Below are 71,695 nucleotides of genomic sequence, written 5' to 3'. Positions count from 1 at the left end.
GCGCTGGTGTGTGTGTGGGGGGTCTCTGTGTGTGCTTGTAGGTGCGCTAGTTAGTGTGTAGGTGCGGCGGCGACGGGGGGGTGTGTGTGTGTGTGCCTGTGTATGCGTGTGGCTGTGTATGCGTGTGGCTGTGATGTGGGCATGCGTGAGTGTGGGTGCGCGTGCACGCAGTGAAATCCAGGACAAGAGAAGCGCGTGGCACCCTCTTGTCCTTCCTTCCCCCGAGACAGGCAACATTAGGTCTCCAGCTGGACGCATCCTTTGGATGCTAACTCCAGCTCGACCTAAAAAGCGTGCTATAACTGTAGAGCCAATGGGAGAGAGGCGAGGACATGGGTGTTAAAGTGCGCGTGAGGGAGAGTGAAAGCCGTGGGCAGTGAATACATTAGGGGAGGAGAAATGCCTGAGGAGCTGCGCACGCTAGGGATAGACGTGGGAGGGAGGCTTGTCGCTTTGATGTGCACGCGCTTTTTATGTCAATGCGCTTGCGCATTGAGCTTGCTTTTCACGGGCACTGCATGGAATCGCCATGGAATCGCCGGATGGTTAAACTCTGTTTAAGACGCTATAGTCTCGCTTCGCTCAATGCGCATGCGCATTGACAGGCGAGACCTAAAAAGGGCTTTGTGGAGATTCGTCAAACGGCACTAAAGTTATTAGCAGCACAAAAAATGCTTTTGCTATGGAAACATGATCTTCACTATAACTACCCTGTGGCAATCGCCACTCGCTATATATATATATGTGTATCTTAGGTGATAAAGGCTGCTGCACAGCCGAAACACGCCCTGTTTGTCCGGAGAGACCAATAAACAGATTTGATTTACTTCTGCCCCGGAGTGCTGCCTCTTTCACTGAAGTGGGAAGATTGTTTTTTGTTATATCTATCTATCTATCTATCTCTCTATCTCTCTCTCTCTCTCTATCTATCTATCTCTCTATCTGTATATATATATATATATATATATATATATATATATATATATATATATATATATACCGGATTCCAACTACGACTCCTGCTGACTTTCGCCGCTTGCCGCAACATGGACTCGGACCCAAGGTATGTGCACCAGAGTTTTTTTATTCCTTTATGCCAGGCGGTTGATCATAGTAAATCTATATTTACCTATATATACACGCCTTCACAATATTGTGGTAGTCAATATTCTGGATACAATATTTTGGGATGATATTTAAATCTCGATATTCTGGTCGTAAACCACATCTTGTTGCTTACAGTGTGATACAAAAGTTACCAGACATTGCTAGCTCAGGTCTGTCATTTCCCACCACCACTGAATGGCACAAAGCTATTATTTATTTAGATTTATGAAGGGCTAACATATTCAGGCCCAGAATGCCACAAAAAGTCACCCTTCACATAGCACTGGATGAAAATCCTACAAATACAACCACGCTTAGTGACATTTTTACATTATATTAGACTTCCGCTCCCACCAGTCCCCGCCGCCTGAAATCTAGGAGCTTTGCTTGGTGAGTGCCTTTCTTTCAAGATTCATATAAAACAGCTGGTACCCCTCCTTCTGCCAAGGGGCCATACCCAGTTCCAGCTATCCCATCTCAAATCCTCTTTGGTTAGTGCAGTTATCCTTTCCCTGCTCAAAGATGCTCATTCCATCTGCATTGATGTGCCTAGATCTGGCACCAGTAAGCTCCAATTCATTCACACCAAAGCAGCAAGGCTCATTTTCAACCAATAGCCATATGATTCCACTAGCTCATCTCTGGGAGGCCTACGAGGGCTCAATGTGGAGAACCCTATAACAGTCAGATGATTTTGCCTTGAGTCACAGAAGACTTCATGACAAAGGCCCATCAGACCTTAGATCCAGGATCACTAAACAGACCCCATCCAGGCAACTCAGATCAACTAAGTATGCCCTCCTGGAGCTCCCATGATTCTACCAAAAGAGAAAGGCGGACAAGGTAAGCCATTGTCGGTTCCGGTGCTATAAGACTTCCTACCCACATACCTCCCAGATGAACTCCCATTTGTTCAATTAACTATATTCCTCTCTACCTGCACCACGCTCACTTGTTTCCCTCCCTACAGCCATTACTCATTTGTGTATTTGCTTCCTGACCTTTCTTTCTCCCTGTTCTCACCACACACTTTGAAGCTGCAGTTTCTTATTGCACATGGTTGTGAGAAATGACCAAACAATAAATTAAACAGACAACAGATAGTACAATCACAGGAAAAAACAAACATGTCTCATGCAGACAAATCTAAGGAGCAGAATAATACATGGTTAAAGGGAGGCACAATGATGCTTGCTGAGCTCATAATGGTGATGAAAATTAACTGAGCTTCACTCAAGAGCTTGGCTCAACAGAAAGGTCCAGAAACATCTCCTGGCCAGCTGCAACAACAGCGCCCTCCTTCTTACCAGGATGGACCGAAAACGTCACAAGCTTAGGAAAAAGAATGCCCGCTCGGCAACGGAGGGAAAACAAGATCTTGTTGCCGACAGCTCACCACCTTGGGATCACAACAACCTTAGCAGGAAATAGGATAGCCATAGAAGTTTAAGGTAAGTGAGATCCACCGAGGTTGGGTCTTCCAGAAAATGGGTGTCAAAACTTAACAGCTGAGCCAACAAAAGGCATTATGATTTTTCCAGACCTCAAGATGTCATCCCTACTTGCAGTTCCCCAACGAAGCCTTAAAACGCTTATGCTCAACAGCAGTGTGGTAACAGAGCTAGTAATGATGAAAGTATGACTAACAAACATCATAACAGGGTCAAACTACAGACAAAAATATCTTTTGAGTGGTAAAGGTTTGCAGCACAACCACTAACTCAAGGGAAGCCAATTGTTATTTTTTGTCTAGTTGCCCTTAATTAATGTTCATTTCATAAATACTGAAACAAATTAATCAAATGGGCATGGGAATACATTATTGACCATCACCAGCCACAATCTACGATCAACTGGCGTCTGTCTTCAAAATCTTAATCTCTATTGAGTTTGATTCATTTCATTTCATTAATCATGGACTTGAGGAACAATGTTGTGATACCGATTGTTGGGTAAAAGAAAGGCAGACCTAGTTGAGAAGGTTATAAGGAAATTGACAATATGCCCTTTAAGTTGTATCCTAGTACCCTTCCTACAAGTCAACCAGTGATGTGACCCATCACACAAGGCTAGGGAAGAGAGACAATGCCTAGAACAGCCTCACGCCTGGCTCCCCATGTCTGGGGAAGTAAAGACCGTTGGTGCAGGTGACCCCCACTGTCTCTCAACACAGCGCCCCCGCCACAACAGCACATAATGACCAGATATGTTGCGCTGCTGGTCTTTAGTCATCCGAAGAGAGATTACCATGATAAGCAGATGCATGTTTCCTACAGGCAGGCAGCAAAGGCTCCATGTTCAAGCACACTGACATAAGAATGTTATTCCCTGTGATTGTGACAACTTCGGAACTGTGGAAGCATTGCTCTAGAACTGGAATTTTTTTAAGGACACTTGAGAGAGAACACGAGCGATTTAGAAAGACAGGAAAAAAGAACAAAAGGGAAGGAGTACAAAAACAAAGAACTAGGAAGGAGAAAATGATGGGTAAGGGAATGGAAAGGCAAGAGAAAGCTGGGAAGGAAACTAATGGGAACAAGAAGGTCTGAGAAGAAAACATCAGGCCTTGGCTACATTTCCGTGACTGGAGATCCTAAGTGACATATTGCGCTAGAGGAATGTAGTGTTGAAGTATTAGGAGAGGCGGCAGGATTAGTGTTATGAGATGTTTTAACACGTGAAAGGAGATGGCTCTTCAGTAAAAAGTCTGACAGTCAATGAATTCATTCCATGCTTGCTTCATTTGGGAGACAATCTGTCTATGTCGACTGATTGCGCATCAGCCTGGTGTGCTAAAGGTGTATGCTGGTACATGTTCCCGCCAATGTGAAAGGGATTCAGATCACTAATTCCCAATTAACAAAAAAAACTTAAGAAAGTGGGAATTTTACTCACATAGTTCACACTTACCTTTTGAGTAAATTTCCAACTTCCAAGAATTCTCAGTGAGATCCAGGAGTTCTTCTGGGAAAGTATGATTGTCGCATTATCGCAGGAGTACCTGCATGTTTATCCATTTACGCACTTGGAAATGCATAAGTGTACATTTCGCCATGCTGAACTGTGATACTACAGTGACTATTGTTTTGCTTCTCTACCCATTCCCACCATTAAAATAGGTTACTCCTGCCCTTGACATTTGTAAATATGCGGAGGCTTTCAGAGAAGAAAACTACTTGCAAGACAGTTTGTGAATACCCCAAAATGTGCAGGTTTGTGAGTGTTCAACAAAATTGTGCGCAATTAAATCCTTTTTATGAGTAGAAACCCACCATTTCTGATTTACTTTTATTAGCCAATATCTGTGTGAAGCGTACCATAAAATCCTTGCAGACGACTCTAATAGCTTGCAAGGCAAACTCTAAAGTGGGCAAAGCATCACTGAACACAGCAACGCACAAAGTGATCATCTCTTGAAGCCACTGATCAACAGTGTCCACTTGAAGATACTCGTATAGGTTCCTGATGCAAATATTAGGCAATGTTTATCGCTGGAGAAGAAAAAAGCCCAGCAAATTCGTGACATGCTTTCTTAATTGCAAACAGACTTCAAAGTCAGGACATCTGAGATACATTCTAGAACTTCAGTATTTGAAGTGACTGCCAATCAGAAGTTTCAGTAACTTGTGAACTTTTAATAGGTTGGAGATTCCATAAAGAGAGCCCCTCTATTTCTGAGCCTAATGGAGCACGGTTCTCAAGTGGCCTTGTTTTAGTCAAAGAATGACCATGTGATTGCTGCTACCATTGAAACTACTTCTTCAGTCGAGGCATATATTCACTGGAATCTTCAATCAGAAGCAGCATTCTAATGCCAATAATACTCATTCAAACTTCTGCCTTAATCTAACAACAAGTAACATTGACCGGCCACCGGGCCTGGCACAATTCAAACTTGGAAGAAAACAACGTTGGATACATTTGCTTTTTTTTCTAATGCGTCTCTGAGATACTTCGTTCTGTACACTGTGAACATAAAAAGCAGCAAAGCAACTCACCTTCTCCTCTCCATACAACCAGGGAGATATGTATAAAGAGACCTGAGATTTAGGGAGGGGCAAGAATAGGAAAAATGCTTGCTAGAGAGGAAATGGTGGTGCGCCATTATCGGGACTGCGGGCACAACAGCTATGTATGGTATGGAGGGATAAGTACATGGCTTGACATTATCCAGTTAGGGAGAATACTAATTACTCAACCAATATAAGAACCATAAGGTCGGTAATTTATATATAAACATCAGGTAAAGATTAGACTAATTGGGTAAACGTTGAAGGGATGTGTGATGTAAAATGCTTTGGGTTTTTTTCCTGTCCACTGACTTTGACAAAACAACAGCTAAGATTACAATAACAGTTGTCATCCTTCTGATATATAAGATTACATGCTGATTGTAGGTAATAAATGACCTTTTATAATAAAACACCAACAGCTTTGTGGCTCCGCTGTTTCCAGGAGCTGCGATGAGAGTTCACAAACATATACAGATAAGTTCCTCTTGCAGGGTTGTCTGACTCACAACACTCTGAATCAGCATAGGTATAACTTGTCATAGAAAAGAGTGAGAGACACCCGTTTGTTTTCCTTTTTATGGAGGGGGGAATATATGCACTCTTGGGGCTAATGGAAGCTATCTGGGTGTGCTTCAAATTTGAAGGTTTACAAAAATGTGCTTGGGGTGGTTTCCTTTTTTAACTTTCTCTTTTCTACAGCGTATTTTAGAAAGTTCCCTTTGTGGCAGCAGTACTTTCGTTTCTGTGGTATGTGTTTCAGGAATTTTCCTTTTTGCCCTTTTTGGCCTTTACCATTCCTTAATATGTCCCGAGATGGTTTCCTTTTTGGTCTAGTTCTTTCTAAAATATGTGTCAGATATTTTCCTTTCCACCTTTCCCTTTATATGATATGTAATGGATGTGCTTTGATTCTTGCCATTTTTTCATGTTTGAGGCATTTTCCTTTTAGACTTTGTTTCTTTCTATCTTTTAGAAGGTCTCACTTATCTGCTTCTTCCTTGAATTGTTTTCATTTTCTGTTCTATAACATGTATTTTAGGATGTGTTTTCCCTCTTACTTTTTGATAATGTGTGTATTATGGGTCTTAACGTTTCTGTCTTTTTTCCAAATTATATTTGATTGTTTTATTTGTCTGCCTCTTCCTTTAATATGTATTTCAGGTGTTTTCCTTATTTGACCTTTTTCTTTGAACAAAGTGTTTTAGCATTGGTGTGTATGAGCTTCCTAACTCTCTCTAATGGGTATTGCGGTACAAGACAGCCATAGTCTACAACTCTGGCCATTGTGCAGCTTCGGACTGGGAAAGGTACTGCTGGGATAGCAGAACAATAGGAATTACATTTTCACAGATAATTTGGGCTTAGCTTATTTAATTTACCATTGTTTGTATCATATACCACATTAATATTAATTGGCTGAGTGTGTATATTCTATTTGGTCCATGGTCTGCCAAGGCAAGCGGAAGAGAGGAGCGTGATTACTATCTGGTAGTAGTTGCTAAAGGGAAATTTAAATAAGTTCTTGAGTTGCAATGTTAACAAGCATTTGCAATGCAATAGGTCTTGCATTTACGCGAGTTTGAGCTATTGGTATTGTAAATGACAAGACCTTTTATTTACTTTTTAAAACAAAAACATAAATAAAAGTAATTGTCTTTTACCTTGCCTATAGCTCAAACTCGCGTTAATGCGAGACCTATTGCATTGCAAATGCTTGTTTAATCCTGCAGCAGTGCCACCCTTCACTGCTTTTGATGTAACTTCAAAGAGACTTGTTATAGTTCTTTCACCGTCTCATCATTTCAGAACTTTGTTTGTTTTGGTTGTTTTTGCAGTTTTATATAGTGTGAACTTGACCCTGATGGTTTAGGAGCACTTTACCTGAACTCCAGTTACATTATACAAGGACATATTCCTTTTTTGAATCACAGGATGTTAAGCCGACGCTGAGGACCGAGCTCTAAAGATGAAGTACTAGCCCTCGTGACACAATCTCTGCCACAAGAAAGGAGCCATTTTCAATATTATATACAACAAAGCCATAGTTGTCGCCTATTTATCTTATGCAACTAAAAACCATTACCATGGCTTGTTGTAGTTGTAATGTTTCATGTTGTATCATATATCTGGATGCACCGACAGAAGCAGCAAAATACCAGTCGGGCGGCCCACCGTGTTAAGCACAGATTTTTAGCTTGGGTGTTTTAAGCCACACCCTTCTTACATCGGCCACGCCCCTTTGAGAGACCCTCTAGTTTTTTCATCCCACTTAAAGCCCTGATAGCATGCACTGCAGACCTATTGAACTCCAGATGGAATAAACTAGCTCAGAGGGTCATTGTACCTACTTTATCTATCTGTCTGGTGTCAGCGGACCCAGGCCTTGCATCCTTCCAGGGTAAAAAAAAAAGAACACATTTGAGTTGGAAAATGACAACACTTACTATAATGGTTAGAAACACCATTTTGTTTTTGTTTAAATCTTTTTATTGAAACATAACAGCTCCTTCAAATACACATCAGATAGCAGTGGAAGTGCATTGGTAGTTTCACAATACATGAGTATAACCCCCCCCCCCTTTCGGTGTATGTACTATTGGTCTACCCCCAAATCATGCCCCGACGAAATCCAATACTCTACACTAAAACATCCTTGCCACCCTTTCTAGGCCCCCTCCCTAATCTAAGTCCTCCCCCCGCCCTACCTCCCTCCCTCCATATCCCCCCTGCTTCATGCTCAGTACCTTTTGCAATCATAGGCTAGTGGCCTCTCAATAAATGGAGTTATACACAATGCGCGGTACTCATGGGAGAGTTCCTACAGGGGGTACCCTCAACCCATTGGTGAAGTATCTGGTGTATCCAGCCATTCCCCTCTGTACCTTCTCCATGCTAGCCATATCTTTTCCCATTTCTTGGGGCAGCCCCGACTATTATAAATGACTTTCTCTGCCCTCTGGCACCAGTCCATATCTCGCTCCCATTCCTCTATCGTTGGTGACAGGTCACTCCCCCAGAGTCGAGCTATGTTCCTTTTGGCCTCCATACTTGCGAAAGCTAACCATGTCTTGTCCCATTTAGGCCAGGCAACGTCACCCGTCACCCCCAGAACGTGCCATCGAGCCTCCAGCGGCACCTCTGCCTCAACCACCTCCTCCATGATGTCTTTCAGTCTGACCCAGTATGCACAGATTTTGGGGCAGTCCCATAGAATGTGAAAGAAGGTGCCCTCCTCCCCACAGCCCCTCAAGCAGAATTGTGTTGCCGCAAACCCCGTCTTATATTGCACCATTCGAGGGGTGTAAAACCTATGGAGGATGCGCAGCTGAACCAGTCTGAATCTAGCTGGAATCCCCACCTCTCTAGGACACTGCAAGGCCTCATTCCAGTCATCGTCCTCCAACAAGCCAAGGTCTGATTCCCACTTTTCCCTCAATGGCCCCAGTGTGTCCGGAATGTTATTAATGAGCTTTTTGTAGGTAAGTGAGATAGCTTTATCAATCATAGGGTCTAACAGTAGCCTGTCCTCAAGTGGGGCGTATTCAGGCAGTTGGTCCCCCTGTTTCATATGTGCGTGCAAGGCGTGTTTAAATTGTTGGTAGTGTAGAAATTCGCCATCCCCCATTAGGAATTCCATCTGTAGGGTCACAAAATCAACCAATTGCCCCCTCTTCCATACGTCCCCCAGCAACTCCACTGGCGCAGGTTGCGGAGTTTCACAACCTCCCTAAGGAAGTCGCCTTTCCATAAAGTCGTTTGGACCGTAAGCTTCGCCTCCCACCCAAGCAACTTCGTTGCCTGTTTCCACACCCCTACCACCACCGCAGTCTGGGGAGGCAAGGACTGGCTGCGCCTGGTTTTAGAGTATAGAGCCGCCAAGTACGAATCCACTCCCAGGGCCATACGGTCCACCCGATAAGCGGGTTCCTCCTGTGGGGCAAACACCCAACCATTTATATTGACCAACTGTGTCGCCCAATAGTATAGCCGGATGTCGGGCACTGCCAGCCCCCCCTCATAGGGACCCCGCTGCAGTTTCCGAAGAGCAATTCTCGGACACCCTCCACTCCACAATAAGGAGCGTTGCTCAGACTCCACCATTTTAAAGACATGCTCCGGGATCGGGAAGGACGAGCTCTGCAGTACATAAAGCAGACGAGGCAGGGCCATCATTTTGAATAACACGGCCCTGCCCATTAGGGAGACCGGGAGGGTCCTCCAGTGCAGCACGCCACTGTGAAGGCGGTCCAGTTGTGTCTGTACATTTAACTGGAGGAATTCAGTGTCAGATGGTGTGACCCATATTCCCAGATACCGGAACGTTGTGCGCCAGACTAGGCCCTCGCAGTCGTCCACGGTGTGAGGCTGGGGTCCCGCTAGAACATAGCCCAAGGATTTGCTCCAGTTGATGCGATACCCAGAGTATTCCCCGAATGAGCGCAACATGACCATCAGCCTTTGTATGGATTCGGACGGTTGCTCGGTATACAGCAAAATGTCATCGGCATATAACGATATCCGTTCCTCCCATCCTCCCCTAACTCTATGCCCAACACCCCAGGGTCCGTCCTAACCCAATGCGTTAGTGGCTCCAGTGCTAGGGCAAAGAGAGTTGTGGAGAGGGGGCAGCCTTGTCTCGTGCCGCACCCAATCGGAATTCCCGCGACATAGCCCCATTGACCCGAACTCTCGCCAGTGGCTCCATGTACAGTAGTTTCACCCAGGCGCAGAAGTTGTATCCAAAGCCCAACTTCTCCAAAACTGCGTATATGTAGCGCCATTCAATGCTATCAAAGGCCATATGGGCGTCAAGAGATAGCAGTTTCGCTGGCACTTCCCGGCGTGTGGCTACCGTCTGCAGGACCCCGAATAGACGACGCAAATTGAGTCGCGTGCTCCTGTGGGGCATAAAGCCCGACTGGTCCGAGTGGACCAGTGATTGTATCACCGCACCCAGGCGCGTGGCCAGGATCTTCCCCGGGACCTTTGTCTCATAGTTAAGGAGGGAGATAGGTCTGTATGAGCTGCATTCCTCCTGCGGCTTTCCTGTCTTATGGATCACAACGATCGTTGCCAACCGTAAATCCCTCGGGAGCCACCCAGTCTCCCGCGCCTCGAGGAACATACTGCACATGTGGGGCGCTGTGCGGCTAGCCACACAGCCAAATGCCTCCGCTGGGAACCCATTGGGACCCGAGGCCTTTCCTGTCTGCAGGTCCCCCATGGCCTCCTCCACTTCCTTGACCGTGATATCCGCTTCCAGCACGTCCCTGTCCGCGGACTCTAGTATGGGCAGCCGCAAGGGAGCCAGCAAATCGCGACACTCCTGTTCGTCTCTAGTCATGTGAGATCAGTAGACCTCCTCATAATATCGCGCGAAATTCTCCGCTAGTGCCACGCTCGTGGTGCTCACTGACCCATCCGGACGCTCTATCCTCGGTACCCAGCTGCGGTCCCAGTCTCTCTTCTCCAGCCAGGCGAGCATTTTATTCGCCTTGTCCCCCAAATCGTACACCCTCCGTTGAGTGGCAAGTGCATGTGATCGCTCCTGTTCCGTCAGAACATCCCGTAGCTCTTTACTTAGGAGGCGTGCCTTATGCTGCCTGTCCCGCTCCTGAGCCTGAGTAAGCCCTGTCCTACCTTCCAGAGCAAGAAGCTCCGATTCCAGTTTCTCCACCTGCACATGTTTGTCTTTGCGCCGTCTCCCAACCTCGGCCTGTACAAAATCCTTGGCCACTGTCTTGTACGCCTCCCACACTATCCCGAGGGAGCTCACGGAGCCTACATTGTCATCAAAGTAATGATCTACCCTCTCCCGGAACCTCTCCTGGAACTCCCTGTCCTTAAATAAAAAGGAATCAAGCCGAGGGGGGACACTCCAATCTCGCCTGAGACCCATCATCTGGACCCCCACTTGTGCATGGTCAGAGATCCCTCTAGCTTTATGATGTCCGTCTCTAAAGAGGTTGATGCAGTCTGCTAGTGTAAATATGTAATCGATCCTAGAGGCCGACCCATGGGCTGCAGAGATGTGAGTGTATTGTCTGACTTGTGAGTTATGCGTCCTCCATAGATCGACCAAGCCCAGTGCCTGTGCAAAGTCCCTGAGGTGGCCTGTCCCTCCCCTACCCAGTGTAGTCGGTGATCTGTCTAGTTCTCCAGCCATCACATTATTCATGTCCCCACCCAGGACCAATGTTCCCGTAGGCATGTCCAACAGCAACTTTCCAATATCAGGGAGGGTAGTCGCGTGTAGTTCGGAGGAATGTATAGCGAGCAGAAGTTCAGAGTGTGGCCCTCCCATTGTGCAGATAATGCCGTAAAGCGACCCAGGGGATCAGACCAGCATCGCCCCAAGACCATTGGCAAAGAGTTTTTAATTAGGATACCTACTCCCCTAGAGCCCGTTGTAAAGCCAGAGTGGGCACGAAGGGTGTAACCAAACCTGTCTAGGGCCTTGCAGTGATTCCCCAGCAGATGCGTCTCCTGTAGGAGTACAACATCAGGGGCGTGCCTGCGTAGGTATTGAAGCACAACAGTGCGCTTGATCTTGTTCTGCAGGCCGTTCACATTCCAGGATATTATGTCAAGGTGTTGCATTCTAGGCTTGTGTGACCCAGCCATTGTCCCCGCAAAATCTAAGGGGTAGTGACCAAATCTCCCTACCACCCCCCTCCCACCCGCCAATTGAGTGTGTCGATGGAGTCAAAACAAACATACAATGCAAAAACAAATCATGAGAACTAGAACAAAGCCCCCATTTCCCCCCAGCAACAATCCCCCACCCTGCTGCCCTGCTACGTCGGCCAACCGCGCCAGACATCCCCAACAAGCAGAGCGCCTGTAGCCCTTAAAACGATAAACTCAGGGGTGAGAGGTGCAACCAAGTCCAGCATCCGGGGCTCCCATCCGACCCCCCCTTACAGTTCATTAGGTAGTCCAGCGATCGCCCTGATCTAGAGCAGCGTCCCATAACGGAGGAGAACCCTCCCAAGACTCAACCAGGGTCACCCGGTCCAAATGGTAAATTAGCAACAATAAACATAGATCAAGGCCTGCAATCGAGCGCCCCAGGACCCCCCATACGTTTTGAGGCCCCCAACTCTCAGTGACCCTGCAGGATTGGTATCAACAGTCCCATATGCGTTACATGTCCACGATATCCTGCCAGTCCGAACACACGTAGTCCATCTCGTCACCCCAGGTCCGGAGACGCCGAAAGGCTGCGGGTCCTCCTCCTAGTCTGTTGGAGTTGGCTACCCTGTCGCTGTAGTGCTCCCCCGCCGATCCCACAGATGAAGCCGGAGACTGGGGCGCCGTGCTCCTCCAACTTCCCTCGCGGGCCAGGCCCCTCCGCTGCTGGCCGCGCTCTTCAAGCCAGGTATGGGCCTCCTCTGGGGTGGTGAAGAAAAAGGACTTTCCCTCCGCCAAGACCTTGAGCCGCGCCGGGAAGAACATCATGTACTTGAGACCGCGTTCTCGAAGTTTCCTCTTGATGGCGTCAAACGATCGGCGCTCCAGCTGGACCTTAAGTGTAAAGTCAGGGAAGAAGCGTATCGTGGCGTCGTCCACACGTAAATCACCATGCTGCCGTGCCGCCTGTAGGATGGCATCTCTGTCCCTATAATTAAAAATCCGCGCGATGATGGTGCGCAGCGGGACCCCGGTGCGTGGCGGCGGGACTGGTGCCCTGTGCGCTCGCTCTATGACGAAGAATTTAGAAAGTCTCTTGGTTTTCAGGCGGTTCAAGATGAGATCTTCCAAAAACAGTTCCACACTAGCCCCTTCCATTTCCTCCGGCACACCTACTACCCTGAGGTTGTTTCTTCGGGCCCTCCCTTCCTGGTCCTCCAGCCGTGCTGCCAGCTGCCTCTGGTGGTGTGTGAGCTGTTGGACTTGCTGTTGTAACGACTTGGTAGTCCCCTGGAGGTCCGTAATGGCGGCGGCATTTTGGGTGGCTTTCTCAGACGTTTTATTCAGATCCGCCCGCTGAAGCGTCAATTCGATAGACATTTTGATTATTTTTGATTCCAGAGTAGTGCCCAAAGATTGTATGGCCTGCCTTATGGAGGATAGAGATGGCTCACGGGGCTCCTCTGAAGACCCGGGGTGGGGCAAAGTTCCTCCTCCCTGGTCCTCCATATAGTTATCCATGGTATTCGATTGGATCGCCGTGGACTTCTTGTTCCTCATGGCCGTGGGGGATATAGGGCGACCTGGGCCCTCCGTCTTCCGCCCGCACCCAGCCTCAGTAGAGAGGAGCAGGGGTGGCCATCCGTAGTTCAGCACGTGCCCACTGATGCGTGGGGGCCGCCTGCCAATCTGGTCCACTGCCCGCCTGGGACCTCACACCTCACTTAGCAGTGCGCAATCCGTTTTTACCCCTAGTCCCGGCACCGTTGTCGCCGAGGGCCTCCGCCGCCACCAATGGGCGATGTGCCCCTGCTGCCCCGATACCTAGGGGCCTCCTGGCATACACGTTAGGTCTCTCCGCCTTCCAGCTCCTCACCGCGGTAGGGGCGGCCTGCTCCCCTTGCCGCCACTCCCCCGCCAAGGGTGGGGGGCAAAGTACGCACCGCCGTAGACCGGGGGAGGGAGCGAGGGTCCACACCTCGTCTTGACCTGGGGCTCACCGGCGCCGCGCGCCGCACTTGGCTGCCCTCCTGCGCTCCCGCATCGGCCCTCTGAGCACTTGAGACCGGTGCTGCACTGGTGGGCCTTCACCGTGTAGGCCGCACCCGGCCCACACTTGCCGATCCCCGGTTCTCGGCTTCTCTGGGTCGGATCTGGACAGGAAACACACCGTCGGGCGCCGGAGTATGGGAACTCTCCGACTCCGATGTGCAGCGTCGTGGATCCACAGGATTGATGGCGGATTTTAGGGGTCGTAAGGATCGCCACCGGAGCGCCGCGGGATTATGCGGCCATCTTGGTCGCTGCCAAGCCACGCCCCCCAGAAACCCCATTTAATAATCTGCAGCTAAGCATAAAAATATATGACGGACAGAAAAGTATTTTAGACCCATACGACACACTTCAAGTACGCCAAAGACAAACCCTACAATTTACAGCCCCTTCCTGCCTGGAATAAAGTTAAACCTGTGAAATAATTACATGGAGAGTTGCTCCCTGACGGACATGATTTTCTCTTTGAACGCAGCCTGGCGTTTGCGCCATAGCCCTGCCTGCATATGTGGGGGCTCCCCCCAAATCTACTGGCACACTGAGCTCCACCCCGGTCAGAACAGATACAAAGAGACCGCAAAGAAAACAGAAAGGAAGAAAGGGCAGCCAACCTGGGCTGGAGGGCTGGCGTCATTCGCCACACTATAAACTCAAGGAAGGTTCCACATGGCATAGCCTAGAAGGTCTCACTCCTGCCAGGTGCTAAACGGGAAGGCTACGTTTTGCCGATATGGGAAGGAAATTATAACCGTACTGGGGAGCACAGGGGTTCAGAAAGTCACACTGTTCAGAAAAAATGTGACCCCCCGAATACTTTTCCACGATGAGCGCGTTGACACCAATGATTTAAACTAAAATGTCAAAGTCAGCCTGCATTGACTATATCGTACACCCCTATTTTTGGAAGGAACTGTCCACTCGGCCGCAACACGTTCTCAGTGACCCCAAAGCGCTCTGAAGTCGAGTAAATCGGTGCCTTGGCACCAGAAGAAACAAATGCTAGCCACCTCTGTGCGCACGCGCCCACGGTCGCCCCCTCCATGTTCAAACGTGGCATTTACATGGAGGAATATTCATTGCCGCCGGGGGCGGGGCCGAGAGGGGCCCGCGCTGAATCTGGGCTGAGACTTCAGTCGGTTTGGGAGGCCGCGAGCAGAACAACTGCAGAGAAGCCTCAACCCACAGAAAAGCAGGATCTTCTTCCAAGTGAAACATATTTCAAGGAAGTTCACGGCTATCGACAGCAGCTGTCGTCTGAATTCTGTTAGGACACGTTGCTTATTGCAGCCTTCTGGCGGGAACAGCCCTTGCTTTACCATGGATGGGCTGGTGGGAGCAGAGACAAGTGTGTGCGGGGTGGAATGAAACAGAAAGGTAGAGTGGGTGGTGAAAGGAGAAAGAAAGGGAAACAAGCCCGGTAGTTGTGTGCGTGCGTGCAAAAAGGAAATGTTAAAAAAGCAAGGCAAAAGTGAAAGCAGCTGCAGCGTCCCACGAGTGTAAGGGTGGAAAGCCAGATGGCACCTGTGCGCGCAACCGTGCGCGTAACTGCACGCTTTAGACCACACAAAAAGCGTGTGGTCGGATTTTTAAAGGCCATTTACTGAGGGCCATATGTATCATCAAACTATTTTGCATTTCCTAAATAGTGAATTTTAAGGAATCGCTATTTAGGAATTGCACAATGGTATGTATGAAAAAAATTGCTTTTTATTTGCGATTCCTTAAGCTTCCTTATTTGCGAAATCGCATTTTGCGAATTCGCAATTAAGGAATAATTTCCAATGCAATCCTATGGGCCAGGAGGACCATAGGAATGAATGCAAAATAATTCTCAAATTGCGAATTCGCAATTTGCTAATCGCAATTTGAGAATTATTGCAAGGGTGCAGGGGTGTCTCAAAGACACCCTACTGCACCCCTGAAAAGAACATGTGTGTGCATATGGCGCACATACATGCCCTATGGGCATGTGTGTGCATCACATGCCACCTTTAAAAATGCCAATTGTGCATTTCTGGAAGAATTCGCCAGTTACCATCAACTAAAAGTTGGTGGTAATTTGCGAATTCTTAAACAAAATTCGCAAGCCAAAATTGCTACATACATAGCATTTAAGGAATCGCAAATTTGCGATTCCCTAAATGCTATGGAAAAATAAGGAATCGCACAAGTTTGCAATTCCTTATTTTGGGAATGTTTCATACATTCCAAAACATGCAAAACGGCCATTTGCGAGTCGCAAAGGCCGAATTTCGGCCTTTGCGATTCAAAAACGACTTGATACATATGGCCCTAAAAGTCTTGCCAGAGAGGCGCATGCGCTGGCTCAGGCGAGACCTAAAAAGAGCTAAGATGTCACTCAAGTTACACAAGAAAAGGCTGCTATGTAGACTATAGGATCCTATGCTCAAAGAAGAATTGGGTTTTAGGATTTTCATGTATTAGATGATTAATGGGTGGCATGCAATCTAAGAGGACAGTTTTTTTTCCTAGGAGAGGAAGTATGTACAATGATGGTCTCCTTTGTCTGTATATTTTAACGAAGCAGCGGAAAAGGTCAATGTCTAGGTGGATAACCCTGGGTTGGAGTCACAAACCCTCTGTGCGCCTACATTCCGCTTGAATAAGTAAAATGTCAACTGCAAGCACTGCTATGACTTGCTACTGTGAAATTGTTATGAGTTCTGCATTGGGGTCACTTGAAGGAACAAGTGTGTTCACAGTGGAGTGACAAGTAGGTATGAGCACATTTGTTGTTACCCAAGCAAAATCTTGCCTAAATCCCAATTATTACCCTACCCATCCCTTGCATAGATTTCTGCTTTTTCTACGTTTATGCGTTGGTGTCGTTTTTCCCTGCATACAGGTTATATTTGCTTATTGTTAGCACTGAAAAGAAATGTACCACTTTCCTTTAATTATTTTTCAACAAAAAAAAATTACAAAAGGTGTGGAACTTCACATATGTCAAAACCCGCATGCAGAAATCTTTGCCAAACAGAAGTAATTGTAGTATTCGCCAAAACTATGAATATTTTCTGAGAGATAAACTATGCAACTTTTGACTGTAAGGGTGGCCAGTGACAATGTGATAAACAGTCTCCTCTTTAACATTTGCAATGATTTTTCACTCTTCATTTGAACACTTAGGGGTCGATTACAATGGCGGGCGGACTCGCATTGGCAAAAGGGACCACCCGCCATAGGTGCGGCGGTCCCGCTATACAAATTAGGATGCGCCCTCCACACTGGTGGGCGCATCCCGTATTTTTACATTGCGGCGGGCGGTGCTGCAAGCAGCACCCGCCGCAATGTAAAAATACATGTTGTGCATTTGAATGTACAACGTGACAGGCACCGTGCGGTGCCTGCCATCTTGTACATGCAAATGCAGGGAGATACCATAGGTACCCCCCATGTGCACCCACCTCCCCCCCCCAACACCCTGGGGGGGGGGCGCAACGGCCCCCAACAGCAGGAACCGTCTGCCTTTTCATGGCGGCAACTCCGCCATGAAAAGACTGCTTACCGGCAGCATTGTAATATGGATTAGGTCTCTTCCAGACACCGCCACCATATGGCAGGGGGTCTTTGCTGTCACAATGGCGGGCGGAGCGCCCCCACCAGGCTGGCGGTGACCACCGCCGCCCCGGCGGGGGCGATCCGCCCACCATCGTAATTGGCCCCTAAATGTTAATGCCAACAGGGGCAGGGATAAGTGTGCACACTGGGTGTAAACAAACCTCACCATTCCTTTATTTTCTGGGGTGCAGGGAAAGTCGTTTCTCCACATTTTATATGGAAACAGAAATTAAAAGTTAAATTAGAAAATCCATATTTCTGCAATTCTTACACCTGCAAATTATATGAACTCCGGGCAATATGCAGGAATAAATACTGGGGAGTAGTCGTACCCCTGGAACCTATGACTCTAGATGCAAAGATTTTACCATTTGTGCTCAGGCTTTGATATTAGTCAACCACTGGCTCCAGTTGGGAGAGGGGTATGAAATATGCATTAGTATGCAGTGTTTTTTTTTATTTGCTCTTACAACTTTCTGTGTTACCCTATAGCAATAATCTCTGTGAAACTGGTGTCATAATTGTTCCATTGTTTCCAAGCTACAAATGCCCTCTCTGCCCTCGAAACACCTATTTTGCTTTCAAATCTTTGCTAGCTTATTTTGTTCTAAGCCTTGCATGTGTTCCCAAATGGGAAACATTTTTATAAACAGCATGTTTCCTTTTAATTGTCATATGCTTCTTTCAAAAAATCTTGTTTGAGAATGCAGGAGTGGAGGTCTGGGGTCGCTTGCAGGCCTTGGTCCCAGTTGCATTCACAGCCAATTACACGGGTCATAAACTACGACCTGCCTAATTAATACTCATTATGTTGCCCATTTTGCAAAGCCTTGCAAATGGACAATTTTAGTACACAGGTTGCATCGCAAATTGCATCCCCCTTTTCAAACCGGTCGGTGTCCAAAGTGCATATCTCTGGTTGCAAACGAGAATATTACATATGGGCTCAGTCGCCTGATGGTATAGTAGAGCAAACGTGCATGCACTAATCACAGGCATGAGGTGCGTGGGAAAATAGAGCATGTCCCATGCTCTAGCCACACTGAGATATTCATTCCATATCTACTTTATGCTGCATGTCTGTCACCGCAAGCACTGATGTGAGCTGTGTTGTAGGAGATTCGAAAGAAGAAAACAAGAATTGGGGAAGAACATTGTTGGAAAGGACAAAATGAAAATGGTGCAGGGAGGTGAATTATGGGACAAATAAGAGGGGACGTGCCGGAGAGGAACGGCCAGATTATGCAGGACAGCAGTGAAGGGGCTGTAGTCATGTGGGGAGGAACATGGAGAATAAAGGAGCTGAGGGTCAAAGACGAGAGAGCTTAAGAGACAGTGAAATACAGAAAATTAAGCTTAACCCCTTCGACGCTCATGACGAGCTGAGCTCGTCATGAACCGCGGGTTTTAGAAAAACGTAGCGCACAGCGGGAAAATTAGAGCGATGGGGATCGAGAGAAATAGTGACTCGCTCACCTAGCAGAATGAAACTAACTTTAAAGAAACCGAGAGCTACATCATCATCAGCACACAAGCCAAGAGATAGGGCGGCATATAAAAGAAGGAAGAGAAACGTGGCAAATGGCCTCTGAAAACCCCCAAATAAACTTCCACTTTCTTTCTAAATTGCTGGCAAAGAAATAAGATTTGTACTTTCTGCCTCTTAGATCACTTCCTGAGCAATATTATCAAGAAAACTAGTACTACTTTCAGACCGCAGCATAGAGGAAAGTCATCAATAACACTGCATTATCAAATGCAGGTGGTGCTTTTGTATTTTATTTAAGAATTTTCAAAGTACACTGTTTAATTGTGACTCTATAGAAAACACGCAACCGCCATTTGAAATTAGTAGACTTTAGAGCCATTGTTCTATCTCATGAGCTCTGCTGCACGTCCAGGCCATTTATCAACACACATTTCTTACATTCAATTTTACCAATTCCTTTTAAATTTGGCTATCCATTCTGGAGTGTAATATGGTGACCTAAACCCGCTTCCCAATCTTATTTGACTTTTAAGGGGTGCTGCAATCCTCCTGTCATAGAATCTGGGTACAATGCTTTTTTAAGGTTTATATATATATATATATATGTATATATATATATATATTAACAAACAACCATTCCCGGCTGTTCCTCGTCTCTCGCCACGGCGAGCCTGTGTGGGTGCCGGACACCCTCGATATGCACAAACCGTTTTCTCCCGTTTCGAAGAAAATCACAGGCTACTTTTGATGCTTAAAGTGATTTTATTAGAGGCACGAAATAAGCAGCTCCCTACCGACGCGTTTCGCCACTAAGGCTTGGTCACGGTAAATGTGATCATTACACTGTGCTATTTACATATCCAACTAGTAAACAAGGAAAGAGGACTTACATCAGTCATTCCCGACCAGTTTATGGTCGTCATCTTGGAATGGTAGTAAATCATAAACACAAGTAACACCACGATATGCCTTTTCAAATGAAATTCGAACAAATACATTCTAGCGCTCAATGGGCTGATATTTAGTGAAAGTTCATGAATAAAATTAAGTCTCGCCCAAGTGGGCTGTCTTGTAAAAATAATGCATGATGTGTAACAAAATTAATAACATAATGTATATGATAAACATTTTCAACATAAATCTTGCCCCTATGGGCTCACATAATGCAAATCTTGATAATCAAATGTATCCATGAAATTCATGAGTCTCGCCCAAGTGGGCAATTCAGTCGTGGCTGTCCTTAATCAAAAGAATTATTAAGTCCTCCGGATATTGGTCGTCCCATGTTCCTATGTAAGAAAGAAATGTGTGTTTTAAAATCCGATATATCTAACTTATATACATATTAAAAAACTGAAATGAGATATCAAACACCGATTACAATTTACAATTCATCATAGGTGGACTGCCAGTTCTTCACTACAATTCATCCCAACTGGATGGAGAGTCTCAAAGTTAATAATAAATTTCGATTCCAGGATTATCAACTGGCGCAGTCTGTCACCCCCTCTTACATTCTCTTTGACTGCATCAAGTACCACAAATTTCAATAAGTTGTCATTTTGGTTGTGGTATGTCTTAAAGTGACGAGCAACAGGGTACTGTTCGTTGTTATTCCTGATAACTCGTTTGTGCTCCAATATCCTGATCTTAGCCCTGTGCTTGGTACTCCCAATATAGAATTTCCCACAGGGACAGATCAGACAATACACACAATATTCAGTGTTACAGTCAAAGCGCCCCATGATGGAAAATTGTCTGGAACTATTCGGTACTTGCACTTTTTTGCAATTGGAGCTACCTTTACAGGCCTTACATTTCATACAGCACTCGAAACCAGCCATACTCTTATTCTGTGTTCCTTTTTTAGATGAAATCATATTTTTGCTAAGGTCATCTTTTAAGGGACTAACAGGTCTGTTCTTACTACCTTATCTACTCTATCAACAGCTTGTTTGATAGTTTTTGCAGAGTATCCTCTTTCTTTAAAATAACAAACTATTCACTAGCCTCCACAGAAAAGAAACTGCGGGAAATAGTTTACTATTTGCTACCAGTGCTCACCCTTACAGCCTTATCCAGAGTATCCCTTACGGGGAACTGCTAAGAGCTAAAAGAAATAACAGCAGCAGCACCAATTTTGAAACTGAAAAACACCTGATGATAGACAGGTTTAAAGAAAGAGGATACTCTGCAAAAACTATCAAACAAGCTGTTGATAGAGTAGATAAGGTAGTAAGAACAGACCTGTTAGTCCCTAAACAAAAAGTTGTGAATGAAGAAGAAGAGACAGTGAGATTTATCACCACATATTCAGGGCAAGCACATTTGGTGAGAAAAATATTGACGAAAAACTGGCCAATCTTAACCACAGATAATTTTCTGAGCAAGCATGTAATGGAACATCCACAGATCACTTTCCGCAAAGGGAAATCCTTAAAAGATGACCTTAGCAAAAATATGATTTCATCTAAAAAAGGAACACAGAATAAGAGTATGGCTGGTTTCGAGTGCTGTATGAAATGTAAGGCCTGTAAAGGTAGCTCCAATTGCAAAAAAGTGCAAGTACCGAATAGTTCCAGACAATTTTCCATCATGGGGCGCTTTGACTGTAACACTGAATATTGTGTGTATTGTCTGATCTGTCCCTGTGGGAAATTCTATATTGGGAGTACCAAGCACAGGGCTAAGATCAGGATATTGGAGCACAAACGAGCTATCAGGAATAACAACGAACAGTACCCTGTTGCTCGTCACTTTAAGACATACCACAACCAAAATGACAACTTATTGAAATTTGTGGTACTTGATGCAGTCAAAGAGAATGTAAGAGGGGGTGACAGACTGCGCCAGTTGAGAATCCTGGAATCGAAATTTATTATTAACTTTGAGACTCTCCATCCAGTTGGGATGAATTGTAGTGAAGAACTGGCAGTCCACCTATGATGAATTGTAAATTGTAATCGGTGTTTGATATCTCATTTCAGTTTTTTAATATGTATATAAGTTAGATATATCGGATTTTAAAACACACATTTCTTTCTTACATAGGAACATGGGACGACCAATATCCGGAGGACTTAATAATTCTTTTGATTAAGGACAGCCACGACTGAATTGCCCACTTGGGCGAGACTCATGAATTTCATGGATAAATTTGATTATCAAGATTTGCATTATGTGAGCCCATAGGGGCAAGATTTATGTTGAAAATGTTTATCATATACATTATGTTATTCATTTTGTTACACATCATGCATTATTTTTACAAGACAGCCCACTTGGGCGAGACTTAATTTTATTCATGAACTTTCACTAAATATCAGCCCATTGAGCGCTAGAATGTATTTGTTCGAATTTCATTTGAAAAGGCATATCGTGGTGTTACTTGTGTTTATGATTTACTACCATTCCAAGATGACGACCATAAACTGGTCGGGAATGACTGATGTAAGTCCTCTTTCCTTGTTTACTAGTTGGATATGTAAATAGCACAGTGTAATGATCACATTTACCGTGACCAAGCCTTAGTGGCGAAACGCGTCGGTAGGGAGCTGCTGATTTCGTGCCTCTAATAAAATCACTTTAAGCATCAAAAGTAGCCTGTGATTTTCTTCGAAACGGGAGAAAACGGTTTGTGCATATATATATATATATATGAAAACCAAGTCCTCAGCACTGCAAACATTCAGCAACAGAAGACACGGACCCCAGGCTGCAGTCAGGTAGATTTTATTTTCCTCTCAGGCGACGCGTTTCGAGCAACTCGTGCTCTTGATCTTGATATATATATATAAAGTAATGTTTGGGTAGTTTGTAAAAACACACTCACAGATTACAATAGCACTGTTGTAGAGAAATGCAAACAGTTTTACAAGAGAGCTGAGGACCTGGCTTAGTGAAAGTTGGTTAGTCATTGAGCCAGTCAAGAAACTTTTTTGCATCAATTAAAATGCATAAAAGTGCAATAAATACATAAAACATTTCTAAAAGTAAACAGAACGTATTTCATAAAAAATCTGGTAAGTAAAATTTAGTGGGCTCCCGAGAATGTGCAATGAATAAACAATGCCCTAAACAAGTAGCCTATTACAGTCAAAAATATAATTCATCTATATGCTGTCTCATACAGATTCCGATCTTATAAAATAGGATAAACGTCTAAGCCCTGCATTTACTCTAGTCCATTAACATTGTATGCCATCCCATTATAGTTGGCTGTTTGTAAGACTGACAGGGCTAAAAAATTCTTATCCTAGTGAGAATCATCATGACTAAAGAAAGTCAGCAATGGTGTAACAGACATAAACATTTTCTAGTTGCTGTATAAAAGACAGAGCTTGCAGACGCTGTCTAAAATCATATTTCCGCAGAAAGGGAAAAATATATATTTTTCTCTCTAAGGTATATGAAGAGCAAAAGAATATAAAATGCATAATAGTTTGTGTAGCTTTTCCATCACAGTGACAGGGAGACAGGTGAGTAAAAGAATAAGTATTTTCAGGGAAAACCAATCATAAGTGGAATAAGGTTTAAACAGAATTGTATCAAAATAAATCAATGCAGTAAGATTTGAACAAAGGCCAAATATGAAAGTGCGCCGGGCGTTACAGGCGGCAGCATCTAATGTAAAATGATTGTGCTTTTATATTTGTTCTTGACTGCTATGCCATTTGCTGCCTTAGCCAAGAACAGTTCTTTTAGGTTACGCTTCGGGAAGGTGACACACAATGATGGGTTATCATACAGTTCACGGAGGCCTAACAATGTCAAAGTGGTCTTTATATAACTTACCCATGGAATTGAAAGCACATGGTCCATTTTTAAAATATCTGTTACAACTGATTGGTTCAATTTGACACTTTCCCTTTTCCATATTGCCTACCACAATAATATAGTGGCCAGTTTAATCACATCACTGATGAAAGGTGAACTTACTTCAGTGTGGCAGATGAAATTCGAACAAGCGTGGGGCAGATAATAGTCTTTCACAAAAAAAGTCCTCCTCGCACTGCAGCTCTCCAACTTCTGCCACACCCCAAATTGCAGCCCCATATGTGGCAAGAGCCTTTGCTTTAGCTTAGTAAATCTTAAGCATCTCCTGGATAGGTTTTGAGCCTAATTGTTTTGAGTCTAAAAATTGCTGAAATTCTTTTTATAATAAAGCTGGCTCTGTTTGTCACTATGTCCTTCCAATGTAGTTTGCAATCAAAAAGAACTCTCAGATAAGAGAATGTATCCACCACTTTTAATCTTCTGTTACCTATGAAGAATCTCAGGGATTTTTAAGGCCTGCCCCTGCAATTAAGATAAATGCTTTAGTCTTTTTAAGATGTATGTCCAAGCTTGCCATAAAGCGTATATACTCCTCTATGAGTCTCTGCGGTGCCCTTGGAGTTCTAGACAAGAGCACTGCGTTGTCTGCATAGAGGAGTATTGGAAGGGGGACAGACTCTACGTATGGGATATCCTTCTCACTCCCAGCCAATACCGATTCGAATTTATTAGTATAAAGGGGAAATAAAAAAGGGGCAAGGACGCAGCCTTGTCTCACACCCTTTTCTATATTAAAGGTTTTTGTACATTGCCCTTGTTTCCCATACCGTACACTTGCCGTGGCTCCCCCGTACAGCTGCCTTATGAAAGTGATTATCGGTTCCTCTACTCCCATGCTCTTCATGATGGTCCATAGCTTGCTTTGGGCCATGCAGTTGAACGGGGCGGAGAGGTCCATAAAGGCTATACAGCGCATGTCCATGTTTTTCCATAGTATATTTAGTGGTCATCATCATTAAATTCAAACATCGCTCAATTGTACCTTTACCCTTCCTGAAAGTTAGTTAAATTTGAGTGGTTGTGCTATTAACCCTTCTAGTGCTCAACGAACTGTAAACGTGAAGCATTTTGTGCTTTGCGTCTGCATAAAGAACACCAGCAGGACAGAACCATACATTAACAAGTTTAATGTTTAAAATAATACACCCAGTATATGTTATGTAAGAATGATCAGCATGCACAATATTACATCCTTAGACGTGATATATACATCTTATTAAGACATGGGGTGCACAAACTTCATCCACAAATTCTTCATATTAAAAAGAAATCCTTTATTCTAATCTTCATAAAAGTCTTAGTTTCAAGTAGCCAACACGTTTTGTCTCTATCACAAGAGGCTTCTTCAGGGCTTGATTGGTTATTCAGCAAATGAAAAATGCAAAAAACCCATTCCCTCATCTAAAGCTGTTCATATCCAAGTCAAAACACTCTATTGTCTCCCAAAAGATATAGGAATCTGTTATAATACAATTCTCTTATCTCTGTGGCGGAATCTTTCTTACTTTGTTAAAAATCAGTCTCTCAAGGCACCTCTTCGAAGCCTATGTTGACATCTAAATCTTGTTGGTACCGAGTAGCAGCTTGTACGTTTGGCAGATTCAAAAGGAGATGCTGATTTTGTGAGGCACCTTGAGGCCCTCACCAGTGAGTGGGGCGCTCTACCAAACTATGGTTGATTTATTGATAAAGGCATGAAATTGCTTCTTGTGGTGTTCCTTCTTGTGATATCATTCTGAATTGATAATAAATTCCCCACTATTTTCCTTAGAACGCGTGCCAAGAGAGTTAGTTTATTAGTCAATTAAAACCATAAACAAAATCACTCAGTTTAAAGATACATATAAAATGGATAAAAAGGAGTCATCAGTCATCGCTCTACAAGCCCATTGCATTCTTCAACTTTCCTTCTAGGTATTTTAGTCAGGATACCAAACACTAAGCTACGTTGGATAAGTGACTAAACTGGGGCTGATCTTTGCCCTAATGTCTAAAATGGCAAGCTTTCCATGCAGATAGCTAAAAAGTCCCTTAAGTAAATTAATATAAGGGGACTCCGTAGGTAACTAAGGACCTTGGGTAGCAGTTTCAGAAACAACAGCGGTCCTTAGAAGAAGGGGTAGGAATATATGGATAAAATATAGTCTTCAATGAGTCCTATATTCATTGGTGTCCAGCCGGACACAGTTTTAATTAGTTAGATAAACGTAATATATGATCAAAGGAACAAACAAACAATAGAGTGGGACACAATCCTGCATCCGATTTCCAAGAAAAACATACAGACCACTTAACTAGTTGCACACAGTCAAATCATTGTATTCTATCAGTGTGTTAACCATCATGGATAGCTTGTTTGTGTATTATCATTGACCTAAGCTCCCGCCCACTTGATGCCTGAACAATTTTATGTTTGCCCTTAAACAAACCTTTTTTCTGTATGTTTTTCTTGGAAATCAGATGCAGGATTGTGTCCCACTGTATTGTTTGTTTGTTTCTTTGATCATTTATTACGTTTATCTAACTAATTAAAACTGTGTCCGGCTGGACACCAATGAATATAGGACTAATTGAAGACTATATTTTATCCATATATTCCTATACCTTCTTCTAAGGACCGCTGTTGTTACTGAAAATATAAGCAGGGCCGAGGCAGATATGAATACAGTGCAAGATGGGCAATGAGTCCCGCTGTTAAAGTGCAACTGTGCAAGACTTCACATCATTAAAAATACAAAAATAGACAAAGTAGTTGTCTGAGCCTAACGGGATAGGGAGCTGCTGTTTATTGCAATCCCTAGCAGCCCGTCCTTAACAATTATCTGTGCATGATACGATTACAGTCTTAGGGGAGTGGTTGTGACCTTCCAGCCAGACCTGCCGACTTTGGAGCTGGGGATCCAAGTTTGAGTTTTAGCGTCAGCTCAGCTTCCTGTGATTCTGGGCAAATCACTTAATCTCCCCGTGCCTAGCAAAAAAAATATGAATGTGCCTTTGTGTAACGTAACAGGTGCTCATGTAAAGCGCTCCAATACCTTCGGGTCGAATTTGCGCTATATAAAATCTGCAAAATAAATAACTAAAACAATACTTACACTAAACCTATTAGATTTCAGAAACATCAACAACTTGGTTAAAATTTTAAATTAGTGCTAGAATGCACATAAGCAAAAATTAGTAATTAGTCACAGCACACACACCAATTAGTAATTAGTCAGGGATATCATATATGGTGCCCTGCTGCTATGAAATTGATAGGGGAATGATACGAGAGAATGTCTGGCAACCTGCCACGTCTTTCCAGAAGTCTCTGGTAAAACATGTGCAGCTGTATCATAACCAGGCATTTTCTAGCCATCTTCGCAAACAACAAAACAATTGTTGGTAATAAAAAACAAAAATACAGCTCTCCTGGCGGTGTAGAGATAAATAAAAGAGCCTTGCCTCCCTGCGCACCTGTAAGAAGAATCTGCGCCAGTGGAAAATACCAGAGAAGAGATGAGCGTGGCCAGACAGGAGAAGGACCGGGCACTAAAGTGACACTAAGGAGGCCATCTTGGAGCTGTAACATTTGTATTTCAGAATCCGAAATTAGCATCAATATTAGATAAAGAAGTCGAGCAGTTAATCTTAGATTTTAGTGGAAGATACATCATTGTGACTACTGTATAATTATTATAAACGCAATTCTAAAACATTACAAATGGTTATTATCTAAATGTGAACTTATTTACATTTTCGTTGCTTAAAAAGCATGAGTGGAAACAAAAATAGTTTTTTTTCCACTATTTGCTATTCAGTGATCATTTTGCAGGATGACCTCTAGAATGTTACCTTGTTAGGATGACTAGCTCTCGTCTAAGCCCCTACCGTTAACACGTCGCACGATAGTCCTTCTTTGATACCTACCCTCGGCTCATTTACAGTTGACAGGTCCCTTCCTAACCCCAGCCCCTCCTCCACGCTTGTTTAGCTGCCCCGCTCCACCCTAGTAACAACGCCATCGCGAAGCCCGCCCCTTGACCAATCAGAAAGCGCCCCGGCAGGCGCCTCCAATCAGATCGCGGCGCTCCATGGAGTGGGCAGACAGCTGCGAGCAGCGACGCCATTTTGTTTCCTTCAACAGACAAAAGAGAAGGATCGACGCAGCGACCGGACGCACTGCTCTGAGGTAAAGGTTTATTAGGGGGTTACGATGAAGGCTGGTCCCCTGTCACCCCTCTCGGAGGACAGATATGTAGCCTAGGTAGTACTTAATAGCTACGAGCAGAACTGCAGTGTTTAAATTTGCATTTTCTTTCGTTTTAGTCCGGTTTGTGGTGTCTCCGAGTGCGCTTCATCCTTCCTCACATACCATTATTTTGCCATATTTAGGGCTACGCTTGTATTTCAGGCATTGGCTTATAACGGTTGCCTTCCGCCAGGCCTCTGGTCACCGAGGGGCGTCTTGGCCTGCTGCAGTTACGCCCGAAGCTTCCGGATTACGCGAGCCTTGGGGTTGCTCGAAGGAACGCATTTGTATGCTGGGATTAAGGACAGGCCTCCACCGACTCGGGCGGTCGTGTGGTGTGGTGACCCCATGGAAGGCGCTTATGTTTTTGTTTCTCTTTTTTGGAAGTTTGGGGGATGGGGAGGAGGTTATGATCCTATGGATGTCAATGGGAGGTCTTTATTTACAGGCTGAAGATGAGGCCTAGGAGGATGACCGGTGAGGGATGACGACGGGTAAGGTGGAGAAGACTTGTAAGATATTATTGGTAGGGTATTCCAATTGAAGTCCCTTCAGACCAGTCTGTGCCTCTTCACGACACATTTTGAACGCGTCAAGCACGGACCAGTGAAGGAATGGAGACCACTGCTGAGGCCGGGTGACCATCGGGCTATGGGGCAGGGTAGGGGCTGTGGGGGTCAGAGTAGGGGCTGTGGGGGTCAGAGTAGGGGCTGTGGGGGTCGGAGTAGGGGCTGTGGGGGTCGGAGTAGGGGCTGTGGGGGTCGGAGTAGGGGCTGTGGGGGTCGGAGTAGGGGCTGTGGGGGTCAGAGTAGGGGCTGTGGGGGTCAGAGTGGGGCTCTTGCCAGGCAGGGGCATGGATCCCCGTTCGTAAGTATTGGGCCTCGCACTTTTTGCTCGTCACCCATAGGCCCCATACCCTAGTTGTTCAGTACCACAGTGGGGCTGTTTATGCACCGGGTTTGGGGGGGGGGGGCTGGGTCTCGGGGTTCAACGAGTCCAGTGCACCCAGGCCTCCGGGGGCGGGTAGGGGACTGACTGCCCTCTGGGCCCCTGGCAGCAATCGTCCTTATTTGGGGGGGGGGGGGTCTTCCTCCTACACCCTGACAGTTTGGGGAGCGCTACTTATGTTGGTTTTGGAGGGCTGAGACCCCTCTGTACCGTGGTCGCCGAGGCACAGACCGAGTGGCCTTACGTTGCCACGAAAAGGCTTTAGAACAGATGCTTTAGACTATAAGATGGCAATTGTGTCGGGTTCGAGCTCCATGGAGGCAGCTGTCAAAAGAGCAGGTCCTTGCTGCCATCCTTTGAGGCCGGATCCAAGAGCTCTCCGAGCAGATGCACCCGGCTCTTTTCCGCCGGCGTAGTTCTGTTTTACGCTTTTGTGCGCGAAAGATTCCGTTTCGCGTTGAAGAGGTAAAGGGGATTCAGCAGGTTGAGGCGAATTGACATTTGGACGGTCTTTGTTGGTTAATGGTGTGTCGCGGAGACCACACCCATGCTGGGCTCGGAGCGATCGATGCATTGACATATTTGCAAAGTGACATCGGGGTGGCGGCTTTACAAAGGGGGTCGTGGGGAAGACGTGAACGCAGCGTGCGATGATTAAATCTGAGTATGTGCGAATCCACACACGCTTCAACGAGGCGCTACCTCTGAGACTGGGAAGCACGGCCCCTTTCTTGATCAGTATCCGCTTATGTAAACACGGGGCAGCACCCATCGCTCCAGTACTGATTACTAATGTGCTGTAAAGAAGCACTAGAGGTTAGTGCATCCGCCGTTTAATGGCTCTTTGAAGTGTGGAGTTACCATGAAGGGCTCGCAGCCCGACCCTCGTTGTCGAGAACCTACCATTTTAGAGCAGCGTCCTCTCATTGGAGTAGGAACACTCCAGGTTAAAGCAGCGAGTAGTTTGACTCCTTGAATGTTCTTGGCAAGACTAACAGCAGCGGGTACCCCCGTGCAGGTGTCCCGAGAGAACGGGTGTAGCGGGTCATCTGTTGACATGATTTGGCCTCTAGCCCACAGTAGCTGTCACTGCCCGAGGGCAGGACACCTTATCGTGTTATTGTCCGCCGAAATCCCTCCTAATCGCGTTTACCTTTCTTATCGTGGACTTTATTGCTCCGATGTTTGCTCACATCGCCTGCCGTTTTACTTTTCAGTCATCCATTGGGCTTCAGTTTCCCTTTCCTCGTTCGTTGTCATTTCCCCGCCTCCACGTCACTGATGAACTTCAGCCAACAAGGATGCATTGTGCGCGTTGGGCGATCAGCCCCGCGATTCTCTGGATAGTCCGGAATATCGACGTTTTAGCTTTACCTCGATGTCTCAAGGATGCCGTGGTGAGTGCAGATACCTGACCAGTTTTTTTGCCAGAGAATCTGCAGCTTTCCGCAGAATGGTACAATGAGCGCACAATGCTCGCTTCTCTCCTCTAGTGGAGTTATGCACCGCTCGTGTTACATGATCTACCGCCCACCTGAACTGCAGCTAAGGTCGCCTTTTCTTTGTAATTTCTACAAATGGTAATTGTCGAGGTAAAACTTTCACCTAGTTACTACCAATGTAAACCCTGCGTATAGCAAAAAGCAACTGAAGGTGACCCCTGGCAATCATTGCTTTTATTTAGCAAGTAGGATTTACTGACACCTGGTGCATGTTGCATTCAAGTGTGTGTAGAAAGGTTGTACGGTGAGGACATGAGTGGTACCCCTAATGAAAACCCAGATTTCCAAACAAGCCTGTCCTGCAATATAGGGAGTTTAACCATTTATTGAAGTAAAAGGCAAACTTACCTTTCCTCTGTTAGAACACTATTCTCTGCTTACACAGCACCAAAAACGCAGACCGCCCCCAGATCTTGTAGGCTGATCAGTTCATGGATGAAACCCAGGACACTTACTAATAGGAAGCTTGCCTGACAATTTGGTTGTCAGGACTTTATACGCTGGTTCCCCTATACCAAGAGTTTTTAACTGGTTTTGTGGTGCAACATTTTTGTTTTCTTGACCACGTTTAAGCCAAAACAACCAAGAATCCCCAAAGTTTTCGCAGTGAATATTAGGCGTCATGCTGCTGGTCAGAATATGGAGCAGTGCAGATTAAACACTGTCATCAAAATGGTTAGCCTGAGGGCTAGTTTATGGATGCACAAACCATAGCGCAATGCTCTTATAGTGTGCAAAAATTCATTGGCTGAAATGCAGCTTTGTCTTCCTATGTGACAGATTTTGAGCTTGAGTACCAGGCTACCAACGGGTTTCTTGGCGCCAGAAGACGTCACTGAAGAAGGTGTATCCTGACAGATCGCACTCTTTTGTATCTGGAATCAGAACTCCATATAGCCTGCAATATCTGATGCACTTGTGATATTGTGACCTATAACTTGAGAGCACGTGTGTTTTCTCAACTCCCCCATCTTTCACTGATGCATTTTCCTGCATGGTGGGTCCATCTCGTGGGTGGAGGTTGTCACCTTGGTACTGCCAGGGCTTAGTTGAGACTTGAATGAGGCCTATAGAAGGGATTCCCCCCGACCAGATACAATGCTGCAATCATCCACCCTCCAATAAGTACTCAAAAGCCCCTGCATAAGCCACTATTTGGTTCGCTCGATGTGCCATGTCCATATTAGAGGATTTCCCCCGGGAGTCAACAATTGTGTGGCTCAACAACCTGTGAAGAGCAAGCAGTTACACGAGAAAGGGTAGTGGAACTCGCAACTGGTATCCCCCATTCGGCTACCTTTTTGACATTTCTGTATCTAGGAGCAGTCAAATCCATAATTCAAGCAGCCCCTCTCAGCACTAAGGGGCAATTGTATGCCTTGTGTTGAGGGGTCCGGATTTAAAATCCTGTCCTCCATGCAAGGAGCCTTGAACGCTTCACTTTTAACCGGCGAAGCACAGAACAATCTGTAGTAAATGCCATTTAAACTCTGGGTGGGTTCTGGATTTATTTTGTGATTGGGTTTTTTTTCTTTTTCCTGCTGCAGAGGTTTTTAAAGGTCTTGATAGATGCCATTGCTGTGGTGAGGCCTGAAGATCAGCACATCCATTGTCCCTTCTCCTGAAGGTCATGATGTTGGCCTTGTCGCAGTTCATACCTGTACAGAGATACACGGGTCAACAAATCGAATGGTCCTACATGAAGAAACTAGGGATGAGTCAACCGGAACGAGTAGTTTAAGGGTGCTTTCTTTCGATTTCATACAGTGTTGCACTGTTCACCTGTCAAATGCCGTTTTAAAGTTAACATTATCCATTTTGTCGAATTATTGAACATCGTGGTCTGTGTGAGGAACACGGAGAATGGCGCACACGTTGTTTTTGTGCCATAAGAATGTGTGGTCTCAAATAAGTATGAAGATTGTGCTATTGAGCTGCGAGCTCCTGCGACCTTTGAATTAAATCCCGTGAAAACATCTTTCTTAGGTGTATGATCTGTATTTTCCCTTATTTTAGCTTAATCATAGGCATTGCCTCCATGAAATTAGTCAAACACGGAGTATCTAGAAAACAAAAACAAAAATGTGCATTCTAATGGAAGCCATGGGGAAGAGTTGTGAGGCTCATTGTGCGATCCCAAGTCACTTTGCCCTCTTTATCCGGCTGGTTGATGCATGTACTCTGTAAGATACTTGGAGGAAAAAAAGTATGTCATGAATGTAGAAGAGACTAGGGGGCATATGTACAAGCCCCTACCGCCACAGAAACGTCACTTTTTGTGATTGTGGCAAATAGGGACTTTGCCTTATGTATAAGGCAGCGTTAAACCACTTAACATGGCTTATTACTGCCTTGTACATAAGGCACCCTTTCACGCTATGCTTAGCTTGAAAGGGGTGGGCAGTGGATGTTCCACCGCAACACCCATTGATTTTTGACCCTGCCCCTATTTACAAGGGCAGTTTAAATAAGAGGCAGCTCCAAAATTAAGACTGGGGAAAACCTGGTCTTAAGTTGGCGAAATGTGAAGAAATGCTTTTTTTCTCTACGTTTTTGCTTTTTTCATGCGTGCTTGTGCAGCACACACGGAAAAAGCTAAATGCCTAGTATTGTTTATGTGCGGGGGGGGTCCTTCTTCCTGCACATAAATAAATCATTTTTTAAAATGTCGTTTTGCAACTTCTATGTGGGCTGCATTAAACAGCACACATAGATGTGACAAAATGACATTTCAGAATTGTTTATGTGCAGTAAGGGACACCTTCCTACACCTAAACAATACACCCCTGAATGCAGACACCCTTGCGCTATGGTGAAAGGGTGCCTGTGGTGGTGCTACACTGATAACTGTAGCGCCAATGCAGGGGGTAACGCAAGGCTGCACCATATCCTTGTAAATATGGTACAGCCTTGCATTTCTGAAGTGGTGGAGTGAGGCATTAAGCCATGATGGCTAACTCCTCACTCCCACGTACATATACCCCTAGGTATTTTTCCAACATGCTGCATTATGTACTGACAGGCAGTTCAAAATATCATGTACCCAGAAAGCCTAGCAACTACGTGGGATATACAGGGACTGATGGTTAGCATTGGGTTTGCAGGGATCAGCTACAGATGACTTAGTTGGATGTGCAAGACTGCTGTACAGGAAATACTAGTTGTTGACTACCATGTGAGACCGATTCAAACATTCATGGCTATCTACGCTCCCTGGGGGGGTCTGCTTGTAACATTGAAAATAGATATCTGCCTGGATTTGCTGGATTTATCAGCTTCCTTCATCAAAGTTGATCACTCAACCATCATCCACACTCGAGTTCGAATGGGATCCACTGGCAAGAAAACATTGCCAGAAAACGAAAATACAGCTCCCTGTTCCCCAGAAGGTGGAACCTGTTTCTTCCAGAAAGTGACTTCAGAACTGTTGATCAAGTCACACTCTCCCATGTGGATATGACCCTGGTGTCCTCGAAGACTCAACACTGGCATCCCTAATGGGCCTGATGAAATATGATCAAACTACTCTCATCCTGATAGCACTCATTGGCTCCCCTTTCTGACCTGTTCAAAACCAGCTACATCATTTACAAAGTCCTTAGCGGCACCTCAGCCTTTCTGGTGGCTTTCATCACACCTGCAGCCAGCCCACTACTGGATTGGGGACTTATTGTGTTAAAAAAAGGGGGGGGTGGGGGGGGGGGGCGGTGTCAGCAAGCCTTTTCCATCGATGCACTTATGACCTAGAACAACATTCCTGTATCGAAAAGGAACGTCTCAACACTACTTCTGTTTAGGAAAGTACATCTCCTTCAAGAACAACTCCTCATGATGCAGCAGTGGTCCATTAACCAGGCACAGCTTTTTGCACGTTTGCTTTTGACCCCACACAGGACACACCTGCTTTTTTACATAAAATGGTGTATTTAGTTTTTCCACAGAACAGTTTGAGTGAGGTGAATAAGAGCAAATCATGCAATTGGAGGAGGCAGTAAAACTCATTTCATAATCAATACTTAATTTGCAGATTGTGAGTCTGTGATGGAGTTGTGCAGTGATAATTAATATCGCCCCAAATATTGGCTTTAGAATACGTAATTGATTTTTGCTCATATGTTCTTCAGTTTACATTCTCTTGTGTAAGAAATTACTGGAGGTGTGGCTATGCTATGGAAGAAAAGAGCAGAAAGTAGTCCTCGTTTGTTCTCATGTGGTCTTCAGTTATGTGGAAGGTGTTCATACGTTCGATTAAGTAGTTTATATCCAGAATTATGCTACCAGTTTACTGCCTCCTGCGAAGTGTGAGCGACAATCTGGGATAAGATACAGAGAAGAGTGATACCCGCATAAAGATTGAGTGGGTATGGGTGTGTGAGGGTTCCTAACCCCTCCCATGCTCGTGACGGAACCACTCCGTCACGAGCCTCGGGTGGGCTGTGCTGGTGATGGAGCGGTTCCGTCGCGGCGTGTTCTATTGAGCGGGCGGGGACGTGACGGAACCGCTCCGTCACACGCATAGCCCACCGGAGGCTCGTGACGGAGCGGTTCCGTCACGAGCATGTGAGTGCCGCGTGGCCCTCCTCCCCTTAGCGCTGCGGCGGAATTGCCGCCGCAGCGAAGGGGCTAAAATGAGAAAATATTATTTTGGGGTTCACATGAAAATGTTGTGGTAGATCACGCCAAGGAGAGGGTGTGACCTGTCGATCCATCCAATAAAGCTGCAGTTGTGTTGTGATTTGTAGGTCAAATGTACATTTCTTCATCTGAGGTTACTTCGGCTTGTGCTCCTCCTCGTCACTGATGTCACTTGATCATCTGCATATAAAAATCACTTTTCGTCGGGGGAAATATAAATGGAGCTTCCATATGAAATGTAAGAGGATGTAGTAATAAAATCTGTGAATCGTATTACACTATTCAATGGCAATCATATGTGCCCTTGAACTTCGAAAATCCTTTGGTTTGAAAACTAAAGAGACTATCATGGCACTAATAGTGGTAATGGCCGTCTTCTGTTTTGAATTTGACTTTAAAGACTAACAGTCTATTAGGTGACAAACTATCCTGGCATCTTACTTGGGAGAAACGTTCCCCATTGTAGATTTTTTTTTTACCTTAATTTCTACCTAGAGTAAATGAATAGCATGGATTGAGTCCTAACTGGCTTTATGAATTCTGAGTGAATACCCATGGCGCGGTCATGGAATATTTTGCCTGTTAGAATATGCCAGTGTACATAAATACAGAAGCTGGGGTTTAGTCACATGTGCAAATGATAATACTCAGTGTTTTGCATAGTGATGTCTGATTGCTCCGTGAAAGGGGCGATTCTTGGAAAGGGAGCTTGTTGCCTGTCATTTGCTCATAGGCTGTTTACTTGATTCCAAGATTCATATACATAAAGTTTTCTAGTTTTGGATTGATCCACTTGTGTAAATTTAAATATCCCTTGGTCTCTCTTTAAGAACACACTAGGCAATTTGGGATTACTCTTCACAGCAGTTTGATTAGCTCGGTTAAAGTTCGACAGATAAAAATATATTTTAAGATGCAGAGTGTCGAGGCTGAACTGTTCACCTCTTATTTTCTTCCACAGCACCTCATCCTGTGCTGAACTGATCCTTCTTCACAGAACCGAAAACAGATATTTGTGTAATAGATCCTTAACTAGGAAGAGGAAATTCCTGGTTTGCAGCTCCTAATTTCTCCTTCTTTGTGATTCTTAAACTTGGGTCTTTCAAGGGAATCTTTTCTGATCCAGATCTTCGAAGCAAAAATTGATGGCCGTTTTTACTTGTTTTTTTTATTCAAATCATATAGTTGTGAGCCCAGAAGCAGTAAACTAAAGCTGAAGACTCTAGACGGTTTTCCTGTGCTCATCCATAGATGAGCAGAGCAGCATTCACCTCCAAACCTAATCCATTGAATGTCCCATCTGAACGCAGGTAACAGCCCCTACAGAACTTAGAATGTGTCCGAATATCAGGTGACCTATGAGTCTTGGTGATGAAGCCCTAAAAGCCCAATGGAGAGTTCATGGCTACAAGGGAGCGTTTAAGAACTGATCCACTCTTTCACCCGCGGAGCTCCTCAAAGTCCCTAAACCCCCTCAGAACTGACAAATCTGGTGCATACTGCTGTAGGTTTTGATTCACTGCTCTTGTAGGATTAGTTCACCCGTCAGTTGCCTGGCACAGGGCAGTACTTTTCCTTGATAGTTAAGTTCTCGTAGGGGTGCCTTTTTGCTCAGACTAGAAAGACCTAGATGGGGACATAGAGCAGGAGAAATTAAATCTGGGAAGTCAACGTATATCCGTGTAAACCTGCTGACTGAACTTTGCAAGACCCATCGATTGAATTTAAACCCCTCTTGAAGGACCACGTTGATATCTGTTGAGCATCACCGTGGCCCTGCAGGAGCTTTCCCTAAAAATGGTTGTATTCATTTGGCCTTGTATTGCACATTTAAATGTTCTGTTCTGTCTTCTGCAGTGCAGATGAACCCCGAAATGTCTTTCTGCTGGATCTCTGTGTAGATACCAGGCATGTGCAGTTTTGTGGGCGGTGTTGCAGATGGCCATCGCCCTTATATGTCCGGGTTCAAACTGGGGTGGCGGAGTGAGCAAAAGAACAATGGATTTAACCCAGATCTCTTGACTGGGGGGAATGTTTGATTTAGTCTGCATTCTGGCCATCGTTTTTCCCCCCGTTTACCAATTCGAGTTGGATCAGTAAATAAAGAGGACAACGCGAGAGCCTTTTCCTTCCTTTGTAAGTGGCTTCATTGAGCAACATGAAAGTGAAGCGGCATAAAAGATGGAGTGTGGAAAGTCAAACTGGTGACGGCAACGTGTAACACGGGTTGCGTGGATGGTAAACGGGTGATAAAGCGATACTGAATGGGTGTGAGAGAAGCAGATGCTTGAGAGAGCGCTACAGGGAGGGAGACCAGTTTGGAGACATCCGGAAACACGTGCACTCTTGTGAAAGGCCCCACAAGTAGATTTGTAGTGCTACGGGGAGGGGGCAGATGAAAGATGAACAAGTCTAACCATCGAATAAGGAGCAGCCAAATGAGTGACAGTAAAGCCAACCAATGGCAAGCAATTGGCAGACTGCAAGCCCATCTATGTCATTGGTGAACCCACAATGTATTTTACAGATTTGCTTTTTTTCTGCTCTCCTGGCCCTTCTGATCCATCATACCTGAGGTTTGATAGTTTGAAGCCCTCACTGAGTATGTCAGCGTTTATCTCCAGAATTGTACCAAACATACCTAGTTTTCCATGGGGTTCTCATCAGCATCTAGACATAACTGATTTCATCTTTAGACCCCTCATTTAAACGGGTGCAAATGCATGTTTTTTTCCAAAATCTGTTTCTATCATTCTGTAGCTGATTGAGCCCCTGACAGGTGTTTGTCCATGGCATAACCTTGCCTGAAATCGAGAAGAGAAGTGGCCCATTAGGGTTTTAGGTGCTATTGGAGGGACCAACATTTTGAATTGTGCAGAATTCAGAATACTGCAGGTGAATACAACACCTGCAGTATTGGTATTTACTGGTTGCAAAGACAGCACCCATAATGGTCGGTCCCTTCGAATGAGCCCCTTAACCCCTTTGCTGCTGGCAGGATTCCCCTGCTGTGCTCGGGGGCGCGCACAGCGCCCCCGTGCTCATGACGAGCTCAGCTCGTCATGAGCCACGGCGCTCCAGTGCTCCTCACGACCACGCCCGTTTAATGGAACGCTCAGCACAGCAGGGGAATCAGCCCAGCGTGCGAGCGTTCCACAGGCCATGACGCGCTGAGCTCGTCATGAGCACAAGAGGGGTTAAAATGTTTGCCAAGTATGGCGATTGCAGTCTCCTTCTGTTGGGAAGCACTGACCTCTAGCTTTGCTTCTGCCTATATTAAGTACCCCTGTCTACAGCAGCTTTCCTCATGAGCAGAAAGGGCTCCTTGAGACATCCAATTATGCGACCGGCTTTGTCACCTTTCGCGATGAACGTCTGGCACAGCTGGATCCAGCAACGGATCTCCCTGGGTCTCATGCTCGCATAGCAGAGAAAGCCTTCTGTGTGAATGCCTGTGGTACAGCTAGAACCAGCGATGGATCTCCCTGGTTCTCGTGTGTGAACTTTGCTGGTACTGCTATATCCAGCTATGGATATGCCGGAGTGTCATGTGAACATCGCTGGTACAGCCTAATCCATCAACTCATCTTGTGTGTGAATGCCAGTGGCACAGCGGACCCAGCAGTGGGCCTCGTGTGAACGTCGCTGGTTCAGTAGGATCCAGCGACCGATCTCCCTGGGTCTTGTGTGAACATCACTGGTTCAGTGAGAACCAGCAACGAATCTCCCTGGGTCTCATGTGAACGTCTATGTTGCTGCTGGTTCCAGCGAGGGGTCTCTATGGTAAAGAGGATCCAGAGACTGATCTACCTGGGCCTCGCGCTCGTTGTAAAGTCCAAGTGTGGCCATTGTTGGTTCGCCTGACAAATGTTTCTTTGGGCCTTCAGAGTGGGTTGTGCAGGCAGACACCAGCTGACGACCAGGAAGCTGTTTTACCTCTGGCTCTGTCCGCCCTCCTTGCGTGTTTCTGGGGCTATTGCATGTTTTCATGTGTGTCCATTTAAAAAAAAAAGGGGAGTCTGACAAGCTCTCTCCTCCGCAACTCTGTGTGTGTGATGAATCGCACAAGGTGGTGGATGTCTACATAGCCTATATAGCCCTTATGTCAACGGTTAAATACCTTTTCCCACTCTTGGCCCCAGCCAACGTTGTCTTCTCTGGCTGTCGGATTCCTGCTGACAGTGGTGTGTTTTGGATACCGAAGCGGTAGCCTCATTGCTCCACATTCATTTTGAATTTTTTACTTGCAGTTTTGGTTTATTTATTGATCCATGGCACTTTGTCACAGGTGAAGTTTGTTCATATGATCGCTGATCTGCAGGTCTTTCCTATACTTTGGATGGCACCCACTTCATGCCGGTGAAGCATGTCATTGCTGGTCAAATAATGATGTTGATTGTTTGCACCATGCTCGCGTAGACATCGACTTGGTGCAGCCAGTTTGGTTGATGCTTTCTGGCAAGTCTTCTCTATTTGTTGTCTCCAGCGGAGTTGGGCGTCGTGTCACCCCCTATGTTGTTTTCCCACTTGATCTCCTCTGCAAGGAGGAGGATCCAAGGATGATGATGATAATGTTGCTGTGGTTTTGCCTGTGTGTTAAGTTATCGGACCGTTGCTGTACCAGGGTCGGATTGGTAAGGCGGGCAGTGGCCGAGGGGCCGGTATCGAAATTCCAGCATTGGCTGCTTTTTTGGCAGCCTGGGTGGCAAGTTGGGCTGTGTCTGGTGTGTTCAGATGTCACCAGTGAGGCCAAAGTGGCCTTTCTGGAGGGAGATGGGCATCCATTATCTCCCTTTAATCAACGGGCGGAGGTATCGCTCCCTTTCTCTCCCTGGGCCGACCAATTAATGTATTCATACTGAGCGGGGGCATGGGGCCTGAGCAGAAGTGGCCTCACTTGTTTTCAGGCGTTTATAAAACTTGCCAAAGCAGTGTTTTGCGGAAAGGCAATATGCAGATGTGGGCCACACTTTGTTTTTTTAGCGTGCCAGGGTCGATTTCTAATCCCAATCCATCCAACTCTTCGCTGTACCATCCCCAACTGCGCCTACTGTAGCTTTTATTGGATTTTGATGCAAGGGGTGGGGAGTGCATGCCATGCATTGGAAACACACCACCCTCCTTTCTGAAGCCCACCCCTCTAGCTGTCATCGACCCCCCCCCTTGCTGTCATCGACCCCCTCTTGCTGTCATCGACCCCCCCTCGCTGTCATCGACCCCCCCCCCTCGTTTCCTACTTCCAACCCGTGAGTGATTCGCACAGGAGAAGCGGGGCATTCGAGGGGGCGCTGCTGATGGGCCCCATGCAGAACTGTACATCCGCAAACTCGGAAGGGTTAAAGAGTTGATCCCGCCCTCCTCCTTCCTGCGAGCATCTCCTTTCAGAGTGTGTGTTTAACGCTGGGAGGGGCCGCAGGGGGAAGGGAGCCTATGGAGGAGAGGTCGATGTGCAGACACCTTCTGTGCACGAACTCGTTGAACTCGCGCAGCGGCGCTCGGCTCGGATGCGAGTTAAGAGCGCCACCTTCAGGCTGTTTCTAGACCGTCCGTCTCTGCGCCTCTGTTTGTGAACTTCTGAATTTAGGAATTTTTTTCTGAACTCCCAGGCAGCTAGAAGTGTTATTTAGCCTGCGCACAAAGTAACTCGGAAGGTAAAATAACAGTGTGCATTCCTTACGGCCCTACGTGTGCCTTGTTTAATTGGTCTTGTCGTTCTTTGATTTTTATTGGATGTTTTTATGTGTTGTCGATCTAATATTTGCAGTTTGTCACACACATCGTGCAGGTAAGCAGGATCAAGGGCAGGACGTAGATGCGGGGGGGGGGGGGGGGGGGGGACCAGCGCGGGTGAGCCCGAGGGATCAAGGTCAAGGGCAGGATGACCAGGGACAGAGTGCGGCAGGCAGCAACGGCGGGTGAGCCCGGGCAGAGAAAGGGCAGGATGAGGTGGGTTGGGTAAGCGCTGACCAAGCAGCGCCAGTGCACCTTAGCGGGCCCCGCACCTTTCACGAGCACTGACTCAGCTCCCTGGGGTCTTCACTCCCGTAGGTCACCACCACGCGTGCTCTCACAGCCCGAGCTACCTGTCACACACGGAAGAGCGAGGGATCGTGGACTTTACTCCCCCTTTGAGCCCGGGGAGAGCGAGAGCCGCTCTTGGCACTGATGGCTCCGGCGTGATCATTGGGCTACCAGGAGCAGCCCCCGTGATGCTGCTGTCACTGACTGATCGCCCCCACACCTGATGTTTGGGTTGCAGAGTATTTTGTTGTGCACACTTAACATTCTATGGTGCATAAATTGATGTGTTTTGTTTTATTTCTGACTGTTTCCGTGTAATGAAGACTCTCGTTAATGTTGCATTTATATAAGGAAGCTTGTCGAAAACACACATATTCAATGGACACTCAGTAAATCACAAACCTGTATATTGCAGTGAAAGTATCCCCTCAAAAAGCTGTATCAATGCCTGTTTTTTTCCCTTCCTTTTCTCCTCCCCTCTGCTCCTCTCCTCTTCCTAGCTTATTGTTGTGGACCTATAGCCTTTGTGTTGATAAGAAAATGTTGTGAGTTAAGAGAAACGAAAAAAAGCTGAGGCAGTAGTGTTTTCCCTTCTCCTTTGTGAGTCTTCTCTGGCCCCGCCCAGCCTCGCAGGGCGAGCCGGATTGGGCAGCTCTCGGGGTGGGTGGAGCCAGGCTTGTTTTTCTCCCTCTGACCTCAGCTATTTGTCTCCGTGCCTGTAGCCCCGAGCCTCAGTCGGGACTGCGAGCGACGAGCTGCATGGATTGTGTTTCCTTTCAGTACATGATGACGGGACTGTGCTTGGTTTCTCCTTTGTAAAAGTGGAGGTGTTTGTTTTTCCATTTGTCTTCGCACAGAATAAGGCCACCGTAAATAAGCTGCTGGTTAAGGACCCATCCAAGAAGCCTCCCTTTAGTCCTCCCGCACCTTCGGCGCTTCTCTGTCTAATGAGCTACAAGGATGAGCCCTGCATTCGGCACGATGGAAGTGGAGCACTACGCCAAGGGAGTCATCCTCGAGCCCTTTCTGCACCAGGTCGGGGGGCACTCGTGTGTCCTCCGCTTCAATGACAAAACCATCTGCAAGCCCCTCATCCAGAGGGAGCACCAGTTCTATGAGACCCTGCCCACCGAGATCCGCAAATTCACGCCGCAGTACAAGGGTAAGTCCCCAGCCCGGCGCCTGCCTGCTGCGCTCTTCTCTTCCTTTGCAGAGCTTCGCTTGCTTCCCTAAACCTCTCCCCCCGCGGAGAGGCGCTGGGGTTCTTCTCTGTGTTCTGTAGTTTTGGTGCTGTCAGAGCAGGCTGTGGTGCATGGGTGAGACGGCTGACTCCTCATAGACTAGAGCAGCCCTTGCTAGCGGTAGCGCGCCCTTAGACAAGGTAAGTGCTTTTCCTATTGGGGCCTGTTGTGGAGCCTCCTCGGCTGGTAATATACATTTGACTGCTTTTTAGTCATTGTAGACTTTCTTGGGATCTAGGTAAAAATGAATTTAAAGTTTGCAGTCTGACTCCAAGTTTATCCTTAAGATTAAAACTTTAACCCTACTGGGACCGATTCATAAATCATCTCGCGCCCATCTTAGTGTGACTGCCGTTCACAAGAGCTGCACACTTATGAATACAACTCTGCGTAATGGGTCTGTCTCAAAGTCCGAGCGAGTTCAGCACTTGCAGAGAAAAACCTCCTGGAAATTCTGCAGTCTTGGCCAAGAAGCTGAGGGGGGCTGCCCCGGGGGTAGGTGCGGGGCTCCAGGGAGCTGTGGGGGCTTCCCCGGGGTTGGTGCGGGGCTCCAGTGAGCTATGGGGGCTGCCCCGGGGGTAGGTGCGGGGCTCCAGGGAGCTGTGGGGCCTGACCCGGGGGTAGGTGCGGGCTTCCAGGGAGCTGCCCCGTGGGTGGGTGCGGGGCTGAGTTTCCCTGTTCTTCCGAGCTTTGCAATACTTATTGTCGTTGTTCTGGGAAATGTAAAGTGATCTATTGATGCATGTTCTACACTCTCTAATGAACTGAACTTTCTTCTAGCTAACGGGTATTTTAAAAATAATTTCACGTTTATCACTTTGTAAAAGTTAAAGTTTAACACTTTGGGGCAGAAATTGTGCGATTTGTCTTGGGCCAGAATGCTTTAATCTGTATGCACACATAACTTGTACATGCTTCCCATCGCAGGTTTTAGTAAGAATATTGTAACCGGTGTGTGCTCACTATGTCTAACTATCTAATTGGTGTTTTTATCTTTTAATCGGGGTGGGGGAGGCAGGGCTTGATTCGGGCCATCTTTATTGTTTTTTTCCAGGACAAAGCCAAGGCCATTTGCTAGCTGGCTGTGCCCCTTTTCGTGTAGTGCTTCCTTTGTGGTGCTTGGCAGCAGTATGCACTTGGGAGCCGCCTGCCCAGTTCAGGAGTGCCAGTCTCTGCCCATTGCTGTTACTGTAAGGAAAGGCACCCATCGATAAGAGCTGAACGCTGACAGCACTGACAAGTGCGTCTCTCAAAGACTCTAAAGCAATGCAGTGCCCTAGAGACTCTGACGCTCCCAGGATCCTCTGCGTGTCACAGAAACACTTGTGTGTATAACCTGTTCTCCACTTGGCCGCTTCATAGCAGTCCGGTCTCTTGAACTTTCATACAGTGTGCTGATTCCAATTGCAAGCTCTCGGAATTCTGCTCGTTGTTCTGTGATCCTGTTTTCGTTTTGCTTTGCATGCAACCCTGTACCCTACTGTACTTTCAAACACTCCCTCCCCTTTACAGATTTGTGATTGCTGAAAACGTTGGATTCTGCCAGATCACAAAACTGAAAGCAGATCTGCTGAAAGATGTAAATAGGAACTGTTTTACATCTGTTTAAATGTCAGATGCTTTACTTCAAATTAAATAAAAACAAACTACCCCATAAGAAATTAATAAATATTTTCATTGATTGAAAACGTGTCCTGTTATTATTTAGTTCCGATTTTATACATTATGCAACACCAGGAGACGAATCTCCCAGCTAAACCTTTGTGCGTTAACAATAATTTGTTTATGTTGGGTGTTTGTCAAGGTGTTTTGATATTTGTTAGGTTGACAGATGAGTTTTGACGTGTGACAAACTAAGGAATGGGTAAGAACAACACACAACTGCTCTTCATCATTTTGCATAAAAGCATTTCACGAGCCATGTACTAAAGCCACCTTGTTTCCCTCCCCCGACCTTCTTCCCCTCTCCAGGAGTGGTCTCGGTGAGTTTCGAAGGCAGTGAAGAAGGTAACCTATGTCTCATAGCTTACCCGTTGAACGGGGACCAAGACAACCTGGAGAACGGGGCTCATTCCGACTGCGAACCGAAGAACAAGCTCATCCGGTGGACCAATAAGAAACCAGTTTTACTAGAAAACGACAAGTTGACCAAAGAGCGTGTTCGACAACACCGAAAAGAGGAAAAAATGAAAAGGTGAGTGTTGGATGGGAAGGTACTGTGTGTGGTTGTGTATGGCGTCCTGTAAAGCAACTAAATGCTGCATCCCTTCTGGAACAGCTGTCCAGTGGCATTCATCCATAGGCTAAAAACCGCAGGTTATAAAAGTATACACCGGTTCACATCCTATAATTACACCGGGCAACTCGTATCAGTTTGTATTCAGTGTATTAACACACATTAATAAAATGCCGACGGCACAGTGCTGTGTGGTGAAACCATTTACATATTGCCATAAAATCGCGTAACAATTTTCTTGTGTATTTTATTAAATACTGGAGAAGACTCCATGAATAGAATTATCTGGGTGTAAAACTGATCCCAGTACAGCCGGATGTTTCGACCCAACCATCAAAACCAGGGTTTCATCAGGCCTGAGACACCTGTCTTTAGCCTCCTATAGCGCGTTCCCAAATATTGCCCATTAAGAATCCAGGTTCATCAAGTCCTCGTGGAGCACCCCTCGTGAGGGGCACTCATGCCACCGAACCATGGATGTGATGCCGGGCAGCCGTAAATGCTATTGCTTTTTAGCACTTTAACGAGAATCCATTTAATGGGTGTTGAACTAGCAATGCAGACAAGAACACCTCACTAGTACCAACATCTGACCCACCAACCGACGTGTGGATTGATTTGGATTCCAGATATATACAGGCACGCCTTACAGTGATATGTCGCAAGAAATGTGAAGAGGTCGATGGTACTGAATGTTATAACCGTTGGTACTAGTGAGGTGTTGTCTCTGGCTTTGAAAGTTCACTTACAAGGTGGATTCTCAGTACAGTGCTAAAAAACACTGTCATTTTTACGCCCCTGATTAGGTGGCATTATAAGGGCGCCTCGTGAAGCACACACCTCCCGGTGTTGATCAACTCTGACTCTTGAGAGACAATACCTGTAATTACACTAGAGGAGCAAAAAGATCGATTCGATACTGAGCCCTGATGAAGGCCATACAGTGATGGTTGGGTCGCAACGTCTGGTTGGAATGTGATCAGTTTCGCGCCTGGATAACTCTGGAATCCCAGGGAGTTCTCTTGTATCTAATGAAATATATACCAGACGATTGTTTATATTAAAGTATGTTAATCATTTCACCACATGGAGTCCTGCGCTGTGTGCATTTTGTTATGTCAATACACTGAATCAAAACTGATTTAAAGGCCCTATGTAGTAATTGAGAGCAATACTTTGTGTCAAAGTTAATAACGTTGTACATGCTACTAGCACACACCGGTAAAGTATGCGTATGTTAAGGTGTGAATAAATCCCCCAAGCCACTTGTGTACAGTACATTTTAGAGTCTCCATTTCGGGTTGGGTCTAAGGGGATTGCCATATTAATCATTACCTTTCCTTCCCAAACACACATGCTTATGTTCATGGGTGATTGACACAGTGGAGCTTTAGCAAAACCTCCCTTTTGTACATTGACCCCAGGCGTGGGGGCACCAGCTACCTCTTCCGTAGAGGTCACCTGATGGACCTCCTGTAGTAGAGATGCACGTCGGTACATGATAAGGACTTCCCATGAATATTTGTCATCTCATTAACATTCACAGATGCATCTTTAATGTAACATGATGCGCCTTTATTTGAGCCCCAGTTTAAACGAGAAAAGAAGCCAGTTTGACAAACGTTTGAGGAAAACTGCCCCAGAATGTCCCTTGGCAGCTGTTACCCTTTTCTGCTGTGGTTTGTGTCCAGTTCATGTGTATCCTAATATTTTATGACGGATCTATAAGCTGTATGCAGGCGCCTAGACTAGTCTTCTGTTGGTTACCTTTGATGAAAGGTTTACCTGTTAATCTCTGCATAATTTGGGTGATGCCACGGTTTTCATGTGTTGACGTTTTAAATAAACTGGACCTGAGCACAAAGGGTTCAATCCGTGGGTGACTGTCATTAACTAGGTCTTGTCTTCGTGGCAGCCCCCCCCCCCCCCCGTCCCAAAATAAAAACCTCACTTGAAATCACGTCATATTATGCAGGCAATCGTCGTCATTTAAGAGGAAACGGAAAAAAACTTCAGTTTCCTCTTAACGACGTACGACGTCACCACGCAAGAATTAGAGGAAAAGGTTATGCGGTAAAAAATCATTCCGTTGTAACGCATGCGTGGTAAAGGCATGCGTTGCAACGGAATGCGTTGTATAAACATACAACCCATTGGATGGACAGGTTGTCGTGATCTTTGGACGGGTTGTGTCCCCTTGCTGCAGAGTGGGCAGTTCATATTGGTTGATGCTTCCTCAAGCAAGCCCGACCGAGTTAGCACAGCTCCATCGTGTCTGCTCGCTGTGGATGGAATGAGGACGACCAGGGGGCAATAAGGGAGAACGTGATTAATGTCTCCATTGTGGCATGTAGTCTTGGAGGTAATTTTCAAGGGGTCCGTCTGTGTGTAACGCCACTGACCATAAATGTCGCCTGAAATGGTATTTGAATAGTGCGAAGTACTAGGCATACATTAACACATACCTACACCGCACTGGTCAAATTTCAAGTTATTACTGTAGTACAGGATAGGAGAATGTAGGAACATTTTTGCAACTGCTTCTTTTACTCCAGTTCAGGTGTTTAAACTTTCTTAGTAGCTAATGCTCACGAAAACACGGCTTAGCCGAACCCTACATTGAGCTGCGCAGAGCGTAACCTGCATTACTGAAGGCGGGGTCGGAATTGTACTTACCAGAACGTTTTTGCCTTTTGTCTTTTCAGTCATAACTTGGAAGAAGAATTTGAATGGTTGAAGAAATCTGAAGTCCTTTATTACAGCACAGAAAAAAAAGGCAATGTGGGTTCGCAGTTCAAACACAACCCTTGGAGTATGAGATGTCACCAACAGCAACTGCAGCGTATGAAGGAAAATGCAAAGCACAGAAATCAATACAGTATCCTTCATGTTAAAGTAATGCCAAACTGCCTTGCACTGCATCAGATCCTACGGCCGCTGTGTTGCCCTGCGCCCTACAACAAAGCCCCTGCCTCCTAAAGTACAGCAACTGTCTTGCATTGCATCAGATCCCGTTGCCATTGCCTTGCACTGTATATATGACGTGCCCACTGCCTTGCATCAGAACCCATGGCAACTGCTGTGCTCTCTCTCTCTCGTCTCGCAACTACTGCTTTGTACTGCCTTGCATTGGTTCCCCCATCTGCTGCCTTTCCCTGCTGCTGTTGCTGCAGCCGCTACCTTACATAGGGTCAATTCCCGCAGCCAATGCCTTGCTTTGGGTCGGTTCCCACTGCCTTGCATTGGGTCGGTTCCCACTGCCTTGCATTGGGTCGGTTCCCACTGCCTTGCATTGGGTCGGTTCCCACTGCCTTGCAGTGGGTCGGTTCCCATGGCCGCTGCCTTGCAGTGGGTCGGTTCCCATGGCCGCTGCCTTGCATTGGGTCGGTTCCCGCTGCCTTGCATCGGGTCGGTTCCCGCTGCCTTGCATCGGGTCGGTTCCCGCTGCCTTGCATCAGGTCGGTTCCCGCTGCCTTGCATCAGGTCGGTTCCCGCTGCCTTGCATCAGGTCGGTTCCCGCTGCCTTGCATCAGGTCGGTTCCCGCTGCCTTGCATCAGGTCGGTTCCCGCTGCCTTGCATCAGGTCGGTTCCCGCTGCCTTGCATCAGGTCGGTTCCCGCTGCCTTGCATCAGGTCGGTTCCCGCTGCCTTGCATCAGGTCGGTTCCCACGACCACTGCCTTGCCCCGGCATTGGGTTCCCCCAGCCGCTGCCCTTGCCCGGCATTGGGTTCCCCCAGCCGCTGCCCTTGCCCGGCATTGGGTTCCCCCAGCCGCTGCCCTTGCCCGGCATTGGGTTCCCCCAGCCGCTGCCCTTGCCCGGCATTGGGTTCCCCCAGCCGCTGCCCTTGCCCGGCATTGGGTTCCCCCAGCCGCTGCCCTTGCCCGGCATTGGGTTCCCCCAGCCGCTGCCCTTGCCCGGCATTGGGTTCCCCCAGCCGCTGCCCTTGCCCGGCATTGGGTTCCCCCAGCCGCTGCCCTTGCCCGGCATTGGGTTCCCCCCAGCCGCTGCCCTTGCCCGGCATTGGGTTCCCCCAGCCGCTGCCTTGCCCGGCATTGGGTTCCCGCACCCGCTGCCTTACCCGGCATTGGGTTCCCGCAGCCGCTGCCTTGAAGTGGGTCAGCTTCCGCGGTTGCTGCCTTGAAATGGGTCAGCTTCCGCGGTTGCTGCCTTGCATTGGGACGGTTCCCGCTGCCTTGCATTGGGACGGTTCCCGCTGCCTTGCATTGGGACGGTTCCCGCTGCCTTGCATTGGGACGGTTCCCGCTGCCTTGCATTGGGACGGTTCCCGCTGCCTTGCATTGGGACGGTTCCCGCTGCCTTGCATTGGGACGGTTCCCGCTGCCTTGCATTGGGACGGTTCCCGCTGCCTTGCATTGGGACGGTTCCCGCTGCCTTGCATTGGGACGGTTCCCGCTGCCTTGCATTGGGACGGTTCCCGCTGCCTTGCATTGGGACGGTTCCCGCTGCCTTGCATTGGGACGGTTCCCGCTGCCTTGCATTGGGACGGTTCCCGCTGCCTTGCATTGGGACGGTTCCCGCTGCCTTGCATTGGGACGGTTCCCGCTGCCTTGCATTGGGACGGTTCCCGCTGCCTTGCATTGGGACGGTTCCCGCTGCCTTGCATTGGGACGGTTCCCGCTGCCTTGCATTGGGACGGTTCCCGCTGCCTTGCATTGGGACGGTTCCCGCTGCCTTGCATTGGGACGGTTCCCGCTGCCTTGCATTGGGACGGTTCCCGCTGCCTTGCATTGGGACGGTTCCCGCTGCCTTGCATTGGGACGGTTCCGCTGCCTTGCATTGGGACGGTTCCCGCTGCCTTGCATTGGGACGGTTCCCGCTGCCTTGCATTGGGACGGTTCCCGCTGCCTTGCATTGGGACGGTTCCCGCTGCCTTGCATTGGGACGGTTCCCGCTGCCTTGCATCGGGACGGTTCCCGCTGCCTTGCATCAGGTCGGTTCCCGCTGCCTTGCATTGGGACGGTTCCCGCTGCCTTGCAGTGGGCCGGTTCCCGCAGCCGCTGCCTTACCCAGCATTGGTTTCTGAAGCCACTGCCTTGAAGTGGGTCAGTTTCCGCAGTTGCTGCCTTGCATTGGGAGGGTTCCCGCTGCCTTGCAATCGGGACGGTTCCCGCTGCCTTGCATCGGGACGGTTCCCGCTGCCTTGCATCGGGACGGTTCCCGCTGCCTTGCATCGGGACGGTTCCCGCTGCCTTGCATCGGGACGGTTCCCGCTGCCTTGCATCGGGACGGTTCCCGCTGCCTTGCATCGGGACGGTTCCCGCTGCCTTGCATCGGGACGGTTCCCGCTGCCTTGCATCGGGACGGTTCCCGCTGCCTTGCATCGGGTCGGTTCCCGCTGCCTTGCATCGGGTCGGTTCCCGCTGCCTTGCATCGGGTCGGTTCCCGCTGCCTTGCATCGGGTCGGTTCCCGCTGCCCCTTCGCCCGTCGGTTCCCGCTGCCTTGCATCGGGTCGGTTCCCGCTGCCTTGCATCGGGTCGGTTCCGCTGCCTTGCATCGGGTCGGTTCCCGCTGCTTTGCATCGGGTCGGTTCCCGCTGCCTTGCATCGGGTCGGTTCCCGCTGCCTTGCATCAGGTCGGTTCCCGCTGCCTTGCATCAGGTCGGTTCCCGCCTGCCTTGCATCAGGTCGGTTCCCGCTGCCTTGCATCAGGTCGGTTCCCGCTGCCTTGCATCAGGTCGGTTCCCGCTGCCTTGCATCAGGTCGGTTCCGCTGCCTTGCATCAGGTCGGTTCCACGACCACTGCCTTCAGTCAGGTCGGTTCCCACGACCACTGCCTTCAGTCAGGTCGGTTCCCATGGCCTCTGCCTTGCCCCGGCATTGGGTTCCCCCAGCCGCTGCCCTGCCCGGCATTGGGTTCCCCCAGCCGCTGCCCTTGCCCGGCATTGGGTTCCCCCAGCCGCTGCCCTTGCCCGGCATTGGGTTCCCCCAGCCGCTGCCCTTGCCCGGCATTGGGTTCCCCCCGCCGCTGCCCTTGCCCGGCATTGGGTTCCCCCCAGCCGCTGCCCTTGCCCGGCATTGGGTTCCCCCCGCCGCTGCCCTTGCCCGGCATTGGGTTACCCCCAGCCGCTGCCCTTGCCGGCATTGGGTTCCCCCAGCCGCTGCCTTGCCCGCATTGGGTTCCCCCAGCCGCTGCCTTACCCGGCATTGGGTTCCCGCAGCCGCTGCCTTGAAGTGGGTCAGCTTCCGCGGTTGCTGCCTTGCATTGGGACGGTTCCCGCTGCCTTGCATTGGGACGGTTCCCGCTGCCTTGCATTGGGACGGTTCCCGCTGCCTTGCATTGGGACGGGTCCCGCTGCCTTGCATTGGGACGGTTCCCGCTGCCTTGCATTGGGACGGTTCCCGCTGCCCTTGCATTGGGACGGTTCCGCTGCCTTGCATTGGGACGGTTCCCGCTGCCTTGCATTGGGACGGTTCCCGCTGCCTTGCATTGGGACGGTTCCGCTGCCTTGCAGTGGGCCGGTTCCCGCAGCCGCTGCCTTACCCAGCATTGGTTTCTGAAGCCACTGGCCTTGAAGTGGGTCAGTTTCCGCAGTTGCTGCCTTGCATTGGGAGGGTTCCCGCTGCCTTGCATTGGGACGGTTCCCGCTGCCTTGCATTGGGACGGTTCCGCTGCCTTGCATTGGACGGTTCCCGCTGCCTTGCATTGGGACGGTTCCCGCTGCCTTGCATTGGGACGGTTCCCGCTGCCTTGCATTGGGACGGTTCCCGCTGCCTTGCATCGGGACGGGTTCCCGCTGCCTTGCATCGGGACGGTTCCCGCTGCCTTGCATCGGGACGGTTCCGCTGCCTTGCATCGGGACGGTTCCCGCTGCCTTGCATCGGGACGGTTCCCGCTGCCTTGCATCGGGACGGTTCCCGCTGCCTTGCATCGGGACGGTTCCCGCTGCCTTGCATCGGGACGGTTCCCGCTGCCTTGCATCGGGACGGTTCCCGCTGCCTTGCATCGGGTCGGTTCCCGCTGCCGTTGCATCGGGTCGGTTCCCGCTGCCTTTGCATCGGGTCGGTTCCCGCTGCCTTGCATCGGGTCGGTTCCCGCTGCCTTTGCATCGGGTCGGTTCCCGCTGCCTTGCATCGGGTCGGTTCCCGCTGCCTTGCATCGGGTCGGTTCCCGCTGCCTTGCATCGGGTCGGTTCCCGCTGCCTTGCATCGGGTCGGTTCCCGCTGCCTTGCATCGGGTCGGTTCCGCTGCCTTTGCATCAGGTCGGTTCCCGCTGCCTTGCATCAGGTCGGTTCCCGCTGCCTTGCATCAGGTCGGTTCCCACGACCACTGCCTTCAGTCAGGTCGGTTCCACGACCACTGCCTTCAGTCAGGTCGGTTCCCATGGCCTCTGCCTTGCCCCGGCATTGGGTTCCCCCAGCCGCTGCCCTGCCCGGCATTGGGTTCCCCCAGCCGCTGCCCTTGCCCGGCATTGGGTTCCCCCAGCCGCTGCCCTTGCCCGGCATTGGGTTCCCCCAGCCGCTGCCCTTGCCCGGCATTGGGTTCCCCCCGCCGCTGCCCTTGCCCGGCATTGGGTTCCCCCCAGCCGCTGCCCTTGCCCGGCATTGGGTTCCCCCCGCCGCTGCCCTTGCCCGGCATTGGGTTACCCCCAGCCGCTGCCCTTGCCCGGCATTGGGTTCCCCCAGCCGCTGCCTTGCCCGGCATTGGGTTCCCCCAGCCGCTGCCTTACCCGGCATTGGGTTCCCGCAGCCGCTGCCTTGAAGTGGGTCAGCTTCCGCGGTTGCTGCCTTGCATTGGGACGGTTCCCGCTGCCTTGCATTGGGACGGTTCCCGCTGCCTTGCATTGGGACGGTTCCCGCTGCCTTGCATTGGGACGGGTCCCGCTGCCTTGCATTGGGACGGTTCCCGCTGCATTGAAGTGGGCCGGTTCCCGCAGCCGCTGCCTTACCCAGCATTGGTTTCTGAAGCCACTGCCTTGAAGTGGGTCAGTTTCCGCAGTTGCTGCCTTGCATTGGGAAGGTTCCCGCTGCCTTGCATTGGGAGGGTTCCCGCTGCCTTGCATTGGGACGGTTCCCGCTGCCTTGCATTGGGACGGTTCCCGCTGCCTTGCATTGGGACGGTTCCCGCTGCCTTGCATTGGGACGGTTCCCGCTGCCTTGCATTGGGACGGTTCCCGCTGCCTTGCATTGGGACGGTTCCCGCTGCCTTGCATTGGGACGGTTCCCGCTGCCTTGCATTGGGACGGTTCCAGCTGCCTTGCAGTGGGTCGGTTCCCGTGGCCGCTGCCTTGCATTGGGTCGATTCCCACGGTCTGGTTCCCGCGGCCTCTGTCTTGCATCGGGTCGGTTCCCGCAGCCGCTGCCTTGCCCAGCATTGGTTTCTGGAGCCACTGCCTTTAATTGGGTTGGTTTCCGCTGTTGCTGGCTTGCATTGGTTCGGTTCCAGCTGCCGTGCATTGGGACGGTTCCTGCTGCAGTGCATTGGGTTGGGTTGGTTTGGTTCCCGCAGCCGCTGCCTTGCAGTGGGTCGGTTCCCGCAGCCGCTGCCTTGCAGTGGGTCGGTTCCCGCAGCCGCTGCCTTGCAGTGGATCAGTTCCCGCAGCCTTGCAGTGGGTCGGTTCCCGCAGCCGCTGCCTTGCAGTGGGTCGGTTCCCGCTGCCTTGCAGTGGGTCGGTTCCCGCAGCCGCTGCCTTGCAGTGGGTCGGTTGCCGCTGCCTTGCAGTGGGTCGGTTCCCACAGCCTTGCAGTGGGCCGGTTCCCGTAGCCGCTGCCTTGCAGTGGGCCGGTTCCCGCAGCCGCTGCCTTGCAGTGGGCCGGTTCCCGCAGTGGGCCGGTTCCCGCAGCCGCTGCCTTGCAGTGGGCCGGTTCCCGCAGCCGCTGCCTTGCAGTGGGCCGGTTCCCGCAGCCGCTGCCTTGCAGTGGGCCGGTTCCCGCAGCCGCTGCCTTGCAGTGGGTCGGTTCCCGCAGCCTTGCAGTGGGTCGGTTCCCGCAGCCTTGCAGTGGGTCGGTTCCCGCAGCCTTGCAGTGGGTCGGTTCCCGCAGCCTTGCAGTGGGTCGGTTCCCGCAGCCGCTGCCTTGCAGTGGGTCGGTTCCCGCAGCCACTGCCTTGCAGTGGGTCGGTTCCCGCGGCCGCTGCCTTGCAGTGGGTCGGTTCCCGCGGTCGCTGTCTTGCTTTGGGTCGGTTCCCGCAGCCGCTGCCTTGCATTGGGTCAGTTCCTGCAGCCAATGCCTTGCATTGGGTCAGTTCCTGCAGCCAATGCCTTGCATTGGGTCAGTTCCCGCAGCAGCTGCCTAGAATTCAGTCGCTTCCCGTAGCCGTTGATGTGCCCTGCATCAGTTCCTGCGGCCAACTCCATTGCATTAATTCCTGCAACAGTTTCCCTATATTGGGTCGAATACTGCAACAGCTGCCTTGCATTGTCAGTTACTGCGGCTCGCAGACTTTCATAAAATGAGTTGAAATGTATGTGTTGGACTTTGGCCCTTAGGGCAGGTTCACCCCTAGACTTTTCGCTTTAAATGGTGACCTGGCAATGGTGATTTTTGGATTCTGCGCACTTTCACTGTGTCCCAGTGGAAAGTGCGTGCGCACTCTGAGTGCATGTGCTGAGCTAGGCCTGCCCGCCCATAGGAATGCATGGGGAATGTATGTGTCTAGTAGGGAAGCGCCATTTCTAGACATGGCTGTACGTGTGCTGTGAGGGTGCTGGCGTGTGATTGGCTGGAGCTGGTTGGCATGCCAGGCTCAAGGAAGTCTGGTGGGAGATTAGCATGAGTGATGTGTGGGAGGAGTGTACCTGTGTCCTGGATGGGCTGGGTTTTCCCCACACAATGCTGGCTCCGCCCCCCTGTGGTGTGTCTAATGACCCAGGCCCTGCCAGTGAATAGAGAGGGTGGTTGAGGTAAACAGAGTACTCAAGAACCAGCTGCGACTGGTTCCGCCCCCACTCTGCACCCTCAGACAAAGGGAAATGGTGTATAAAAATGGGGCTGTGTCCCCACAGATGTTGTTCTCTTTCAGGATCCTGAGGGGGCTGTTGCTTCTGCTGGGCCAGAGGACCGCCACTTGGGGTGTCTCCCTGCCTGGAGACCCAGTGTGCTGGCTCTGGGCCCAGCCTTGCCCCTCTGCCTACTTCCCTGAACTTTGCTGGACTTTGCTTCTGCTAAGTGCCTGGGAGCGCTTTACTTGGGGCCCTAGCGCTTGAAAGCGCTTTCTTTTGGTCCTAGCGCTGAGGGAGCGCTTTATTGGCCTCTAGCGCTGTGAGAGCGCTTTATTTGGAATTGTAGCGCTTGGGAGCGCTGTGATTGCCCCCTGGCGCTTGGGAGCGCCTTATCTACCTTGTAAAGCGAGTGCCCACCTCGCTGGTTTTGAATAATCGAGCGCGTGCCCACCGCGCTTTATGGTAATTAAGGCCGGTGCCCACCCGGCATTGCCCCTCGAGATTCACCGCCGCAGCCCGGGGTGTTTAAAAACGTTGCCGGGCCGCTGCCAAGTGCGACCCGGAAGTGTTCTCGCCGGCCGGCCAATCGGAGAGCGGGCCGACCGGAAGTCCCGCCCCCGCAGCCGCGACCCGGAAGTCAGGCAGGCCGGGGGCAGGAGAGAGGCAGGCGGAAGCTGCTGCCTGCCGGGGCTCCATGAGAAGGGAGAGCCCCGGGGAGAAGAAGAGCCGCCGGGCAGAGGAGACGCGCTACTCCCCAGACCGAGGGAGCATCTGCAGAAGCCGGTGAGTGACTGCTCAGGGAGAGGGGGGCGTCGGGGCACATTGACGGTGCCCGCCCCTCCCCTCCAGTGCGAGGCTCACGGCGCCACATTTGTGTAGAGCCCAGAGAGGCTCCCGCCCACATCTTCATTAGAGCCCTGCGAGAGGCTCACAGCCCACATTTGTTTAGAGCCTAGAGAGGCTCTTTGGGTGCCATGTGTGATTAGAGCCCAGAGGAGGCTCCAGGGGGCATTTCCTTTTGCCCACCAGTGTGCTTGAGCCCACAAGGCTCCATCGTGTTGCCCCATCTTCACCCAGCTGCCCAGCACTTTGTGGGCAGATGCCACGTTTAGGACCCTGGACACAGGGCGTCCTAGCCCCAGAGAGGCCAGTTGGCCTAGGGACAGTCACAGGTGGTGACTTACGTGAGTTTGGCGCAATTGTACTTTCTATGCACCTCTGAATGTATTGTTTATGCGTCATGTGCCTTTACACCTCTGAATGAATGTTATGCATTGCATCATGTGTTTTGTTCTTACACCCCTACAGGTATTGTGATGTGTAGGTGGTTGTTTCCTCCTTAGTACAGGTGGTGCTAGTGAGGTCCTGGTTACCAGTAGTTACTGGTTGTGTGCTAAAAGTGCTTTTACATTCTATGTTTTACATTCTAAGTGCTATTTCTGACACTGTTACTTCTGATTCCTGACAGTGGTCCAGGTGGCCCTGTCTTGTAAATAATCCCTTGTAAATTCTGCCCGTGCCTCTGGCACATTGTAAAGTGTGTGTTTTATCTAATGTGTTTTGGTGTAATACAAAGGCTATTTTTATATAACCTTGTGTGGAGTTTCCTTTGTGGTGGGCCTGGGTGTTGTTGCTGGGGTGCGTGCGCAAATACTTAACTTACATCGCCTCCAAGTTTAGCCTTGCTGCTCGCGCCACGTTACCTAGAGGGTGAGCAGGGGTTATCTTGGCGTGTAACTCCCTTGCCCTGACTTGGGAGTGGTGGTCTCTGACTGACTTTGGTGAAAGCACTGGCCAGCCAGGGATCCCATTTCCAACAGTATGTAAACCAATGGTGAATATCAGCAATTTGTTTTAGGAAGTCGTCATTACTCAATTTTTCCTTAACCAATCAGAATTCATCTTGTTGGAAAATTTAACATGCCGGTACGAGGTTCCTTGTGTATTAGACCTGAAAATGGGGACTCGCCAGCATGGGGATGACGCATCGGAGGAGAAGAAAGCCAATCAAATCCGAAAATGTCAACAAAGCACTTCAGCAGTCATTGGCGTCAGAGTCTGCGGTATGCAGGTACGTTTCCAGAAGTAACGTTTGCTTTATGAAGAAATAACTTAACAAGTTGATTTGCGTGTTTCACAGGAGGGTAGGAAAAATTAGGCTTTCTAAACGCTGGCTCTTGCACGGCTATATTCACATCTTCTTTTTTTCGTAATGCTTCCCCGACCCCCTCTCCCTCTTTACTTCAACTTTTTTTATTCCTATGATATTAATATTAAAATGATCTATCTACGTAGCATCATGCTTGGTCAGTATCCGCTGTGTAAGGCCAAATCATAACTGTTCACCTGCTGGGGTTGAAGGTTAAAACGAGTTAGAGGTCTTGGTTTTGAAGCGTATGCTATTCTAAATGTTGAGCATACCCCCTCCCCCCAACCCTCTCCCGGATTCTTGACATACCAGCCGCCACCTGTGGGATTCTTGTATGTCCGGGCCGCCACCTGTGGGATTCTTGTATGTCTGGGCCGCCACCTGTGGAATTCTTGGATGTCTGGGCCGCCACCTGTGGGATTCTTGGATGTCTGGGCCGCCACCTGTGGGATTCTTGGATGTCCGGGCTGCCACCTGTGGGATTCTTGGATGTCCGGGCTGCCACCTGTGGGATTCTTGGATGTCCGGGCCGCCTCTTGTGAGATTCTTGGTTGTCCGGGCTGCGTCTTGTGGGATTCTTGGATGTCCGTGCCGCCACCTGTGGGATTCTTGGATGTCCGTGCCGCCACCTGTGGGATTCTTGAATGTCCGGGCCGCCACCTATGGGATTCTTGAATGTCCGGGCCGCCACCTATGGGATTCTCGAATGTCCGGGCCGCCACCTATGGGATTCTTGGATGTCTGGGCCGCCACCTGTGGGATTCTTGGATGTCCGGGCCGCCACCTGCTGGATTCTTGAATGTCCGGGCCGCCACCTATGGGATTCTTGGATGTCTGGGCCGCCACCTATGGGATTCTTGGATGTCTGGGCCGCCACCTATGGGATTCTTGGATGTCTGGGCCGCCACCTGTGGGATTCTTGGATGTCCGGGCCGCCACCTGCGGGATTCTTGGATGTCTGGCCCACCACCTATGGGATTCTTGGATGTCCGGGCCAGCACCTGTGGGATTCTTGGATGTCCGGGCCGCCACCTGCGGGATTCTTGGATGTCTGGCCCACCACTTATGGGATTCTTGGATGTCCGGGCCAGCACCTGTGGGATACTGGATGTCGAGGTATCGGTCCTCTGTAGGATCCTTGGTCTCGAAGCATCGGTCCTCTGTGGGATCCTTGGTCTCGAAGCATCCATCCCCAGTGGGATTCTTGATGTGGAGACCACCCACATCCCAAGGGATTTTTAATGTTGAGGCAATTCCCCCCCCCCCCCTTGTGGGATTCTTGATGCTGAGGCCACCCCCTTGTGGGATTGTTGGTACCGAGGCGGTTGCCGTTCTATGGTTTGATCCCCAAGACCGTGTGGCATTTGGCCTCATGGCCAACTGTTGTATAATGTCAAGTGTTGACACCACCCCCCTGTGCGTTTGTGTTGTGCTGGTACTTTCCTGTGTGAGATTCTGAGTATCAACAGGTCTCGCTCTAAGGGTTTCTACCTGTGGCGGTGCCTTCACTGTCTGATTGTGTTTTGAGGCTGTGCCCTCTGGGATTCTCCATGCCTGCCATCTGGCTGATTTAGCTGGGCTATTCTTATTTATGCAATGTGTTGAAGTAGTTGTTCCTGTCCAGACATGGGTTGACTAGTTTTGTATCTGGGAACTGGTTAAAGAAGCAACTGGCAGCGTGTAAATAAATATTTGCCTCATAAGATCGATGATGGTGGCCAAATTATCGAGTCTAACTGACCTGGCACACACAACCTCAGAACGTATATTTTAATAATCATTTCTCCACCCAAACCAGGGGGTGCCTTCCTAGGTGGTATCCCTTTCCTACGTGCGTTTTTTGCTTCACGTCAGCGGGTGTAGGCTGTAATTGATGTTAATCAGCACCGAGAAACAAGTGTCAAGATTGCACATGTTCTAACACGATTTCTAAAGCCCCTGCAATAAGGTGTTTGTAATCTCACAAACAACTTTTATCTCCGAGCGGAAACTTTCAAACCTAATTCTCTGGGGAATGTTAAGAATCTGAGCTGTGTTTATGCTGCAGTTACCAGTTATTTTCCACTCCAGAATCCGTTGTTGTAGGTAAAACATGCCTTCTTGTTAATATTATTATTATTGCATTTGTTAAGCGCATCTTTCACCTCAAAAGTGTATCCTGGTGCTCACTTAATTAAAAACAGAGAAAACTTTACGTCCGTATCTGGCAGACCAGCTATCTGGCAAATAAGTGGGTTTTAAGATCTTTCCTGCACTGAAGCAAGCCATTAAAGGCTCTCAAGGAGCCTGCCAATTTATTGCATAATTGAACTGCCCTCACCCAGAAGGCCCGACCCCCATATCTAATTTTCCATAATTTCGGAATACGTAAGAGAGAGGCCGATGAAGAGTGTTCGTCCCTAGCTGGTCTACAGCACTTGAAGTTTCTTTGTAACCGCATTGGGGTTGTTCCCTTTATTGCTTTATACGCATTGCATAGTGATTTAAATGAGATCCTTTCCTTTACCGGAAGCCAATGAAGTTCCTTCATGGTGCCCGATGAGGAGGCTCGCCCAGGTTGATCTAGTGCAAGGTTTGCTGCTGCCGCTTGCACTCTGTGCAGTCAGTCTGGGGCTCTTCGTAGCAGGGCATTACAGTACTCGATTCTACTTAAGGCTGTGCTTTGAACCACTACCTTACTTGTATGTCGTGGCAGCAGTGGTACAGTTTTTCTTCACCTTCGTTGTAATGCAAAACCTGTTGCTGCTGTCTTATTATAACAAAACATAAAGATCCACCTCTAAGGAGGGTTCTCTTGACAGTTTCCCATTGTCAAAAAAGTGTGTTTCTATATTGGTTGGACGCACACAGTGTTTGCTTAAATACCCCTCACACATCAAAAGGGCCCTTGGTGTCATGCTTCATCATAGGGGTCTTCCCGCCCACCTGCGGGACGAGGCGTGCTACGACCTGCGACTACGCAGGAGCACTGATCTTCCAGTGCTATGTGTGGTGTAGGAGTAGTGAGAAGAAGGGTCAAGAGTGAATACGAAAAGTGAATTTAAAAAGGACCTGACCTTATGGACTTGAGAAACTTTAATAGGTGATTGAGGCTGGTACTGTTAAAATGGTGGTTTGGAGATGTCCTGCGTGTAATGTGCGGATACTCCTGATCAAGTCAATATGTTTCGCAGCATCGGGGCTTCTTCATCAGGACTGAAACTGATCCCTCCAGTACTCACTATGTTGCTATCAAATGTGATAAGATTGTGTGCTATATGCAAAAAAGTGAAAAATGCAAAATAATATGCACTTTATACAGTACCCATTGGTATTTCTAAAATGTTAGTTAGGATGTGTAGGAGACAATGCTCCATGGGCCTCTAGAACGGGTGGGAAGGGTGTTGACACTGTATTGTAGTAGTCTACACTGCATCGCTCAAGATAACGCTATCCCGCGGCTCCGTGGTATTGACATGTTTCTCCATGGAGAGCTAGTGTACTCCCAGATTATGCACTGATTGCGATGTCTCTAGGTTGCCTTTGCTGGACCATGGCCAGAAGTTGTTTGGGAGCGTATATGGAGATATGGAAGGAGAGCAACATCAAAATTCAGTTTCATCTCCATTAATTTTAATGAATTGATGTTCAGCCAATTTGCAGCCTCTCTTAGACAGTTATGGAATGCTTCTAGTGAGATGTATGTTAGTGCCGTCGGCTTAGTTTACAAAGCTCAAGCCGTAAGATTGAATGTGTCATTAATGGGCATTAAATAAGTGTCATTAATGGCTATAGGTAAAATATTAAGGAGGATAGGGCTAAGAGAGCTGAGCCATTAGGTACCCTGTGTTCTACTTTTATTAATTCTGAATAAATGGGTGGCATCGTGTGAGTTGTATTTGTTAAGTAGGATTTGATCCACTTCAGCAGTGTCCAACTCGCACCTATCTCTACTGTTGTCTTCTGACATTCTGCAGTTTCTCACTCCAGCTTTTTCTCTCTCTCTCCTCAGGTCTACCAGACGGGCACTGGCCAGCTAATGTTTATGAACAAGTACCACGGGAGGAAGCTGACGGTTCAAGGATTTAAGGAAGCACTTTACCAGTTCTTTCATAATGGAAGATACTTACACCGGGAACTCTTTGAGCCTGTGATTAAAAAACTGACAGAACTCAAAACTGTTTTAGAAAAACAGGAGTCTTACCGGTTCTACTCCAGTTCGTTGCTCATCATTTACGATGGGAAGGGTTTACAGGAGGTGGTGGTGGACTCGGACCCAGAATATCTTGAGGACCTGTCGGAGTCGTCGTCGGACGAGTCTGCTGGAGCCTTCGCTAACAAGCCTGCAGCGAGCACGGTGGATATCCGAATGATAGACTTTGCACACACCACTTGCAGGTTCTATGGCGAAGACAGCGTTGTACACGAAGGCCTTGACTCTGGTTACATTTTTGGACTTCAAAACTTAATAACTATTATAAAAGAAATAAGGGATGAAAGCAGTGAATAAAAGAGTTGAACACATTGAATTTGTACAAAGCACTAGTGACTGTATTCCGAATTATTAACCACTTTCTGGTGGTAGGAATCTGCACAGCTTCTGAAGGGAAAGTTCCTTCAGAAATTGATACTGTCAGAAGAGGGCATTTACTTCAAGTGGTGCTGGACACGCACCCACAAACCCTGGTACCCTTATTTATTTCATAAACATTCCATATTTGACAATTCAAATACCTCTGTTACTCCTGTGTCTATATGTTCTAATAAACCTATTTTTGCTTCATTGTATGTGACGTGAATGTAATTCCTGAGGATGTTCCCCTTGTTTCTGTAACCAGAAAGTATTTGGCCCCTACCACGCAGAGGGGCTGGAGTTACTCCTAGTCTAAGGCAAGATGTTAAGTTCGATCGACCCAGCCATGGCAAAAGGTTTAAGGATGTGCACAAGATGTCTTGATGCGTGCTGGCGTGTCTGCCTAGTTGACGTGTTTTCTGATTTCCAGCATTTCAATTCGTTGTTGCCTGGCTGGTGCCTATGATGATTTCTTTTAGTGTTACTTGGACAGCATTGTCTCTGCTGTGGGTGCGGTGTACAGGCTAGGTTGAATGCGGAGTACTGCAGACACCACTGCCCAGCCCTGCATTTCCAGCATTTAAGCAGAGGCACGGTACATAAAACCGGAAATTAGCAGCGAGATGAAATTGACTTTTTCCAAAGTTGACCAACATCAAAGACGAGGAATGCAATGAAAGCCACAAAAGTAGCAAATTAAACCAGTGAACTGCCTGTCTCCATAATATTCCAAAAGCAAACTCCTCTTTCGTGTTAATATTTACACGGACAACTCGTTTTTACTGGTGGCATACTGGTGTTATTAAATTGTTCTGCGAGTGCACAAATGTGATTACTGGAATGCATTTGTTATTGAGTCCAGAAGTGCTGGCCCCGCTGTTCCCATGCCGGGTACACAAGCAGGCCTCTTTTCGTTAACTGTTTACTGTACAGTTTCGGTTCCTGCCCAGTTTTTGTTTATCATGATCTGTGGGCTTTCCCTCTTAACTATTGAGGTAGGTTACTTGGAAGCTTGAGTCTCCAACTTGAAATTGTTAGATAACCGTTACTGAACTGACCCATACGTCAGATAAATGTGGTTCTGATTTTATTTAGTTTATTCAAACCTGGAAACTGTACATCATTACTGGTGTGGCTCCTGCGAGCGATGCGGTCATCTGTCCAAATGTAGCGTGATCAGCCATGTTGGTCATCCATGATCTGAGGAAACCTGTAAGGATGTGTTGTTTCGCCACCATGTTAAGTATGTCATCCCAGATTGCGGAGTCCATTTCGTGAAAGATCTGGAAATCCTAATTGGTTGGAGTCTAGGTCTTTCTAGAGTTGTCCATTTGAAGCGTTCCTAGCTTTAAACACAAGGCAAATCTTTTTTTTGTCAAAGGTGGTGGTGTGCTATTCAGTTTTTTAATAGAATTTGTTTGATACTTTCAAGCGGGCCTTCAAACGCTGCTGACCATAGACCCAGAGAAAGATCCAGCTGGAACGGCTTTAGGAAGTTACTGAAGGGGCTTGGAAGAGACCTATTTCTTTGGATTCACATCCATGGAAATAATAATAGGGTAGTTGAGTTGTATTGCGTGTTGGGCTTGGACTCCGTATTTAGGAGGCCATCCTGTTCAATTGCCTGTATGGTGTCCTTTTGGGGTTGCTGTTCGTGAGGTTCAGCATTGACTGTTACCTTTCGTCTCTGGAAGGAGGATTCGGGGTCGTGGGTTAGTTGTGTTCTACTAAATAGGGGTTGCCTTCTTTTTAAGCAGTACTTGGCTATAAATGTCTGTGAAACACCCCGAGTTCTGTATGAGAGCGCTCTCCAAAGAACAGTAGCACCCCCTGACCAGAACAAGAAGCCTTCACCCTCAGACTGCAGACCACATTAGGATTCTGTTATCCTCCATGTCATTGCCACTGCCAACCCACCACCAATAGCCCACCTCCTCGACTCATTTTCACCAACAAATGGTTTTCTGACGTTATGGCGACGACCCAAAATTAAGAATGTTAGGCTGCCGACCCTCCATTTTGGGGAATGAATGTCTTTGACCAGAAACCCCAACAGAGCTGCCTTGCAATCCCAGAGCAAGTATATCCATGCAAAAAATAAACTATATTAGAATTTCTGACAAATTACGAATTGTAAAATAAAATTGGGGAGGTCAAAGAAAAAGTGGCAGCAGGAGAGAGAAAATCTAAGTTAAATACAGAAGCAGGGGGCTAGACGAAAATACATGAAAGCTAAAGGGCCATACATGCCGGAGGGTGGTGTAAGTTGAAGAGGAGAGAGGAAGGGGAATTTAAGATCAATCGGAGGGATTAAAGGGAAGAAAACCTCTTAAGAAAATAAAGGGGAAACAAGTTAACACATGAGTACCATTTCAAAGGGGGAGAGCAAAGTTGTTTCAATATGCTGATGCAATGGATAATTTAAACAAAAAGATCTATTGTAAGCATCTTCCAGGAACATAAAATGCGCTCACCATGTGCTTACAATACACACACACACACTCTCTGAAGCTGTTCACTAGTGAGGTCTTTTTTTAAAAGAAACCAAAGATTAAAAAAAAACTTTCAGTTGTGAAATGCATTTTACTATTACTTTACGTGAAGGAGACAAGAAATTGTCACCCAACCAAACACTCAAAATGCAGACCGCAACACTGAGCACAAATTCATCTAAACACTTTATAGCATCCACTTGATAAAGGAGACTGGGAATAAATCGCCATGTAAGTTGGCACCTGTAGTGCAGGCAAAATAAATAGGCATTTTAAATTAAAAAGCATATTTTGAAAGAGCTTTTGCCACTGAAGAGAAAGGAACTGTTTTTAAACAGCTGTGAACAATGGACAAAAGCGTTATGCAGTCATTCGAAGAGAAACAGTGGGTAAAGTGGGCTGACCTATGCGGTGGTGGATACAAACAGGCCAGTGGGTGAATCCTGCTGACCAAGAGACCCACTACTTATGCATACTATGTATTCAGTTTGAGTAAAACAGTCTGACAAGACTGCTAAGGCGGTCTCCAAGGGTGAGGTGAAAAAAAAAAAAAAACTGGCCTTTAAAAGGTTTTCACCAGGAAAGGCATCCAAATGGTTAGTTCCATCAACACGATGAAAGCCATTCTAAGCGAAAAATGTTACAAAAGGTTTTATGAAAAAGGTTGTCATCGATTTTTAAGGTTGTATTTTCAAATTTACAGAGCGCCATGCTAGTATATGGCATGTTTCCTATGACACAAACCCCAGTGGCTGGGGGGAGGTGAGGGTGGAGGTGGGGGGGGGGGTGGCTGCAGGTATTGGAGTGCTGAATACAACCTAAAAATAATAGTTCCTTAAATGTGAGCTATGAAAGGTCACGTGTCAGCCAGTCAAAAGGATAGTAAAGAGGCTATGCTGCATGGGAGGGACAAACAAGAAGAGGAAGCCAAGCCATTGACTAAGAAGCAAGCATGTTCTTACCAATGGTAAGCAATGGGTGGACTCTGCGCACACTGAGTTTTTTTAGTCTTTCGCCTACAGACAGCTAAACAAAAGCTGGCTGGTAGGCAAGACCTAAAAAGGTGCTTCATCACCTTGACCCACTCTAACTGCTACGCTAGAACAGTCTCCTGCAAATTCGTCATTGGAATGCTTAGTTGCAAGGTGCACACCTAACTAACAAATATTTAGTCATTGCAAAAATATTCAATCCCTCTGAACATAATCCTGGCTTCCCAGATTAACCGGATTGACGTTATTCTTACAGATTTTACCACCAAAGATTGTGGCAATTGGTTAGTCTAACACGTGGGTGAGCACATCGAGCAACAATCGTGCTCATAGCCTAATTGAAAATAATGCGTACTCCATGCCTCACCCAGATTTTTATAGATCCTGCAGGTCACGCCCATAACCTACTTTTTACTCTCCATATTTAAAAGTCAACGAGCAGGTTAAACTTCAGATTTTAACAGATTACTCATTGGTCACTTTTTACCTCCTGGACACTTGGAATCAGTCTTGTTTACACCACGGTGTCCAACATCTAAAAATCACTGCTAAAGATGTCGATAATTATGAATTTTACAAGCCAATACAACCCAACCCCATCTTCTAGCACAATGATTCACAATCAACAAGCATTGCATGCAGAGGCAATAGGCATCGCCTATATGAACTCTATTGGTTTCGCCTGTGTCTTTTACCCATTGTGTACGGAAGTGTGGCTGTGCACCAGGGCTAAAACTAAAGTTTAAAAAAAATGTCGTATGGTGTGGTTAGCAGTGGTGCCGCGTCATAGTGGTATTTTTTCTCTGGTGGGACAGGCAACAACGAGGGGAAGGGGGCGTATGGGTCAGCAACACGAAGAAGGAGTGGTTGGGAAGGGAAATAAGCAATAAAGGTGGGTGGGAGGGGGAAGGTGCACCATTGCACAGGGGAACAGAAATAGTACCTCATTCACAGCGCAAGCGGAGGATGGACACTAAACAAGAGGAAGCTATCTGTGCTTGGTGGATGCTCCACAAAGAGAAAAGGAAGTGACGCCCATCATGCACTGGCCAATTAGGAGGCAGCAAAGAAGAGCGACAATGAAGCCAACTAATGGTAAGCAATGGGCAGAATCAAAGTCCTTTATTGTAAACAATAGCCATCGCATGTGATATCTAAAAATAGGCCCCATACAATAAACCCCCTCTGTTCTGCTCAAGCTGGCCCTTCAAAAGGAGGAAGCCCAAAGTGGACTTCAAAGATTTTGACAAATAGATCAAGCATGAACTTGTAAATTTAAGTAGACCTTTGTATATCAATAATGTAAATCTCAGTCTACTACTGGCATATAAATGAAGCAGTAAAGCTTACCAGAAAGCTACTTGAGAGAAAATGCGAGCTTGGCAAATGCAGTAACGGCTCAAACAAGGACCTTTTCACTGTCTAGTATCTACCAAAAATTGGCCACCCATGAGGCCTTAATTACTTGCATGTTCAACTCTAACAGTTAAAGATTGTTTGCATTTTTCAAACTACAGATAATAAAGATCTGGGGCCTATCTTAAACAGCCTTCAAACATCTGAAGCTCCCTACCTCGAATAATTACAATTCTCCTCCACCGCCAACCCATTCACAAGGAAATCAGCAGCTTCTGCCAAGCACACAGCATCAAAAATTTCATTGGATCCATATCCACCACCCTGCATTAAAGAAGTCTTTCTTACTCTTCATTGTGATAAAGTCACATTTTTCCAAGGATAGTCATGTGCCAAGTGAAAAAATGCTTAATTGCTACACTCCAATTTCTAACTTGCCCCTACAGAATTCTGCAAATAGTCAAATCAACTATGTGATTACATTGCAACTTGATTCTCCTGGTTCTCCCCCATTGATCGTGATATTCTATTGCACACACAGTTTGCTTTGGAATTTGTTGCTCCTAAGTGGATCAGTTCATTCCTTTGTGGTGGTACGCAGCAATTTTGCACGGGTCCCTCATCTCACACCTGTATCTGTGGGGTTGCCCAACATTCCATTCTTCACTCCTTTTTTCACTGCTATATGCGGATTCTGTCTCGGCTACTAGACCAGATCAAGATTCACTTCCAAATTTACGCAGACGGCACCGGATCTCCATTGACTTGGATAATACCCTAGGGTCATTATAGCATCACAAATTGTCATAATATTCAACATTCGCTGAGAGAGCGTTTTCTAAGCCTACATGGATCAAAATATTAGCCGGTTAGGATACCTACTCCGTGCTGCTCCTCCCACTACTCCGAAAGCTAGCAACCTGGGGTTCAATTTTGGTACGCACGAAATCAATTCCGCGGTAAAGGGAGTCAACGTACAGCTGTTCTTACTCTGCAAACGTATTCCTTTCCTGTAAACCTCACACAAAATGTAACTTTCTACCTTTTTTTCTGGTGGATGGAGCATTGTGATGTAATTTGCACAGCCTGCCAAATGACGAATTAGCTAGAGCCTAAAAAATCAATCTGGTAGAATGCGCCTCAACTTTCATGAATGTGACTGTCAGCTCTGCCCTGAAATGCTCACTGACCCCTCAGCACGGCCTATTCAAGTAAAGGCCCAACATATTTACAAGAGCTGATCGCAACATGGTTTGAAACTCTATATGTGAGCCAAAGCCAGCAATCAGATTTAGGAAACTGTTAAAACTGATATTAAAGAAATCTGTTGCCTAAGAGAATTCCCAGTGAAGAATATCGGCAGTTGGAAACCACTCTAACATTGTGTTTGTATTTGTATAGATATCCCTCGATGACTTTCTTTCTGTTTCGTATCATCCCAACGCGATAGTACGATGGCAATAGGTGCTTTATGAAACCCCACATAAAATAAATACATTTATACATCATTAGGTTTTAAATGTCTGTGGTGGAGTCAACCAGGAGAAGAGATGAAACAAAGATATCCTAACTTTCTTGTCTGAAAGTTTTAATTCTATTAAGGACACGGAAGCAAGGATTATGCTTTCTTCTTTTGTGCTTTAATAACCTACCAGTTCAGTACCAAAGTAAATAACAACAAAAACTACAATTTCCAATAACCATGATTAACCCGTTGGCTGCTTCGAACGTTCTGCGCCAGTGCTGAACATTCGAAGAAACTGGTGGGACTGTGTCGGCCAACGGACGTGCGCAGCACTACCGAGGTAGTGCCTGCGACGACCGTTGGCCGATGGCAGCAGCTAACAGGTTAAAATGTGTGATCCATAACAACACTCCTATCACCACTGCATGACGTCATCACTTCCTTTTCTTGATGGACGAAGACTTTGAAACCTTTGCAGTTGACCATGTTTCATTTCCTAAGAATGGACGAAGACTTTGAAACCTTTGCAGTTGACCTTGTTTTATTTCCTAAGAATGGACAAAGGCTGAAACATTTGCAGTTGACCTTGTTTCATTTCCTAAGAATGGACGAAGACTTAGAAATCTTTGCAGTTGACCTTGTTTCATTTCCTAAGAAAATATTTAAAATCAAGATTATCTAATTAATTGTTACAAAGCAAAATAACATATACCAATAATGCATATCTTGGGTGGGAAAATAATATCCAAAGAAACATACAAATTCCATAAAAAACAACGGAAACCTTTATTTTGATTATCAATTCAGAACATAAATGGGTCATTGGGGAATAATCCTTTCGTCCATGTTGTTAATAGAATCAACATTTACAGATGGAAAAGCTAGGAAATGTTGTATTCGGTGGCCGGACTGGAGGAAGGGATTAAGGGATTATGCTTGTTTAATGCTTTGATACCACCTGCAACGTCACGGATGAAATAGGCTGAAAATAGCACTTCTTGAATTTCAAGTCCTTATACTAGGCCACTCCTTTCATGATCCGATGTAGATTTGCACATGATAGGGTTTAGTTGCCATGGCTACCCTAACTGAATGAGCTGAAAATCTGCCGGCATCTATACCAGTTTGCGACAGCACCCAGTTCATCCAACGAGCCAAAGCTGTTGTAAACTACTGTAAAAAAATGATCTGCGTGGCAAGATACCACCAAACGTATCAACTTCGGAAAGATTGATGAGACGAGCTTCAAAACACAGGTGCGCGTCAGGAAGCTTTAGTTCCACTTTATAATAAGATTGTCCTTGCAGAGCAGAGATTCCAACAAGACTGGAATGTTTAGTTCTAGACATTAAAGCCAAAAATCCTTCACAAGATTCCTAATATGTGAGATGCTGTGCCCTGTTTGTTGATATGTAGCAAACTGCGGATACGTTATCCATCTTGACACAACAGCTTGTATTGTGTTTGGTCAAGGCCTTGAGTGCAAAGGATTCGGCCAACAGATCCGCACAATTTATGTGCAGGAAAAGTCCTTGTTTTATCCAGGTTCACCCTTTAGTCGGTGGCCACAATTGGCTCCCCGGGCCATCCTGCTGGCATCTGATTCTGTTACTATATCCGGAGTCGACGAAAGTCAACCAAAAATGTAACGCCTCCAAAGGTCTCAATCGCCAGTTTAGCATCCTCCGGCAAATGATTCAGATCTGAGAATTCTAGTCTGTTCCTCAGATGCAAGATTTCCGATCTCTGTAGGGCTCTGTAGTGCTGTGGCCAAGTTCCTTCAATGGATGATGCAAGGAGACCCACTAACCTTGTCATATGCCTTAGAAACATGTAGTCCCTGGCTAACGGTGCCCGAATCTTTGCCTCTGGTCCGAACAGAGTAGCCGATTGAGTCAGGAGTTAACTTCCGACTTAGGGTCGTTGATTAGTACTATACTCTATAGGAGTTCTATCAAGAGTGACAGCTGGTGTCTTGTGAAGCTTCAGCTCCAAGACATTAGGAATATAGCATCTAGGTAAATAATGACGCTGAAACGTATGGTTCTAAGAGTCTCAATCCACCGTTTCATCACCTTGTAAAGCATCAAAGGCTCACTGGAACAGATGTAAATTCACACAGGTGTGCCTCCCATTGGAATTACAAAAACCTGCGTTGAGGGGTAAAATAGGTTGGTCAGTATCTTCGAGATCCTGATGGACTACCCAGTCACCATGTGTCAGGAGGTTCATGCCCTCCATCATAAAATGCTAATAAAGGATTACAGCATGGAGTTCTTTCAAGTGTATGTCCAATTCAAACCCCTTTTAAAGGCTGCTTATAAACCCAGTTCTGACTCATCAATGGGGCCATTTGAGATGGAAAGGTTGGGTGAGGGGAGATTTTGGGCTGTAAAGGAGTGTGTTAAACCTCTAAATGGAAACATTGGGTCATTTTGAGGACGCAAGTGCCTGATGTCAATTTACTGAATCACACAGAAACTGCCATATTCTTGACCCTAGATGGACCTATTCCACTGGAATAAGACTCTCCTATAGTGCTGGACTAGTAGATGGTGGTGCCTCCGTAACCCCCTCTGACATAGCTCCTACTGCCTTGAGCGAAAGAAACTCACACATTTACTCTTCCTCTCTTGCCATACTGACGTTGAGGGCCTAATTGCTGCACACCACGACTGGTCGAGCATCCGCTGTCATGATCATCCCTAATGAAACGGCCTTGGTTGAAAAATTTTCTCTAGGAGTTTGTATCTGAAAATGCAAATCCCCAACTTCGTGTCTTGTCTGATTACCATAAATCAGCACCTTTCAGCCAAGTTGGCACAAATTGTGTTGCCAAGCAGGCACAAGACCTGCCGGGCCCAACCAATAAGGATTCGGGGTCAGCTATCGATTTATTCTCCTTGTCCAACACGATCAGCGATAAATTTAGCTGCCTAGCGCCAAAGCAGACACCCTTGCAAGGGTGCCTGCGTTGCAGGGAATTATTGTTCATGTGCAGGAAGGTGTCCCTTCCTGCATATGAACAATCACTAATGGCGAATTTTAACTTCTATGTGTGCTGCAGAATACAGCACATATAGAAGTTGCAACTCGTCATTATTTAATTATTGTTTTTGTGCAGATTCCTGCACACGAACAATCACTAATGTCGATTTGCTCTTTCTATGTGTGCATCAATGGGTGTCGCGGCGGAACGCCCACTGCAACACCCATTGCCCACCCCTTTCACGATAAGTGCTGCGTGAAAGGGACATTATTTACACAGCGGTGTGAAGCCATGTTAAGTGGCTAAATGTCGCCGGCTTAACGCCACCTTGTGAATAAGGCAAAGGAGTTATCGCCACCAGAACGTCAAAAAAAGTAACATTCTTGTGGCGATAAGCCCTTGTAAATATGCCCCATGGTTTCTTAATAGACTGGGAAAAGTCACACCTACTACCATCCCAGGACCGGTGCTTCACTGGAGCAAGATTTCAGGTAACCCCGCCAGAGGATACAGCATTTACAATTCAGTCTAATATTCTGAGCCTCCTTTCCCCGTGACCTCCAACCGCTGGCCTTTGGTTGCAAGTGCGGTGGGAGCTAGTTGCAACAATATTTTTTGTCCGGTGGGCCAGATTCATTTTCCACTGGGTTATGAGATCAATCCCGACCAACTGGAACTCAGTGTCTCAGAATCTGTCCCAGAGGATACTGTAGACGAGGCTGTGAGATGGGATCTGACCTGGCGGTTGGTCTCACAGAACCAGTGTAAAAGAGTCCCTCTGTCCCCACCCTCTCCATTACATTACAGTGGATGCCAGCCTAACGGGGTGGGAGGCATGGCCAGAGCATCACCAGGTTCAGAGGCGTTGGTCTCTATCTCAGAGTCAGTGGTCCTCCAATTGGAGAGAGCTGGAGGTTATCCGTTTGGCTTTGAGGACTTTTCTCAATTTTTGGAAGGGAAAAGGGTTTTGATCAGGGCAGACAATATGACAGCAAAATCATATATCTACAGGTGGGAGAGAGGGGGGGGACAACATCTTTAATCTTGGTCAAAATAGGCAACCAGGTTTTAACACGGGCAGGGAACAATGTATTGTCGATGTCGGCAGTCCACATCGAGTGGATCTGCAATACGATTGAAGCAACCTGAGCAGGGACATTCCGACTTCTCAGGATTTTTTCACCCATCTTTGAATGTTTCCGCAGATACTTGGGCTCATCCAGTGATCAATGGGTTTGCCTCGGGTTGAAATTATTTCCATCTCCGAAGTCAA

At 47.6% G+C, this 71,695-nt stretch overlaps 1 protein-coding gene across 5 annotated transcripts; it reads left to right on the top strand.

Annotated features, from left to right (window-relative positions):
* Positions 1-27,766: 27,766 nt before the first annotated feature.
* On the top strand, positions 27,767-61,338 carry IP6K2 (inositol hexakisphosphate kinase 2). 5 transcript variants are annotated; one of them, XM_078661787.1, is made up of 6 exons: positions 27,767-27,883; positions 41,907-42,211; positions 44,262-44,484; positions 47,232-47,404; positions 56,323-56,498; positions 60,568-61,338. In XM_078661787.1, exons 2-6 carry the CDS (start codon positions 42,010-42,012, stop codon positions 61,063-61,065), a joined length of 1,272 nt encoding a protein of 423 aa, XP_078517913.1. In that variant the 5' UTR covers positions 27,767-27,883; positions 41,907-42,009; the 3' UTR covers positions 61,066-61,338. The 5 variants fall into 5 exon arrangements, with proteins under 5 accessions (XP_078517913.1, XP_078517915.1, XP_078517916.1 ...); XM_078661789.1 differs by having other exon boundaries at positions 27,794-27,883; positions 41,907-42,872; positions 42,915-44,484; XM_078661790.1 differs by having other exon boundaries at positions 27,841-27,883; positions 41,907-42,789; positions 42,915-44,484.
* The last annotated feature ends 10,357 nt before the right edge of the window (positions 61,339-71,695 follow it).

Source organism: Lissotriton helveticus, chromosome 9 (genome assembly GCF_964261635.1).
Source record: "Lissotriton helveticus chromosome 9, aLisHel1.1, whole genome shotgun sequence".
In the NCBI taxonomy this organism is placed as follows: Eukaryota; Metazoa; Chordata; class Amphibia; order Caudata; family Salamandridae; genus Lissotriton; species Lissotriton helveticus.
This window is presented reverse-complemented; position numbering and strand designations above follow the sequence as displayed.

Bases quoted from the DNA above. Each gene is read 5' to 3' on its own strand.
- IP6K2 (XM_078661787.1), top strand. From the start codon at position 42,010: ATGAGCCCTGCATTCGGCACGATGGAAGTGGAGCACTACGCCAAGGGA. The intron at 44,485-47,231 runs GTGAGTGTTGGA...TTGTCTTTTCAG, and splicing joins AAAGAGGAAAAAATGAAAAG to TCATAACTTGGAAGAAGAAT. The intron at 47,405-56,322 runs GTATCCTTCATG...TTAACCAATCAG, and splicing joins AAAGCACAGAAATCAATACA to AATTCATCTTGTTGGAAAAT.